Below are 72,089 nucleotides of genomic sequence, written 5' to 3'. Positions count from 1 at the left end.
ACATTTGCACATGCATCATGCCCACCAGTCCACCACTTATAACAAAGAAATGCATTGCTTAATACTCGGAAAAATGCTTATTTGCAGAAAATTTAAATGCAATATTCGTTTTCAGCACACCCGAAAACCAATAGAAAACAAGTTTTTTAAGGTAGGTTTTGTGTTGGTCTCTCAGGCCACAATTATCAAATAAACACCACCCCAGAAAAAAATAACAGTTGGCAATAAAGTGGGTGTTCATTTTACGTTAAATTAATATAGAAAAGTGATCCCTCACTTTTTGAAACTATAATTTCACCACATCTTGGAAACTGCTCGCTTCCTGGAATTTTAAACACTATTTTCCTTTTCAGCACTCTCGAAAACCTTTAATAGTGGTAATTCTAAAGGATTTTTTTTTAGGGCGGAAAGACCTTTCAATCAAAGTCATTTGTTTTCCTAGTTTTGCCTATAAATTACAAATTATCTGATATTACCCCAAAAGCTCTGGTCTTGATGGAGGGGAGACAAAAACTTGTGCTATGGTTTCAAATGATCTGAAATAACAGCAAGGGGAGACTTGATTCCAAATATTTCTCATATGTTATATCTCCCCTCTTTGGTTTTGATACATAAAGTAAATTTCACAGTGTATAAGGATTATTTGATATTGGAGATATTCATAATCGTACCCTATTTCCAAAAGAGGGGAGGGGTTTGTATTACTGTACACATAGATTCGAAAAAGTTGTCAAAAAACAAATATATAACAAATAAATGTTATCAAAGGCAAGATAAATTACTTTTCTACCAAACTGGATATAATTTTCGTGTTTTTATTCAATTAAACATGTTTATTCAGCTCGAAAGGCATACAGTGTTTACCGATATATTGAAAAGTTCAAAATGGCGGCCGACTCTCTCTTTAACACGGTAAGTTCGGAAAAAGGTGTAATAAATGATAAAATAGATAAAATACTGTTAGAAATTCGCTCAATATATGTTACCGTGACATAACTTGATATATATTCGGTGGTTTTTTAATAGTATTTTGTCTAGTTTATTATTTATAACACCTTTTCCCGAACTTACAGTGTTAAAGAGAGAGTCGGCCGCCATTTTGAATTTTCCAATACATCGGTAAACACTGTATGCTTTTCGAGCTGAATAAACATGTTTAATTGAATAAAAACACGAAAATTATATCCAGTTTGGTAGAAAAGTAACTTATCTGGCCTTTGATAACATTTATTCGTTACATATTTGTTTTTTGACAACTTTTTCGAATCTATGTGTACAGTAATACAAACCCCAAAATACTGTTAGAAACTGGTTCAATATGTTACGGTGACATAGGCTGACATATATTCGGTGGGTTTTTAACAGTATTTTGTCTAGTTTTTTATTTGTAACTCCCTTTCCTAAACTTACCGTGTCAAAGAGAAAGTCGGGCGCCATTTTGAATTTTCCAATACATCAGAAAACACTGTAGGTTTTTCGAGCTGAATAAACATGTTACATTAAATAAAAACACTAAAAACATATCCAGTTAGGTAGAAAAGTAACTTATCTGGCCTTTGATAACATTTATTTGTTATATATTTGCTTTTTGACAACTTTTTCGAATCTATGTGTACAGTAATACAAACCCCAATATCGTTACCCTTGGATCATTATCTGTACAAGCACCTTAAAATTTTAAAGCGGAAAGGTCAAACATTATGGTTTCTATGTGTTCCGAAAGGAATACATTAATTTGTTACTCGCTCCAGTCATATTAAAGAACTGTATTGATATTTTATCCAAACACGAGATTTGAATATTTACCTCTTTGTCTAACCTCTGTGATATGTGCACATAGGCGATCATCGAGACTGTAAATCCTATGGAAAGGCCTAACGTCACTTTGGATGTTGTCGACATATTGTTCTACCTTTTAGAGTGATTTCCCCTTGTTTTTTAGGTGATGCCGGTGAACGGAAAAATTTGTCCCGAATGAAAAATTGTCCAGAATAAAAACAGAAAAATAAAATTTTCAATAAAATTTCAATAGTTTTACGACGTAAAATCGAATAAATCAAATTGAGGCTATAGTACAGCTATCAGTATAAAAGTAGGGGGAAAATATACAACAAATAACGTTTACCAAACGCAATAAAAAAAAACAAACAGGTTTAACCGACAGGTAAAATTTGAAAGCGTGGAAATTAACTGAAAGTTTTATCATTTCTGAATTTAGAGCAATTAGATTTTCAGACACCCAGCAAATATGAAAAGGACGTGTTTGGGTCGATACCGGCTCCCTTGACTACCGGTTGAACCTGTGAATATTAAACATGTACATTTTGTGGATTTCTTTCTGTAAAACTTTTGTCGTTTTGTAAATAAATCTATTTGTAATTAAAACTATTCTACGTTATTTCAGGTTTTTTTTCTAGTTTTGAATAACACACCTTTTTACTGAAAATTGTGTGTCTTTTTATTAATTAAAGCTATAGCTGTCAACTTTTAGGTGGTCGCTAATTTCAAGCATAAAAAAGGTTAAAAAAAGAAAAAAAGAAAAAGAAAGCTTTTCTTGCGCTTGGTAAATGTTATTTGTTGCATGTTTTGTTTATTTTCGATTTATTGGTTCTAAACTATGCTATATAATTGCCCCAAATAGGTCATAAACTGGCTTCCCGGCTGCCAGTGGAAAATATGTTCCCTGGTAAGACGTTACTATTGGAGACGTAAATTATTTTAAAGGAAGACAATTGAGAAATTAGTCTAGTATATAAAAGACTAACTGTCTGTCTGCCTGTTTGTCTCCATATTTTCAAACTCTATCTCCTCCGAAACTAAAAGTTGCAGAGTGGTGCTAGGGGTCTTAAATGATTGGATGTTTTATGGACCGTTCTTTTATGGATCTTTAGCCAGTCAAAATAGTTTTTAAGGGGTCAAAAATGGGTCAAAATTGAAACAATCGTTATACATTTTGTACATTAATCTTAGTTTATTTTTAATTTTTAAGCATTTCATATGCATGTCACATTGGTACAGTGGTAACGTTACCAGCTTTGAATGCTACAGTTTTGCTTTCAATTTCGATTCTAGCTGATGGCACTCAAATACTTTTTTTTATTATTATTTTTAAAATCACTACTCTATAATAATATATACGAAATCTGGACAAATTAAAATATCATATTTAAGCGTATTTTCCGACTGGGCAAAGCTTCTCCCCCTTCCCCAGCTAATCAAAAATAATTTATTTTCATTCACCTACTCATTTCTGATCTATTTGCGTTAAATATTTTTTTTTTAATATTTAATAATTGTGTTAAATTACCTTAAATGTTGGTTACTGTTAAAGTAATCCATGGACAGCGTGTTATGGAGATTAATTCCAGTGACTAAACAAGATGCTTGATTTTTTTTAATAATGTTGGAATTTTTTTTGTACCAATAATGGTGCATTCCGCTCTGTTTACATTTATTATTTTTTATCTGGTTCTTATATATGATTTTCTGTATTTCGTATCCTTTATGACTTTTAGTTTTGTATATTTTGGGTTTGTACGAAACTCCCTTTAATTTGGAGAAAAGGGAAATGCTAGCTCTGTGATGACGCCACGAGCCCAGCGCAAGATTCTTTCTCTTTTGATATGCCACGGACCTGGAGATTGGATGACTGGTTCATTGCCCGGCACTGAAAATGGAATTTTTACGAGCCTCCTTCAAAGAAGAAACCCCAGCAAGAATTGTTACTTTAGCGTCCAATTTATCTGGAAGCAAGATAAAATTGCGACAATAGTGACCAACATAACAACAACGAAAATAACACAAAAAAACAAAAATATAATTATTTAAAATAGAAGTGACCCAAATCCCAATAGAAATAAAAACACTAGCAATGAACAGAAAAATTGTAATTGTAGAACTCAGGCAACTGTCCACTACAAAATAAATGTTGAAAGCATCGTTTACCAGACTACAATATTTGCCAAAGAAAATCTGAATAACAAGAAATATTATGTAGGATTTCCCTAGATTTTAAAAGCAGGTATTACTGTAGTGTAGTGTAGTGTAGTGTAGGGTTTTGTGTGTTGCATGTATATCTCATTATGCATATCTCTTTGTCTGTATCTATGTATGTCATCGTGATACGTCTTGTGTCTATATATGGCTCATAATGTCTTATATGTGTGCATAACCAAATGTTGACTTACCTTTTTTATGCCTCTTGGCATTCGTAGCCGCAAAAGGAAACAGCATGTACAAAATAACAAGTGAGAGACTTCCTTTAATTAATGCTTGGTTTATTTCTTTCTCAGTCTTAGCGGTTCAACATTCTTTCTTATCGGCCGCTCTTAAATCTCTTTTGCATTTCTTTCTCCGACACATTTTTACGCCAATCTCAACGTGTCTGTTCCACCCAAAATCAGAAACCAAACTGACTTGCATGCGAGAGAAAAGATATCTTCCTATCTTCCTTTCATGCTTTCTCTCTTTATTTTCATGTTCTCTTTCACATGAACCCGATTGATCTATTGTTACGTTGCGCAGGACCCCAGGTTGGGAACGGTCGTAGTTAGTAGGTTTGTAACAAAAACGTAGTAGCCGTCAATTTCCTTGATCGTCCGCTAGTGTAACTTGTTTACGATCCGAGCTAAATGGTTGTCATGGCAACTGCTAAGACAGCATGGTTATTTCCCCCTTGACCAGGCATTTTTCATTCGAGCTGACTTATCAATTGTCCAGCCTTGTCATAACAACGACGGTATCTGAAACAAAGTTTTGACATGCACATAACGATCAGGCGTAACTCAGAACATAAAGGAAAGACGTAAGTCACGATTGCTTTTTGTATAAAAATGTATTTTTAACTAAAGCCTTACATGCATTTTATCAAATAGTTCATTTCTGCGGCTTGGCTTTCCTTTCATGGAGCGATCGGAGGGGGGGGGAGAACGCGATTTCACTTCGACAATCGCACGTCCTTTGGCGGTCCTCAGACCTACTTCTGCTCTCTGACTCCAAAAACCACATCGTTATATTCACAGGATTTTTTTTGTTCCCGTATTTTTCCACTATTACGGTCTCCGCTGCCTTGCATTTGATTGGTTAATTCATTTATTGTCGTTAATTGATTCTTCAATTCCCAGGCAAGTTTTAGCTCTGTTTACAAATGCATTGCTTGCATTTGACCCAGATCTCCAGTAACCCATTTTTTCTTAGTCGGGCGACTATTGTTTTTGTTTATTGCACGTGTCTTTACAACACGTTCCAGCCTTGACCATAATTGTTTTTTCCAGGACATTCCAATCTTTCTTTGTTCTCGCAAAGGAATGTCCCATTCCAGCAAAATATGCGATCTCCCCCACAATCATTTTACTTTGTAAACAGAAAAATCGTCTGATTTTTCTGTTTACGCTGTAATTACTTTTGTCACTTTGTCTGGTGGACAATTGATATTCGATGCCCTCCTTTCGAGTTTCTTAAAAAGGTTTATTTTAACCGTTATGTATCGGATGGTCCCAGACATCCGTTACATAACACTATTCCAGGCTGCTATCATCGACCTCGGCTATAAAGTTTGACAAACATCAGCAACTTGAACTTTTGAACTCTTTTTGTACTAACCAACCTTCACAACAAAATCACAATTTTCAACAAGCCGGCATAACCTGGGATAGATTACATATCATTACGACCACAGTAGTACAGTTAAAAGCAAAAAAAAACAAACAAAAAGAAACTGAATAAAAACAGCATTAATGAAGCACTACTGGGAACTCAAAGACAGAGGACTATCGCTGATAGTTGATTTGTAAATAGTATGGCAAGCCAGCATATTTAGAAACTTAAACGACCCATGTAGACTATGTTTGAATGAGAAACTAGCTATCCTAAATTTTAAAGAACCCCAAAATTTATTAAACTACAGAAGTGAAATAGCAAACACATGTATATACAAAATAAACTTTACCTTAGGATTACAATACATTAAAAATAACAACAGAAATGAATAATAAAAACAATGGCAATAAAAAATCATAATAACAATAATAATAGCGATAATAATAATAATAATAATAATAATAATAATAATAATAATAATAATAATTAAGAAAAAAAAACTAGTATAAACTAATAGTGAAAAACAGTTAGATAAAAACCAGGTCACTTTTCAACACAAAGAAAAGAGAAACCTATCCCCGCCAAAAACGATCAAAGAAAGGTGTCAATTATAGGTCAAGTGAACATCTGTCTAATACACACGTGCCCATTGGCTGCAATAAATAGGTGTGTAAATAACAAAGAATCTGATTGACTGACTAGCAAACCCGGTACCATATGTATAAATAAAAACACAAAGTAACATCGATTCCATGCAAAAACCTGGCGAATCCTCACACATTGTTATGATGACTTTACTTATGCATTCATGACCTGAAAGTTTCATCTCTCTGTTGCAGACATTGACAGTGTGAGACTCTAAAAAAGCATCCCCTGTCATGGACGTGCGTCAGAAGCAGAGACGTGTCAATGAATTCCCGGCAAAAGTGCACTGAGAATGGTGGTGACTATGTAGTACAAAAGATCGCTGGTTTTAATGGTACCACTCCCATCTTCATAACTCTTTTACCTTTTTGAGTAAAATAACAAACGCAAGGAGGCTTTACTTTCGGAACGATCCTCATAATAAGAATAGCAATGCTGCATGTCTAAATCAAGAGTTATCCACAAAGGTGTATGGTGCAATGGATAAAAGTGCTAAGCCTAATTAGTTTTAAGTGATCGTCTTCTGAAAGTTGATGGTTCAATCCTCGGACTTGTGAGAGCAATTTTCCCCAGTGGAATAAATAAAAGATTTCTATTCTTAATTCCGTACAGATTCCCGAGTTTAACATAAATATTATATTAAATTGTTGTCACATTTGGGATGGTGCATCTTTTTTTTTTTTTTACATGGGGGTCACCACTTATCAAGGTCCGAAGGCCACTCAGGGATAAGGGTTATTGCGTGTACAGTAATCACTTTAATAAGAATGTGAATTTATGAGGTGAATTTATTCGACACAATATGATTCAACTCAAAAAAATAAATAAAAGCTAACGTGAATTAAGATTAAAGTTAAGGTGTTATTGTGGACCCTCACCTCTTTTGAAAAACCTTGTTAAACTTTGTGACATATTTACATTCTATGGAGGTCAGGCGCGAACGAACACCCAATAATTTTATTATACCATATTTCTTCAAACTGAAACATAATTATCAAAGTATACTTACGCAAATAGATATGAAAAGCCTTTGTTAAAGTTTGTGCCATATTTCTATGGAGTACATATGCGAATGCAGACCCCACAATTTTATTATACCATCCCTATTTAAGTTGAAACATACTTATCAAAGTATTCTTATGTACATCTATATCAAAAACACTTGTAAACGTTTTTTTTTTCGTTTTTTATTTCCATACTTTGGGGGGGGGGCCAGACGTGAACGCAGACCCCACAATTTTTATTAACCACCGTTCTGCCAGATCAAACATACCCATTCCAGATCCTCGATACATCTTCTATCATTTTATGTAACCAGTTTTTTTTAAATAGTCCACCATATAGGAGCCTATTCGTGACCAGACACACACACACACACACACACACACACACACACACACACACACACACACACACACGTTCAGCTTTATATTATATATATATATATATATATATATATATATATATATATTTTTTTTTTTAAATCTACTACTAGTCTCTCACTGCTGGACAGGATTCAAGAGAATCGCCAACCTGATAGATCCTGAACAGTCATTTAAGCTTCAACCTCTGCCCCATCGACGAAATGTATGCAACGCCTCTGTCTGTTTTACAAGTATCTTCATAGTTGGTTACTCCAACGAACTACAAGCCCTTGTACCCCTTTGATGTAAATGCTCCCAACAAATCCAACAAGCAACAAAGCCATAGCCTTACACAGTAGAAATCCCTAGATGTAAGAAGGCCTTCTACTCTAATAGTTTCTTCCCCAGAACTGCTAGACTTTGGAATTCCCTTCTGGATTCCTGCTTTCCAAACTGTACTGACATGCAGAAGTTAAAGTGTAATGTGACCAGACATCTAGCTGCTCAGCTCCCTACATAGCATCACTGCAACTTATGCTCCCGATAGTGGCCTCCTACATCAAAGTGGCACTCTGCCTTGTTTGGGATGAAAATGGGGGGGGTGGTGGACGATACTCCTAAAGAAGGTCGGAGATCACATCAGATGAAACATTATGAGAATAACACTAAAGATGAGAACAGTAGTTTGACGAATCAAAATAATACAGATAATCCTCTTATAAAATATAATAATTATAATCTTATAAAATATAATAATTATAATCATTATAAAATATAATGATTATAATCCTTATAAAATATAATAATTATAATCCTCTTATAAAATATAATAATTATAATCCTTATAAAATATAATAATTATAATCTTTATAAAATATAATGATTATAATCCTTATAAAATATAATAATTATAATCCTCTTATAAAATATAATAATTATAATCCTTATAAAATATAATAATTATAATCCTCTTATAAAATATAATAATTATAATCCTTATAAAATATAATAATTATAATCTTTATAAAATATAATGATTATAATCCTTATAAAATATAATAATTATAATCCTCTTATAAAATATAATAATTATAATCTTTATAAAATATAATGATTATAATCTTTATAAAATATGATAATTATAATCCTCTTATAAAATATAATAATTATAATCCTTATAAAATATAATAATTATAATCCTCTTATAAAATATAATAATTATAATCTTTATAAAATATAATAATTATAATCCTCTTATAAAATATAATAATTATAATCTTTATAAAATATGATAATTATAATCCTTATAAAATATAATAATTATAATCCTTATAAAATATAATAATTATAATCCTCTTATAAAATATAATAATTATAATCTTTATAAAATATGATAATTATAATCTTTATAAAATATAATAATTATAATCCTTATAAAATATAATAATTATAATCCTTATAAAATATAATAATTATAATCCTCTTATAAAATATAATAATTATAATCCTTATAAAATATAATAATTATAATCTTTATAAAATATAATTATTATAATCCTTATAAAATATAATAATTATAATCCTCTTATAAAATATAATAATTATAATCCTTATAAAATATAATAATTATAATCCTTATAAAATATAATAATCATAATCTTTATAAAATATAATTATAATCCTTATAAAATATAATAATTATAATCCTTATAAAATATAATAATTATAATCCTCTTATAAAATATAATAATTATAATCCTTATAAAATATAATAATTATAATCCTTATAAAATATAATAATTATAATCCTTATAAAATATAATAATTATAATCTTTATAAAATATAATAATTATAATCCTTATAAAATATAATAATTATAATCCTTATAAAATATAATAATTATAATCCTCTTATAAAATATAATAATTATAATCTTTATAAAATATAATAATTATAATCCTCTTATAAAATATAATAATTATAATCTTTATAAAATATGATAATTATAATCCTTATAAAATATAATAATTATAATCCTTATAAAATATAATAATTATAATCCTCTTATAAAATATAATAATTATAATCTTTATAAAATATGATAATTATAATCTTTATAAAATATAATAATTATAATCCTTATAAAATATAATAATTATAATCCTTATAAAATATAATAATTATAATCCTCTTATAAAATATAATAATTATAATCTTTATAAAATATGATAATTATAATCTTTATAAAATATAATAATTATAATCCTTATAAAATATAATAATTATAATCCTTATAAAATGTAATAATTATATAATAATCCTCTTCTAACAAATTCAGAAACATAATACCATACATGGTCAGTTCATATCAGAACAAACGACCTATGATTGCATGTTTATTCATTTGTGCTGTAGGTTATTAGTTTTTTGCCTGTGTGCAAGGGGATTTACCATTTTTTTTTTACATAGTATTCTCAAGTGGTTCTTATAAGGCTCAGTATCATTTAACTTGAGTGACCTTACTGGAACTGGTGATTTTTTTTTTCTTTTTTTTTTAAACAAGAGTCACTGTTTATCAAGGCTCAGAGGTCTCTCGAGGATAAAGATTAATGAGTGTACAGTAGTCAATGGGAAAATATCGCAGTAATCGTTAGTAATTGCGTGTTACTTAACCATTAGGTGTAAGATAATTTGAATTACCTCCCTTTGACTGTTAAGCCTTCTTTTCTTCTACTGAACTCTTTTTAGAAAAGAGGCAGAAAAATATACATCATCGATATCCATAAGGTCTGTAAGAGTCAGTCAATAAATTGTTATTCATTTTATATTTCTCCTTTAGTCTGTTTTTATTAGAACAAATCCTTCAAAACATTACATTGGGGATTTCATTCTTGAAAAATTGTATAAAAAATCTATGACTACCACCAATTTTAAATTTGGGAGTGCAACTCAAACTTAGGAATAGTAGTAGAATAAGTCATTTGTTTACAATTTTCCAGAATTAAACCTCCCCACCTATTAAACGATAAACAGCCATTTGCTCATTTTTTTTTATTCCATGTGTAAAAAACATTTTGAACAATGTAGCGATACAGACATTAAATAAATAAATAAACAAATGACAGTCCAGCTGACTATAATATGATTCTCTTCAAGTCCAATGTAAACAAGTTCTTGATGATCCATTCCACTTAAGTTAAAAAATTTACCAAATTTCCATTACTAACGATTACTATATTGTCCAATTGACTACTGTACACTCTTAACCCTTATCCTTGAGTGGTCTCTGGGCCTTGATAAGCGGTGATGCCTATGTAAAAAAAAGAAAAAAAGTTCCATGTGCATTTGACGCACATTAAAATAAAAAAAACATTTCAGTTACGCATTCTTTTGGTGTATCCACCCACACAAATTCTGTAGAAGTAAAAAGTAAAACTGTGTCTCAAGATCACAGTGTAGTATCTGTTCTTGCAGATACTGCAATCAAAGACCTTATGTGCGGGCGACCCCACATATCGGGCCATTGCTCTTGTAGCAATCAGTCATTGGTCAATATAGGGGAACACCTTCATACCAATTGTCACAATCTAGCTCCCCCTCGGGGGAGCTGGTCCCCCCTTCCCTTCACTCTCCACATTAAAAAACAGCTTTGTACCTAATTTGCTACGTGAGGAAGCAAATAAATATCCGGGTCAGAGTTCTGTTGAGTTCAGGATGCAGTACCACAAGTAAGCAACTCGCCGTTCGACTTGTCGACGTAAAATCACTGACATGACTTCGCGCGTCTTTCTCTCTTTGCCTGTTGTTCAAGCAACATGGTGCAAAAACACATGACTCGTCTAAAAGGAGCAATATGTTTTTGTTTCTCAACGTTACTCGTCTTTCGAGCCGAGCAGAATTACTACTTGGACAATCGTCTCAGACATATTTACATGGAAAGGATTTAATTGGACCTGATTATTCTAGGAAGAAGTTTCATTCCTTTTTGCTCATATTTCTTTAAAGGACATTATTTCCTCAAGTTCAGAAAAACTCTCTCATTTAATTCCAAAATCAAAATCAAATGCTAACATGTTTTTTCCTGTGTGTACGAGCCTTTTTCAAGTCTCACACAAAAACACACATTCACATTTCAAGCTATGTCATATACATACGCGCACACAAACATACGCGCCCACGTCCACACATGTACACATATTCACGGTATATACACACACGCTAACCCACACATATGTACTCACACACGTGCACACATGGAAGATGTCACTTCCGCTTTCTGGGGAAATATACACATGCGCAAAACACCACCGGAAACGAGTATAAAATAAAGAGACAAGCTGTTTCTAACCCTCTTTAGGACCAACTCTCGACTAGAGAGGTTGGGCTAACCAGCCGCCTACCTTTCGGGATGCGCACACTCGTGTGCGTTCACATCCCCTGCGACTATGTATGGGGTACAAGCCAACAGACAGTACCTACACTCTTTCTCTCTCTTTCTACTACTGGTGCCTGAGAACACCTTCGCGTAGCTGACTACTAACTGATGACAACTCTCATATCCTCTTCTTTGTCTACACGCTGGACTAGCATTCTCATTTCCACTACAACACTTATTTCTCTTCCCACGCACGAACAAACGATAGTGAGATGAACACACATTTCCTATCCTTCTACAACACCAACCCCGCAACGAACATTGGTTACACTCGCATGGACATGAACACATGTTATAACTAAAACGTTCATTTCTTTCAACAGCAAATAAACGACGTTTATCTTATCCATCAATCGAGTCTTTGTTTCCTTCAATTCCATTCGTTTCATTATTTTCTTGTGGCGAGCTAGGGTATTATGCCTTGGTCTGCTACATGTGCGATGGGAGAGCACAAATGCACACATATCAAAAAGTGATGTTTTCTTCAATAAATTTCTATATTAAATGTTGAAGCTGGTCTTCATATTGCTAATTACTGACACCTTTTATTTTATTTTTTTGTTAAGGGGCGGGAGATGTTTACCTATGCTCGCACCATGACTGTGAAACCAAGCATTGGTGGATATCGACCAATCTCCTACAAAGAACATATTTTGAAATTAGAAAAAAATAGTTTTAGCACATTAAAAGTCTACAGGTCGGTAGATAAGTAAATTCTACTGCGTTTGATATAAGTTTTTGCTGTTGTTGCTTTTTTTTTCTTTTTTTACAGTTTCCGACTATTAACTTTTCTACATTTTACCATGTGAAAAAATACTTTTAAATTAAGGGGAGTGCTTATATCCTATTTTAAACTATAAACTGGAACGCTCCCCCCCCCTAAAATGTACTTGGAAAAATCGATTTAATTTTAATGGCAAGTTTTAAGAATAGTAAACGGAAAAAAAAAATGTTGAAAAAAATATAAAACAAATAATCAATAAATAATCGTTATCAAATGCTACTTTTCTATCTAACTGAATTAGTTTAGTTTACGTTTTAAATTATTTTCAAGCGCTTTTCTTTATTTTTTTAATCTAAAATTGCGGGTGTGTGGGTATCAAATATCTCCAGATTTTCTCGAAAAAAAAAAAAAAAAAAATAACACGCTAATCGCTATAAATCAAAATTTTACCATATAATTTGCAAACGAAATCTCCAGATCTAGCGAGAAAACCGCTAAATTGGCAACATTTGATTTTAACCAATCAAAACGATTCTGAATTGGATTTGAAAAAAAAAAAAAAAAAAAAAAAATGGTGGAACAACAAAATATTACTGAGGACGAAGCTGCTCTTTATGATCGGCAAATACGATTATGGGGGCTGGATGCCCAAAAGCGGTGAGTAAAGTACATTTGATATGTTGTTTGTGTTGAAATTACTCAGATAGGAAACGCGGCAAATGTATTTCCTTTGATAAATCGACTTCTTGTCTTCCGCGTGTGCACATGGCGAAAACGTTCGTTCGAATCCGACTTAACAAAAGAAATACACGATATTTAAAAAGAATTTTTTTTTTTTTACAGTTTATAGAAACTTTGATGGAATTTTTGTTGCTTTTAAAATAAATTACGCAAAATTTCCACTTCTTAAATACCATTATTTTTTTTTTCCATTCATAAACAAACAAAAAAAATTACTCGAATGATGAGACAAAGAGCGACTCAAACAGGAAGTAATTGTTTCGTAAATCAGCCGCTAAGATATAACATAAATAGGGGGGGGGGGAGTTTACAATCCACAGACGTACGAAAAACTTGTCAAAAAATAAATGTTATCAAAGGTAAGGTAAGTTATTTTCCCACCTAACTGGATAAGTTTTTAGTGTCTTTTTTTTTAATGTAAAATGTTTATTCGGTTCGAAAAATATGTAATATAGGGGAGATAATCGGTGATTATTTTAAGTTTCACGTGCATTAGGGTTGTCTGCCCCTGTTCATCTAAACTGTAAAACTTGCGGAGAATGCTCTGTTTTACAGTTGTTGTAAAAATGGAACGGAAATTTAAATTTCGTTCCGTTTTAATCTTTTTTTAAGTTTTTTTATTGTTTAAATTGTACTCCTAAAAACGAAAGTAATTGCAAGAATAACGTTCAACAAACGTACTTTTTATATATATAAAAAATCGAAAGATTTTTTTTATATATAAAAATAAAATTTGGTACTTGTGTGGACCCTACGCAAACGTTTGGGTATTACCGACCCTTCGGCATTCACCTTTAATTTGTCGACTTCGGGTACGTTGAGAACGAATATCGCATTCAGTTTTTACGCAAACAAGTAGTTATCCATATTCAGTATCCAACGAATCCACATTCAGTATCCAACGTAATCACTATTCTGGCTCTTTTTGGCGTTTTGCTAACAAAAAAAATAGTGATTACGTTGGATACTGAAGATCTTCAAATATGGATAACTACTTGATTGTGCAAAAAAAAATGAATGCGATATTCGTTCTCAACGTGGTAAAATCCATTGAAAGCGGTCGGTAGTTCTATGAGAAAATAAAGCTGTGTACGCATTATAAATGTTTCTTTTCTGTGTTTTATGTTGTACATTAGGGGTCATTTCGAGTTAAAAGTTTGGTAATGGTGTAGATTGGTCTTCCTTTGTTTACAAAATCATTTGACGGAAGTGACGTCAGACATATTTTTATCTACGGATGGCCGTATAGAATGAACCCTTTTTTTTATATAAGTTTTATTTAATAAACAGTCTTTATTTGAACTTAATGGACTGTTTTTTTTTTTGTTTTTTTTTGTATTTATTAACTGTTTTTCTTTTTATCAAACAAAAATAGATCTTTTATAATGAAATATATATTATGGACTGTTTTTCAAACATCGAAATTTTAAAATTAAAGTTTTATTAAAAAAAAAAAAAAAAAAGACGGTGTTTTTTCGGTATTTTTTTTAGTTTACCGACACCTCGGCAATCACCTCTAATTTGTCGACTTATGAGGTTTTCGGATACGCTGAGAACGAATATCGCAATTATTTTTTGCGCAAATGCGCCGTTATCCATATTTGAAGACCTTCAGTATCCAACGTGGTCACTATTGTTTTTTGCTGGTGGCCATCTTGTTTCCCATTTAGGAAAAAACGCCCAAAACAGCCAAACGGAGCCAAAACATGCCCCCCCCCAAAAAAAAAACATTTTTCGGCTTCAATACCGAAATGAGACCCCCAGCCCCCACCCTTCCAGATATTTTTCCGCTTCCCGATATAAAAACGGACAGTCTTTTTTTCACTTTCTTGATTACATTAATTTTTTCACTTTCTTACTAAAATACGCGCACGCGCGTAGTCACTTGACGTTTCACAAGGTGCATGAATACATGGCGGATATTTTAAATGACAAGAAATATTTTTCATAAAATAAAGTTTTCACTTCATTTGAGAGTAAAAATATTGTCAGTAAGTCACAACACACCTGCCCCCGCCCCTCTATGGAAAAACGGTTAGTTAAACAGCAGAAGCACCTGTTAAAGTACACAAATTCTATATTTGAATACCCCCCCCCCTAAAAAAAGTACGAAAAACATAAAATATGCTTTTGTAAACAGCTCGTGAAAACTTACTGACAGCAATATTTTTACTATTAAATGAAGTGAAAACTTTGTTTTATGGAAAATATTTCTTGTCATTTAAAATGTCCGCCATGTATTCATGCACCTTGTGAAACGTCAAGTAACTACGCGCGTGCGCGCATTTTAGTGAAAAAATTAATGTAATCAAGAAAGTGAGAAAAAAAATTGTCCGTTTTTATATCGGGAAGCGGAAAAATATCCGGAAGGGTGGGGGTGGGGGTCTCATTTCGGTATTGAAGCCGAAAAATGTTTTGGGGGCCATATTTTGGCTCCGTTTGGCTGTTTTTGACGTTTTTTCCTAAATGGGAAACAAGATGGCTGCCAGCAAAAACAATAGTGACCACGTTGGATACTGAAGGTCTTCAAATATAGATAACTGCGCATTTGCGCAAAAAATAAATGCCATATTCGTTCTCAGCGTATCCGAAAACGGTAATCTCCAAAAATACCGTTAGGGCTTACAACATGGCCGCCAGAAGAGTCACGTGATCCCCGGTTGATCCAAAACATGAATCGCCGTATTACGAAACCGGAAAACGCAAATTTAAAGCAAACTTTGACAAACAAGCATAATAATTAAGTACAAAAACAGTTTTTCAATATCATAATAATAAATAATTTATTTAGAACGGTCATTTAATTTTTTGTTGAGAAACAATCACAGTTTGTTTGTTTTTTAAAACAGTGTTTATAAAAAATATTTTATTCAGAGTTTTTCATAAAAATGGTATTTAAAACAAGGTGTTCATTTTTTTTAAGATGTAATGTTATAAAAATATGATGTAAAAAAAAAAAAACAGTTTATATTTAAACGAACGTGCGTAGACATTTTGTAAACATTGTTTTTAAAAAATAAAAAATAATACTTCTATTATGTTTTAAACGACTGTAATAGTTTATTTTGGAAGTATATTTCATAAAGAAAATTGACAACCCACTTTAAAAACAGAAATTACGAGTTTTATATATTTTATTCGCAGTTTTTTGTTGGGGGTGTCAAAAATTCTGCCTAAAATTCTGATACACCTAGTCGACCACTTGTTTGTTCTGAATAAAATACTTTTTATAAACACTGTTTTAACTAAAAACAACCTAAGATTGTTTCTCAAAGATTGCCTATTTTTATAACAACATTATATCAACAAAAAATTAAATACAAACAAATTGTGATTGTTTGTCAAAGTTTGCCTTCAAGGCTGCGTTTTCCATTTGCACGATTTATGTTTTGGATCAACCGGATCACGTGACTCTTCTGGCGGCCATGTTGTAAGCCCTAACGGTATTTTTGGAGATTACCCCGAAGCCGAAAACCTCCAAAAGTCGACAAATTAGAGGTGATTGCCGAGGTATCGGTAAACTAAAAAAATACCAAAACAAAAAAACAGTCCATTAAGTTTAAATAAAACTTATATATAATAATAAAAAAAAAAGGTTCATTCTATACGGTTTTGGCCATCCGTAGATAAAAATATGTCTGACGTCACTTCCGTCGAATGGCTTTGTAAACAAAGGAAGGCCAATCTACACCATTACCAAAAGTTTATTTACTGCACTCATCTGGACTAGAGAAAATCATGATTTAAATGTGTCGTCTAAATAACTAACGATGAATATCCAATATGGCCGACAAGACGGGTGATCAAAAAATCAGATCGAGCGTACCGCGTACCGCAAAACGAAATGAGACTAACGAAATGAGACCTCATTTGATCTCATTTCGTTTTCCGGTATGCTCGATCTGACTTTTTGATCACCCGTCCGTTAGTTATTTAGACGAGACATACACATTTAAATCATGATTTTCTTTAGTCCAGATGAGTGCAGTAAATAAACTTTTAACTCGAAATGACCCCTAATGTACTAATGTATAACGTAAGACACAGAAAAGAAACATTTATAATGCATACACAGCTTTATTTTCTCATAGAACCACCGACCGCTTTCAATGGATTTTACCCTCAACGTACCCGAAAACCTTTAAAAGTCGACAAATTAAAGGTGAATGCCGAGGGGTCGGTAAACTAAAAAAAAAAAAAAAAAAAAAAATACCCAAACGTTTGCGTAGGGTCCGCACTCCTCATCAAGTACCTAAAATTTTATTAACAAAACCGAAATAATTTAATTTTTAAACGAAAAAAGTCAATTTAGGGGTTTGTATTGCTGTACACATAGATTCGAAAAAGTTGTCAAAAAACTAATATATAACAAATGTTCTCAAAGGCAAGATAAGTTACTTTTCTACCAAAATGGATATATTTTTTGTGTTTTTATTCGATGTAACATGTTTATTCAGCTCGAAAACCATACAGTGTTTACCGATGTATTGGAACGTTCAAGATGGCGTCTTATTCTCTCTTTAACACGGTAAGTGTGGGAAAAGATGTTATAAATAATAAACTAGACAAAATACTATTAAAAACAACCGAATATATGTCAAGGTAACATATATTGAGCGAATTTCTAACAGTATTTTGTCTAGTTTATTATTTATGATACCTTTTCCCAAACTTACCCTCTCCGAGAGAGAGTCGGGCGCCATTTTGAATTTTCCAATACATCGGTAAACACTGCATGTTTTTCGAGCTGAATAAACATGTTACACTGAATAAAAACACAAAAAATATATCCAGTTAGGTAGAAAAGTAACTTATCTTGCCTTTGATAACATTTATTTGTTATATATTTGTTTTTTTGACAACTTTTTCTAATCTATGTGTACAGTAATACAAACCCATACAGAGACCTGAAAAAGTGGTCAAAAGGCAAATATATAGCAAATGTTAAAGTTACTCCTCTATCTGCAAAAGTTTTAGTGGTTTTATAGGTGTGTCAGAAATTTCGTGAAAATTAGTGAATAATTCCACCCCATCTTTCCAATATAACTCCTCGAAAAATGTAATTCAAGCCCTAATTTTTTTTTCAATTAAAAGAGCAAGGACCAAGGTTTCATTAAAAAAACAAAAAAAAACAAAAAAAAAACGTGGTTTAAAAAAAAAAAGGTTTTAAACTTCGAACTTTACAGACAAATTTCTAAAAAGCACTACTTTTTTTTTAAAATTTGAATATATTATTTATTGACCTTTTTTCTTCAATTTGTGATATATAACACTTTGGTGAGTAAATTAATTATTTACTTTTTAATAGACACTTGAAAATGGGGGGGGGGCGTGAATTAAAAAAAAAAAAACGTTTGTCTAAAATATTATATTCGGTTTATTGGAAAGAGCATAAAATTTCACATTGACCCTGAAAATATCGTAAAAATAGAATCAATAGAAAAATTTTGATAGATTTTTAAAGTTTAAAAATTGAAAAATATTGAGTTCGGAAAATTCATTACTGTTTAAAAAAAAAAAAAAATATTTCTATTACTTTTAAAACAACTTTAATAGTTTATTTTGGAAGTATAATCCATAAAGAAAATAAACAACCTACTTTTAAAAGAGAAATTACGAGTTTTTTATATTTTATTCGCAGTTTCGTGTTAGGGGTGTCAAAAATTCCTACAAAAATTCTGATACACCTAGTGGTTTTACTCCTTTAAAACGTAGAATCTTTCGAAAATCAGTGTTTATCGATATATTTAAAAAAGAAAAATGGCGGCATGCTCGCTGTTGAATACGCTAAGTTTGGGAAAATGAGTTCAAACTAAATAATTATACAAAATACTGTTAGAAACTCACTCGATATATGTTACCGTGACATAGGCGGACATATATTCGATGGGTTTCTAACAGTATTTTGCGGGTTTGTATTACTGTACACACAGATTCGAAAAAGTTGTCAAAAAACAAATATATAACAAATAAATGTTATCAAAGGCAAGATAAATTACTTTTCTACCAAACTGGATATAATTTTCGTATTTTTATTCAATTTAACATGTTTATTCAGCTCGAAAAGCATACAGTGTTTACCGATGTATTGGAAAATTCAAAATGGCGGCCGACTCTCTTTAACACGGTAAGTTCGAGAAAAGGTGTTATAAATAATAAACTAGACAAAATACTTTGAAAAAAACCACCGAATATATGTCAAGTTATGTCACGGTAACATATATTGAGCGAATTTCTAACAGTATTTTGTCTAGTTTATTATTACACCTTTTTCCGAACTTACCGTGTTAAAGAGAGAGTCGGCCGCCATTTTGAATTTTCCATCGGTAAACACTGTATGCTTTTCGAGCTGAATAAACATGTTAAATTGAATAAAAACACAAAAATTATATCCAGTTTGGTAGAAAAGTAATTTATCTTGCCTTTGATAACATTTATTTATTATATATTTGTTTTTTGACAACTTTTTCGAATCTGTGTATAGTAACACAAACCCGTTGCATGCTATAGGTGTGTTAGAAATTTCGTGAAAAATATTGAATAATTCCACCCCTGTCTTTCCAAGCTTATAACTATTCGAAAAATGTAATTCAAGCCCTAATTTTTTTTTCAATTAAAGGAGCAAGAACCAAGGTTTCAACGCGTTTTTTTTAAAAAAGGTTTTAAACTTCAGACTTTACAGGTAAATTTCTAAAAAAAAAACACTACTTTTTTTGTTTTAAATTTGAATATATTATTTATTGATCTTTTATCTTCAATTTGTGATATAAAACTTTGGTGAGTAAATTAATTATTTACTTTTTAATAGACACTTGAAAATGGGGGGGGGCGGGCGTGAATTAAAAAAAAAAACGTTTGTCTAAAATATTATATTCGGTTTATTGGAAAGAGTATAAAATTTCACATTGACCATGAAAATAGAATCAATAGAAAATTTTGATAGATTTTTAAAGTTTAAAAATTGAAAAATACTGAACTCGTAAAATGCAATTAATTTCATTACTGTTTTTAAAAAAATAAAAAAAATGTCTATTACTTTTTATACAACTTTAATAGTTTATTTTGGAAGTATAATCCATAAAGAAAACAAACAACCCACTTTTGAAAGAGAAATTACAATTTTTTTTAATATTTTATTCGCAGTTTCGTGTTAGGGGGTGTCAAAAATTCCTACAAAAATTCTGATACACCTAATGGTGCCATGTAGGGAGTTGAGCAGCAAGATCTATATTGAGTGGGTGCAGGTGCTTGTAGTTCGTTGGAGCATACACCATTAAAATACTTGTAGAACAGACAGAAATATGCAACATTTTGTCGATGGGACAGAGGCTGAAGCCTAGATGACAGTTCAAGATCTATCAGGTTGGCAACTCTCTTTTGAATCCTGTCCAGGAGCGAGAGACTAGTAGTGGATGCACCAGCCCAAATATGACAACAGTACTCCATGCATGGGCAAATGATGGCCTTGTAGAGGTACAGGATACTTTCAGGCGTAAGTAACTTTCTGGCACTGAAGAGAGAGCTCATCTTCCTCCCAGCGGCTCTGGCAATACTCTCAATATATCTGTTCCAATTCATGTTCCCTGTGAACGTTAAGCTGAAGAGTTTAAAAGAAGTACTTTCAGGTAATGTCTTTAGCCATAGCTTTTGGTAGTTGAGAAAGTTTCTTGTAATTATTAAAGAAAACAAGCTTAGTTTTGGCAGCATTGAATGTGACCATCCATTTTTGTCTCCCATTCAACCACAGATTGGAGGTCTTCCTCTAGTGTTTCTGCCATTTCCTTAGATATGTGTTAATTTGTTTTTCCTTCATGCCTGTTATAGAGCATCGTGTCATCAGCAAATATAACCATCTCCAAGGAAAATTTTTATCAAGGAGGTCGTTTATGAATATTAGAAATAATAAAGACCCAAGGAGAGACACCTGAGATACACTCGCATTTATATCATCTTGTTTAGATGTACGATCATCGAGGACCATCTGGATTCTTCTCTTACTCAACAAAAACGGTCTTCTCCTGACGACGGCCGGTTCTACGCTTACTCAAGAAGGATTTAATTATGTGAGTTTTGGAGACGGAATGCGTTGTTGTGATAAGTGATTTTTTTCTCTACTAATTCGCACTTTTTATTTTAAGATTCAAATATTAATAACTACATTTTATTTCAGTATTTAATTTATGTATTTCTGTTGTATTAAATGCTAGCTTTTTTTTTTTTTTTTTTCTCTCGTCCATAAATGTTTATTTATCTACCGAGTTGATTGCAAAAATAGATTACCTAATTGTACTCATTTTTAGTTCGTGGGAGGGGAATCTATCACCATACTTTCCCTTAAACAGGACCGTTGGACTTTTAAGTACAATACTTAATAGTTATTTTTTATTTATTTATTTATTTATTTATTTTTTTTTTTTTAATGGAGAGTAGAAAACGCATTGTGGATGCGTTATCGGCAGCTCCTGTTACTCTCGCTTCTTCTTATTTGTCCCTCAGTCCTCATTTTTTAAATGAGTGATTTTTCTGACAAAGGGAGAAGAAAAAGCTGTTTTCTAGGTTGGCAGTATTTTTGCGCGAACAGTTGGCAGAGTTGGTGGAAATTTTCTGTTTCTATGTCTATCCTTGTAGCCATGTCACTAGTAAGGGTGCTGGAGGTAAACGTTTTGTCTGGGCTGACGTTATCCGCCTGATAGTCAGGGACCCGAACCTTGGATTAACCACTAAGGAGGCTGTCCTATCAGCAGGTGCAAAGTACTGGGGCTGCTGTATTGCCATTTGGTGAATGGAATCTGGACCATGCAGTAGCTTCTGGTGGGGCCTCTCGATGCCATACTAGTGGGTAATTGTTACGGCTTTACCTTATCATGTGGTACAAAAAAAAAAAAAAAAATTCTTCGTTTCTTTTTCTCTCTTAGTTTCCCCTCTCTGTCCTGCTCTAAGTAAATCTGTCGACCTAGTCCACAAATTCCAAAATTTCATCATGACAAGTTTCAAGAAAAAATACACGATTAAACCCGGTTCTCCAACTTCCAACGTAGACCCCTACTACCATGTCTCCTTCTCCAACATCAGGGGTCTACGTTCTAACCTTCCAGAGGTTGAAACCCAATTACAGGAGACTAAACCAGACCTTTTATTTTTAAGTGAAACTGGCATTGGACAGGCTATTTCCCTAGATGAGTTTGCAATTACAGGATACTCTAACTTAACTTCTAAATCTGACCCCCAAGATCGCCATGGGCATGGAATATGTGCCTATATTAAAGATAGCTTTCCATGTGGGAGGGACATCTCCAGGGAAGATCCTAACTTACCCTATATGTGCTTCCGGGTTGCTTTAGCTCACACTACTGCATTTATATTTACTCTCTATCGCCCCCACAACAGCGGAGTTACTATCTTTCAAAGCATATCTGAGAAAATTGACCAAGTCCTTTCTACTTATCCTTCAGCTAACATCCACGTATGTGGAGACTTCAATGTTCACAACGTCGAATGGTTGACCCACTCAAACAAGACCGATGATGAGGGGAGGTTCTGTCATGATTTCTCCATTGCCTATGACCTCACTCAGATTGTTCAGGAACCTACCCGTGTGCCAGATAATGACGGCCAGTATGCGAGCCTACTAGACCTTTTTCTCACAACTTGCCCTGAACTATGTTCAGTTTCTGTTCTGTCGCCTCTTGGATCTTCCGACCACTCTGTTGTATCAATTAAGATAAAAATGAAATGTAATAAGTCCCCAGACGTACCACTTCATCGTACAGTATATCGATACACTAAGGCTGACTGGGATAGCTTCCGTACATTTATATCTGATCTACCTCTGCATTCCATGTTTAAAAAGGATGTGTCCTCTATAGTATTAGACCTAACTGAATGGTTAATTGTAGGTATTGACCATTTCATACCCTCTAAAAAGTTTCAGCAAAAACCTAACAGCCAGCCATGGTTCTCTCCAGAATGTGCTGCTGCCATTGCGCACAGAAATCACTTTTTCCACTGCTTCAAACGTAATAGATGTATGGAAACTAAAGCCGTTTTCAGGACTGCCAGCAACCATTGTAAGAAAGTAATAAGGAACGCAAGAGAGTTGTATGCTCAATCTGTTAAGTCCAAAGTAGCTGAGCAGCGGCTTGGTTCCCACCAGTTTTGGCAAATAGCAAACAGAATCCTGAACAGAAGCGTGTGCTCCATCCCAACTATTATCAATGGACCTGAGGTAATCTCGTCAGCATCAGACAAAGCCAAACTCTTTGTCAAGAACTTTGCAGCTAATTCTACCCTTTGCGACCAAGACCGCCAACCCCCAATATTTCCTCCTGTATCAGAAAACACGCTATGTGATATACGTATATCTGTACGTGATGTTGCCAAGCTAATCAAAAACCTTGATTCCAGTAAAGCAACTGGCCCTGATGGTATAGTACTCAATTATAGTACTCAAAAAACTTCAACCTGAACTAGCGCCCATACTTACAAAACTGTTTAAACGTTGTCTTAAGGAGAATAGTTTCCCATCTCCCTGGAAAATCTCATCAGTATGCCCTGTATTTAAGAATTCAGGTGATCGCTCATCCCCCTCTCAGTACAGGCCAATAAGTCTCCTGTGCGTCATGAGTAAGTTGCTAGAATCTGTGTTAAATACAGAAGTAATCAAACATCTCAACAAAAATAACCTTCTTAGTGACACTCAATATGGTTTCCGTTCTGCTAGATCTACAGCAGATGTCCTTACAGTTATATCGCATAGGATTAGCAAATCTCTCGACGGTGGCAATCTTTCTAGGGCAATTGCTCTTGACATATCTAAAGCCTTTGATAGGGTATGGCATAAAGGTTTACTTCATAAGATCGCTAGCTATGGTATAGCTGGAAAAGTCTTCTCAATTATTAAATCATTTCTTTCTGATAGGTTCATAAGAGTAGTAGTTGAGGGGCAAAAATCAGAAGCTCACAGTATTAATGCCGGTGTCCCTCAGGGATCCATCCTGGGCCCAACTCTTTTCCTGATCTACATTAATGATCTTCCAAATCATATCCTTACATCATTTGTAGACATTTATGCTGACGACACTACCATTTATGGTACCACATCTAAGACAGTAAACGAGCAAGTACTCTCCAATTCTCTCTCCTCTGATCTTGAGCATGTAGTACAATGGGGAAAGGAGTGGCTGGTTACTTTTAATGCATCTAAAACCAAGCTTCTCTCTTTACATCATCAACATTTTAATCCACATTTGTCATCAATTGAAATGAATGGCTCTCGTCTTCAGGAGGCCTCAAGTTTTGACAAGCTTCTGGGCTTGACCATTACTCCTGATCTTAAATGGAACACGTATATCAAATCTGTTGCCAAGGCCGCTGGAAAAATGGTGGGATCTTTCTATCGATCCAGTAGATATCTCACTGCTGATGCTATTCTCTATCTATATAAGAGCCAGGTACGTCCAAGGATGGAATACTGTTGCCACATCTGGGCAGGAGCTGCTAGAAAGGACTTGTCCTGCCTTGATAGAGTTCAAAATAGACTTCGTAGCCTCGTAGGAGATGTCCTTTTCTCCTCCTTACAACCTCTATCTCACAGAAGAGATGTTGCGAGTTTGTCTCTGATGTATCGTTATTTTCATGGAAAGTGTTCAACTGAGCTTCAATGGTCCCCCCTCGCCAAACTTTCACAAGAAACACTCGTCTAGCTGTAAACACTATCAATAATTTCCCCCACTCTTTATCTGTGCCTAAACCTAAACATAGATTCCATGAACAAAGCTTCTTTCTTAGAACTGCACGCCTGTGGAATTGTCTTCCGTTTTCCTGCTTTCCGGCTGACTACAATATGGTTGTGTTCAAGTCTAAGGTAAATAAGTTCTTGATGAGCCGTTCCATATAAGTTATTAAATTTACCAAATTTTCATTACTAATGATTACTATATTGACCAACTTCTACTGTACACTCTTTAACCCTTATCCTTGAGTGGCCTCTGGGCCTTGATAACGTGGTGATGCCTTTGTAAAAAAAAAAAAAAATTATGTTAAGTATTCGTCCAGTCATACCGTATGATCCGATTTTCCTAAGACCATTATACCAAACCCTGTAAAAGCCTTAGATATACCTAGGGCTACTGCTTTCCCAATATATGGTATATATGTTCAGATATTACAGTAAGGATATCTGCTGTAGACCGGGCTTGCCTAACTCCATATGTTTGGTTGGTCAGAAGTTTAGCAACTGTAAGGTGATGGACTAGAGCTTGGTTAATTATGGACACAAATATTTTGGTGAAAAGCGGGAGGAGGCTAACAGTACAATAATTTAATGGGTCAGTTCCTTCGCCTCAAAAGCATGTGGACCCGATCTCATCCCGCCTGTGCGATTAAGATCTTTAATATCTTCTGCATTGTTTTCACTGGTCACCATGTTAGTTGATGCTGGCACACATCCAATTATATATATATATATATGCACATGTTCATGCTACTGTAGTGTGTGTTGTTGAGACACTTGTAGTCTGTCTAAACTGTACGAACGAACTGACCAAACCAAGATGGCCGACTCCTATTTTATATCACCACAAGCAAGGGAGGTAACCATGTAACTGAAGCAAGGGAGGTAACCAATGTCTACATTAACATTGCTGCTGTCCTCAAGTGAATAATTTATTTCTGATTTAACAAGTCCCTTAGAAGCTCAGACGAAGCTCCTGCCTTGGTCAAACAATCAGAGACCTGATCACAACCCTTGATCCATTCTATCTGTATCTCTCCTCTACTCTTCATTTCCTTCAGCCTTGCTACATCTATTCTCAATCGTCGATCGCTTACCAGATTGTTGGAATTCAATGTCTCCACAAGTGATGCATTATCTGTCTTGCAGAGAACGTCTGGCAATTTAGATAACTGAAATACCTCTTGTATCATAACCGCAGTCAAAACACCAGCATCAGCTCCCTCATTCAGAGCAAGAGTCTCTGAGGCCAATGGGCTTTTTGTCACTCTGTCCAATTTCTTTGACGCCCAACACATGGGGGCCATTTTGTCAGTACTTCCTCCAATAAAGACAACAAAACCACCCTGTGAAGATCCGTCTTCCAGACTGGCATAAGAGGCATCAGTATAACACAAAATGTGTAAATCTGAGGGCTTTCCCAATTTTGGAAATGTTATAGAACCCTTCTTGGATTTCAATTTTGATAAGGCTTTATTCGCCTCAAATAAGGCTTTTACTTTGGGATGCTTTCCAGTGTTGCTCATTTTACACACATCAAAAGCTATATCAGGGCGTGTTTGAGTTGAAACCCACATCATCTGACCTGCAAGTCTCTTCAACTCATGCTTTTCTTCTTCATTCAGTTCATCATTTTTCCTCAGTATCCTCCCTGGCTTATTTCTATTGGAGATATGGAAGATACATATAGATCTTGATAAACATCAAGCCACACTTCGCCAGCCAGTGTGCGAGTACAAGCAGAATCCAAGACTGCCATTCCAAATGTTTCCTTTACAAGATTTGAGATTTTTTCATTTGTACTGTTCAAATAAATATTTTCTTGAATGAACAACGTAATGTGTATTTGTTCTGTCGCTTCCGTAAACCTGGCGTATTTCTAGGACACTCTCTAATTAGATGGTTCGGAGACTGACATTTGTAACACAACAACACGTTTCCACTTCGGTCACATGGATTAGATTGTCCTCGACGAAAACGCCTTTTGTTGTTACCCGGTTTAGAATAATTATAGTTGACGATTTCGGGCTCTGATTTCACTGCCGGTACATTTTCATCACGATAAATGTCACCAAATACTTTCTTTATCGATTCCTTCATGTTTTGATACGTCAAAACAGAACACGTTGTCCGCGCTAATTTTTCGTTCTCTTCCGATATGTTAACCGCGTTCAAAACAAGAAAAGCTTGCACTCCTTCCGGTAGAATAATGTAGAATTTTTTTAATCTTTGGTACAAAAACTCATAACGAACAAGAAAGTCATTTATACTGGTACCTGACGATCTTTTATAAGTGTAAAATTCCTTAAAAGTCATGTAAGCGCGCGTGTGTTCATCCTTTAAATATATGTCATCCAGTTTCTTTATTAAGATCTTCAAGCCATCTCGTCCGCCGATGTCACTTGTTGGCAATTCACGGACACATTCTCTAATATTCGGTGGTAGCGTCAAAAACACTGCTGGCCCTTTTTTTTCCTCAGAAAGATCCGTGAACAACGACCACATTTCAACGTCTTGTTTCCAGTTCTCGTAAACGTCCTCCCCCTCCAACAATGGAGGTTGTTTGTTCGAAGTTGCCATATCCGATATCCGATCTGTCTAGTGCTACAGACAAGCTGTACAAAAAAAAAAAAATTTTTTTTTTTTTTTTTTTTTTTTTTCGTTTTGTCGCACACAGAGGGATATCTCTGCTACCATTTGTTGAGACACTTGTAGTCTGTCTAAACTGTACGAACGAACTGACCAAACCAAGATGGCCGACTCCTATTTTATATCACCACAAGCAAGGGAGGTAGCCATGTAACTGAAGCAAGGGAGGTAACCAATGTCTACATTAACGTGTGTATATATATATATATATATATACATAAGAGTCTGCCGAGCACGGATTGGCCTCATCAGCCATCTCAGGACCCACAAACCCCTGACGCCGAATTGATTGATACCTTGGTCATCGTCGATTCCGACGGACGAGCAAGAAGAATATATACATATACACTACAGTTGTGTCCAAAACTAAGGGATAAAATTTTAAAATCTAATATTTGTTAGAAATAACAACTGTGAAAAGCTGAAATTTTATCATCCATAATAACATACTAAAATTTGAATAATTTGCAAAGGATAGAAAAAAAGAATTATAACAATTATTTATTTTCAAAATAGGAACGTCCAAAAGTAAGGGACAAAATTGAGAAAAACAATGTAAACAACCAAAAAACAATAGTAATACATGTACAATCCATATTTAGTAAATTAACTCTTGCTCTCCGTGACAGCAACACATCTTCGACTATAAGAACGAATCAGTTCTTGACAATCCTCGATTTGGACGCTATTTGTGTGTATGTATGTATGTATGTATATATATATATATATATAATTGGATGTGTGTCTGCATGAACAAACATGGTGACCAGTGAAAACAATGCTTAAGATATTAAAGATCTTAATATCATAAAAACTACTTGTCCATGACAATTTTAAATGTAATATATGTTCAAAACAAACCCGAATACTTCATAGAAATAAACTTCTAAGTCTTTAGTTGGTACTCTATAGCGCACTTTGACCGAGCTTTCTTTTTTTTTTTTTTTTTTAACATAGGCATCACCACTTATCAAGGCATAGAGACCACTCGAGGATAAGAGTTAAAGACTGTACAGTAGCCAATTAGACAATATAGTAATTGTTAGTAATGGAAATCCGGTAAATTTGTTAACTTAAGTGGAATGGCTCATCAAGGACTTTTTTACGTTGGACTTGAAGACAACCCTGTTGTAGTCAGCTGGAAAGCAGGCAAACGGAAGACAGTTCCACAGGCGTGCAGTTCTAAGAAAGAAACTTTGTTCATGGAATCTACGTTTAGATTCAGGCACAGATAAAGAGTGGGGGGGAATTACTGATAGTGTTTCAGCTAGATGAGTGTTTCTTGTGGAAGTTTGGCGAGGTGGGGGGGAACCATAGATTGGAGCTCAGACGAGCACTTGCCATGAAAATAAAGATAAAGCAGAGACAGACTCGCAACATCTCTTCTGTGAGCAAAAGGTTGCAGGAAAGAGAAATTAGGCTACGAAATCTAACAAAAATGTAACTTATCTTTTAGCTCCAACCATTATCTCCTTGTTTAGAGATGGGGGTAAAAAATATGATACTTTAATGCTTATTTAGAATTACATTTATAAAAAAAAAAAAAAATTATTTTTTAAAGTCTTTATGATGTTCGTACTCGGCACAGAACAAAGACGTTATATTCCAAAGTTCACATGAATTGATTCATTGGTTTTGATTTTTTTTAAGTGAGGAAAAACCTAACAGCCAGCCATGGTTCTCTCCAGAATGTGCTGCTGCCATTGCGCACAGAAATCACTTTTTCCACTGCTTCAAACGTAATAGATGTATGGAAACTAAAGCCGTTTTCAGGACTGCCAGCAACCATTGTAAGAAAGTAATAAGGAACGCAAGAGAGTTGTATGCTCAATCTGTTAAGTCCAAAGTAGCTGAGCAGCGGCTTGGTTCCCACCAGTTTTGGCAAATAGCAAACAGAATCCTGAACAGAAGCGTGTGCTCCATCCCAACTATTATCAATGGACCTGAGGTAATCTCGTCAGCATCAGACAAAGCCAAACTCTTTGTCAAGAACTTTGCAGCTAATTCTACCCTTTGCGACCAAGACCGCCAACCCCCAATATTTCCTCCTGTATCAGAAAACACGCTATGTGATATACGTATATCTGTACGTGATGTTGCCAAGCTAATTAAAAACCTTGATTCCAGTAAAGCAACTGGCCCTGACGGTATTCCAATTATAGTACTCAAAAAACTTCAACCTGAACTAGCGCCCATACTTACAAAACTGTTTAAACGTTGTCTTAAGGAGAATAGTTTCCCATCTCCCTGGAAAATCTCACCAGTATGCCCTGTATTTAAGAATTTAGGTGATCGCTCATCCCCCTCTCAGTACAGGCCAATAAGTCTCCTGTGCGTCATGAGTAAGTTGCTAGAATCTGTGTTAAATACAGAAGTAATCAACCATCTCAACAAAAATAACCTTCTTAGTGACACTCAATATGGTTTCCGTTCTGCTAGATCTACAGCAGATGTGCTTACAGTTATATCGCATAGGATTAGCAAATCTCTCGACAGTGGCAATCTTTCTAGGGCAATTGCTCTTGACATATCTAAAGCCTTTGATAGGGTATGGCATAAAGGTTTACTTCATAAGATCGCTAGCTATGGTATAGCTGGAAAAGTCTTCTCAATTATTAAATCATTTCTTTCTGATAGGTTCATAAGAGTAGTAGTTGAGGGGCAAAAATCAGAAGCTCACAGTATTAATGCCGGTGTCCCTCAGGGATCCATCCTGGGCCCAACTCTTTTCCTGATCTACATTAATGATCTTTCAAATCACATCCTTACATCATTTGTAGACATTTATGCTGACGACACTACCATTTATGGTAGCACATCTAAGACAGTAAACGACCAAGTTCTCTCCAATTCTCTCTCCTCTGATCTTGATCACGTAGTACAATGGGGAAAGGAGTGGCTGGTTACTTTTAATGCATCTAAAACCAAGCTTCTCTCTTTACATCATCAACATTCTAATCCACATTTGGCATCAATTGAAATGAATGGCTCTCGTCTTCAGGAGGCCTCAAGTTTTGACAAGCTTCTGGGCTTGACCATTACTCCTGATCTTAAATGGAACACGTACATCAAATCTGTTACCAAGGCCACTGGAAAAATGGTGGGATCTTTCTATCGATCCGGTAGATATCTCACTGCTGATGCTATTCTCTATCTATATAAGAGCCAGGTACGTCCAAGGATGGAATACTGTTGCCACATCTGGGCAGGAGCTGCTAGAAAGGACTTGTCCTGCCTTGATAGAGTTCAAAATAGACTTCGTAGCCTCGTAGGAGATGTCCTTTTCTCCTCCTTGCAACCTCTATCTCACAGAAGAGATGTTGCGAGTTTGTCTCTGATGTATCGTTATTTTCATGGAAAGTGTTCGACTGAGCTTCAATCTATGGTCCCCCCTCGCCAAACTTTCACAAGAAACACTCGTCTAGCTGTAAACATTATCAATAATTTCCCCCACTCTTTATCTGTGCCTAAACTTAAACGTAGATTCCATGAACAAAGCTTCTTTCTTAGAACTGCACGCCTGTGGAATTGTCTTCCGTTTTCCTGCTTTCCGGCTGACTACAATATGGTTGTGTTCAAGTCTAAAGTAAATAAGTTCTTGATGAGCTGTTCCATATAAGTTATCAAATTTACCAAATTTTCATTACTAATGATTACTATATTGTCCAATTTCTACTGTACACTCTTTAACCCTTATCCTTGAGTGGCCTCTGAGCCTTGATAATGTGGTGATGCCTATGTAAAAAAAAAAAAAGAAAACTGATATGTAAGTATTTGATCGGTCATGATGCATAAGGGGGAGACAACTCAATTCGAAGTATCGAGATCAAAATCAGCCGTTAGCCTTATAATAGATACATTTAGTATTAAAATCACTAAAAAAATTTATATATACTAGCATGGGCGCCCGGCGTTGCCCGGGTGTTTGGATGTGTATGTTGAGCAAAAAAAAAAAAAAAAAAGTGGTAGTAGGAAGGCAGGCTCGAACCCGTACCGCAAAGGAGGAAAAGAACTGGGTAAAACCTAACGTTTATGCTGTTACGACCACCGCCAAACCGGAAGCGACATTTTTAAAAATTAAGGCTAGACAATTTAAAGGAGAGGATAACTTTAAAAAATATCGGCGAAAAAAGTGCCCCCCCCCCCCCCCCCCGTAGAAAAGTGCCTAGTTGAAGGGAAAGATATTAATGTTTTTAGCCAATTTTTCGATATTTGTCGTATGATAGATCGAACTTTAAAACGATACTGATCTTGGTAAAATCCGTCGTCTCTATTGAAAGTTTAAGACAGACATGCAAACAGACATACATACATACATTTATATATTGGTAACTAAAAATTTTCGACCCAAACTGATGAAAAAGCTTGCCCTATCTCTGAACACCCTTTATGTAAAATTTCAAATATTTAGACCAGACATTGTCTGAGTAATTTGGAAGAGACCGCAGAGGTCAATTTTTAAAAAACTTTGACCCCTATTATGACCCCTTAAAATTTATTGTTTTGGGCTCAAATCAAGTTATTAAGTAAGATCCATGTCCAATGAACCTATATCTAAAATTTCAAGTGCGTAGACCCAAAATTGTCGGAGGAGTTTGGCAGAGTCCTCAATGGTCAAATCGTTGAACTTTGACCCCTTAATCACCAAATTTCTGGCCAAAAACCTATCACATCGATTTCCCCAAATCTCAGTAACCTGCATATCAAATTTCGAGTCTGTAGACTAAAAATTGACAGAGTTATTGCGTAGGGAAATGTACACAGATACAGACACTTTCACTTTTATATATATATATATATATATATATATATATATATATATATATATATATATACTAGCAGGGGTGCCCGGCGTTGCTCGGGTGTTTGGAGGTGTATGCTGTGCAAAAAAAGCAAAAAAACAAAAAAAATGGTTAATTTTTTAAAACTTTGACCCCTATTATGACCCCTTAAAATTTATTGTTTCGGGCTCAAATCACTTTATTAAGTTAGATCCATGTTCAAGGAACCTATATCTAAAATTTCAAGTGTCTAGACCCAAAATTGTCGGAGGAGTTTGGTAGAGTTCTTAAAGGTCAAATCGTTGAAATTTGACCTCTTAACAGCCAAATTTCTGGCTGACACCCGTCACATCAATTTTCCCAAATCTCAGTACCCGGTATTTCAAATTTCGAGTCTATAGACTAAAAATTGACAGTTATTGCGTAGGGAAATGTACACAGACAGACAGACAGACACGTTCACTTTTATAGATATATAGATATATCTATATTTTATATATATATCTATATTTTATATATATATATATATATATATATATATATATATATATATATATATATATATATAGATATATGAAAATAAAAGCAAGTATGATATAACATTATGGAAAAAAAAGGAAAAGAAAACCTGTGGCTTTTGTTAGAAAATTAAGATGGTCATTGTTGGATAATTAATATTTCTTCAACTAATATTTCTCAATAGAAAATGTGTATTTCTCAATAGATTTTAACTTAAAATGATTCCTCATGTATTAATATTTAATAAAAGCATTTTTATTGCTTACTCACAATTTTTTTACTTGGAATCCACTCATACTGAAACTTTTTTGATAATTGTTAAATTCAATTTATGAAATAATTAATACTATTTTATAGTTTCTTTTTTAATTATATTTTTTATTTCAAAACTTTACATTTTAATTAAACAAATTTCAAAATGTTTACTTGTTTACCACAATTGGTTTTAGGAATTACATTTTCCCTTAATCTACCAAACATTAATACTGTAACCCTTTCCCCTCCCATTACAAAACCCGTTCATGTTCTGCGGGGCAGAGAACAAAAATGACAAAATCCACTATAAAACAACCAAACCAAAAGCTACAAACTAATGATTGAACATACAAAGAGCCTGAAGAATAAAGACCTTCTAGAAAATAACTGGATACAACATCGAATACTATTTCCAAAATAACTGGATTCGGCATTAAATAACCCAAAAGTTGTTGAAATGCCGTAAAACAAACCAACCAACCAACCATAATCTACTGACGCTTTCTTCTTTAAAAATAAAGAAACAGCAAACGTTACCCAATTTTTGATTTTGTGGAAGCCTGTTCATGACATAACTAAAACTCCTATCTAAGCTTGAAACTACATTTTAATATCATTGTTAAAATAATGTGCGATTTTTACCTAACATGAATTTTCATTTTTAGAAGCGAATGCTATATCCGTGTTTTGGAGTTTCCACAGATAGGACTCCTAAGGACACACATTTTTACCCTAACCATAACCCACATAGACATAAATTTTTAGCCTAACTATAACCCACAAAGTTTTACTGATGGCGATTTATGGAACAGACCATAAATACCCAAAGCATCTTCCATCTATAGCCTTGAGCCCCTAGAGGGGCACAGGCCATCCACAATTTTGTAGATGCTTCTGTAGAGAGGAGTTTTTTTTGGGGGTGGGGGGGTTAGGGTGCTGGCTCCACACCCAACCTTCCCAGAAGGTACATACAGCACCTAGCCTTCCCAAATAGTCACCCATCTGGTACTGGCCAGGCTCAACATTGCTTAACTTTGGTGATCTTGCAAGAACCAGTGTGTCAACGTGATTGTGTCATACCCAAAGCATCTTGCACTTTGAGAATCACGAAATAATATAAGAAGGCAGACGACACAAAAACATAAATGCAAAAACACGATTACAAATTTTGGTGCTTGTTCAGAATTTCACTGATGAAAAAAAATAAATAAATAAAAATCTGTATGGTGTACATGCCCATGATGAAAAAAAAAAAAAAAAAATCATACAACAGAAATCATCATGCAAAGTAATCAAGTCGTTTTATTTTTAAATGTGAATCAAATTTTATGGAAGAATTTTTAGTTCTATTAACCATTCCATGGGTGACGTTTTTTTTTTTTTTTTTTTTACTCATTATTTGAAAATGGTAAATCTTATTCTTTGTTTTATATTTCAGTTTACGAGCGTCGAAGGTTTTGTTAGTGGGTTTGCGTGGGCTTGGAGCAGAAATCGCTAAAAACATTGTCCTTGCGGGCATCAACTCGCTCACCATGCTTGACCACACCAAGGTAAGCATAAGTACTTCTCTCATTTTCCTTCTAAGTTCTAAGAAATCAAGGGGGTTCCCCCTACTTGGGGCTAACACTTTAACTCTATATGAGATACGTAGATGTTTAAATGTTTCCGTTAAAGTTCAATGAGTTAGTAAAGAAGTTGAGAACCTCATTTTCCTCTCCCTAATTTACCATTTAAATATGTTATAGGATATCTTTCCTGTCGTTTCTTGGTCTTATTGGATTCCAGGACAAGAATTCTTCTAGTCTGGTGGAGTATCCAGTTTCATGTTGCTACTATAGGTAACAGCATTTGGAGAAAATGCACTATTCCTTGTGAAAACCAGTGTTTGTTAGCCATACCGTGGAGATCTTGTTTGGGCTGCGAATACTATGTGATTCTAAATGATGGAGTACTGCTGCCACATCTTGGCAGGAGCTGCTAAAAACAGCCTATCCTGTCTTGACAGAGTACGAAATAGACGTCGTGGCTTAGTGAAGGATGCCTTTTTCTTTTCCCTGCAACCTCTCTCCCACAGAAGAGACATTGCGAGCCTGTCTTTGTTTTATCGTTACTTCCATGGCAAGTGCTCGTCTGAGCTCCAATCTCTAGTCCCCCCTCGCCAATATTTCACGAAAAACACCCGTCTAGCTGAAACCACTGCCAATAATTTTCCCCACTCTTTAACTGTGTCTAAATCAAAACGTAGATTCCGTGAGCAAAGCTTCTTTCTTAGAAGTGCACGCCTGTGGAACTCTGTTCCGTTTGCCTGTTTCCCACCTGACTACAACTTGGATGTCTTCAAGTCGAACATAAACAAATTCCTGATGACCCCCGCCCCCTTAAGTAAGACACTTTATCAAATCTCCATTACTACGATATTACCCCATTGATTACTGTACACGCGATAACCCTTATCCTCGAGTGGCTTCCGGGCCTTGATAAGTGGTGACTACCATGTGGAAAAAAAAAAAAAATTAGTCGGGGTTTACTTGTAGGGAAAAATATCCTCATTCCAGGTTGTTCTGACAAACCCTGTACAGAGAGAGACCTTAGACACTTGAGGATAGTGCCGAGTGAAGTTCTTTTCAATAGATATTCAAGTTTGTGGTGGCTGTGATTAACCAGAGGTGAAATCAAATGATAGAAATAGTCTTGATTTAACTTATCGCCACCATAAAAAGTGCTCATCTGTGCCTGCAGAATCTGAGCATGAAAAAGAAAAAGTGTAGGCTGGAACGTGTGACTGATATGTTCTGCTGTTTATGAAAGACAACCCGAACAGAAGATAGTTGTGTTTTAGCACTCTAAGGGCTGAAATCCTTAAGCTACTTTTGACCTATAACCTCCTTCATGACCATGATCTTAAATGGAACACATACATTAAATCCGTTGCCAAGGCTACTGGAAAAATGGTGGGATCCTTCTATCGATCCAGTACATATCTCACTGCTGATGCAATTCTCTATCTATATAAGAGCCAGGCACGTCCAAGGATGGAGTACTGTTGCCACATCTGGGAAGGAGTTGATAGAAAGGACTTATCCTGCCTTGATAGAGTTCAAAATAGAGTTTGTAGCTTAGTAGAGGGATGTCTTTTTCTCTTCCCTGCAACCTCTTTCTCATAGAAGAGATGTTGCGAGTTTGTCTCTGCTTTATCGTTATTTTCATGGCAGGTGATTGAGCTTCTATCTCTGGTCCCCCCTTGTCAAACTTTCACAAGAAACACCCGCCTAGCAGAAAACACTATCAATAATTTCTCCCCACTCTTTATCTGTGCCTAAACCTAAACGTAGATTCTATGAACAGAGCTTCTTTCTTAGAACTGCACGCCTATGGAATTGTCTTCCGTTTGCCTGCTTTCCGGCTTACTACAATACGGTTGTCTTCAAGTCTAATGTAAACAAGTTTTTGATGAGCCGTCCCATAAAAGTTTACAAATTTACCGAATTTCCATTACTAACGATTACTTTAGTGTCCAATTTCTACTGTACACTCTTTAACCCTTATCCTCGAGTGGCCTCTTGGCCTTGATAAGTGGTGATGCCTATGTAAAAAAAAAAAAAAAATGACCATTACGACCTCCCTTGGGATCTTCTCTTCATTCTGGCATCCAAATGTGAACTGAGAGGACTCGATCTGAAGCTGTTTCATCAGATTTCAGCTAAACCAATGCAAAACCACATTTTCCATCCGCATGTCGACTCCCTGGAATAGACTGCTGCTTGATGTTATCATCGTACCCACAACAGATCAGTTCAAGATGAAGTTAGACAGGTTCTTGTCAACTGTATTTCTGTCTAAATTTACAGCGCTCCTCCCTCCCTCTTTGTTCACTTTCCTTTTTTATTTCTCTCTCTTCCCACGCCCTTAATGGCAATGAAACATGTTATACCTATGCTGAATAAATTGACACATAATTTCACTTCTATTTAAATTTATATAACCCCAAGCAACACTGAGTACCCCTGGCTTCAAAACCTAATAGGTATTGCTCTTTTCTCTTCCCTGAAACCTCTTTCCCACAGAAGAGACATTGTGAGCCTGTCTCTGGTCTATCGTTATTTTCATGACAAGTGCTCGACTGAACTCAAATCTAGTACTCCCCCTTGCCAAACTTTTACAAAAAAAAACACTCAACTAGCAACAACCACTATATACTATTTCCCTCCACTCTCTATCTGTGCCTAAATCTAAACGCAGATTCCATGAACAAAGCTTCTTTCCCAGAACTGTCCGCCTGTGGAACACTGTTCTGCTGTCCTGCTTCCCGGTTGAATGCAACATGGTAGCCTTAAAATTTGCTGGTTTGCAATAGCTATTTTTTTTTGTTTTTCCTCGTGTTTAATTCTTCAATTATGTCATTCGTTAATTTATTGTTTTTCAGGTAACAGAAGAAGATCGTTGTTCGCAGTTCTTGGTGTCAAGAGATGATATCGGGAAAAATGTGAGTACCGGGAATATTTTTAAATAAATTTACTTGTAGTTAAAAATTTCAATATCTTGCATGACAAAGGAATGCAAATGAAACAATAATAAAATATTTTCTGTGGTTATTAAAATATTGACTTGATTACGATAAAAAAAAAAAAACCGTGTAGGCATTAAAAAATCTTTTCTTTGTTAAATTAGCAGGGTGACCCGATGTGGTCCGGGATTGAATAATGATCAACAAATGTTTCACACTCCCATAATTTTATTGTCATCAAAATCAGTGAAATCGCCCATAGAGGTCCTAAGTAATTCGCAAATGTATATTTTGGTCGGCCACACTGAGGATTGAACCTTCAACCTTCAGGAGAATATCACTTATACAATTGATTTTTCCAGTACTCTAACCACTGCGCCACACCTTGCGGACAATTCTTGTACGAATTTTAGGAGCCTTAAACCTACTTTAAGAAACGTGAAAATCACACTCAAGATAAGAACAGTAGTCCGATGAATAATAATACATGATCAACGAATGTTTCACACTCCTATATTTTTGTTGGCATCAAAATCAATGAAATCGACCAATGTTTTTTTTTTTTTTTTTTTTAATCAAATCTATCGATTGCCTGCTCTAGTTGGGGACCCATCACGGTGCACTGAGAGAAAGCTTTAGAAGCCTCCCCGCAGTGACTTAATCAAAAAAAAAAAAATGGTGGGGAGGGGGTGGTTTATGGTCATCCTTGTCACTGTATCTTTGTTGACTAATCTGATCTTAGCTAGAGCTCTGTCACCATAATACCACATTCACACCAGGGTGTCATGCTACCTAAGACTCCCAAATGAAATGTATTTTTAAAAAATATATATATAACTAATCTATGTAAAAAAAAAAAAAAAAAAAAAAAAGAAAATAGAATTTTATAAAGGTCGCTTTATTAAAGAAAATTTTTTATTGGCGTTGGGTAAGGAAGTCCAAAAAAACAAACAGTGTTAAGACCTTCCTAACCCTTTCTAGATGGTAGAATGCCCACTGTTTGTTTTTGATAGGGGCCGAAAACAAGCAGGTCGATCTCTAAATGATGCTGAATTCTAATAAAGTTCTTTGATATCAGTATGAAAGCTATGGAGGAAGTGTGAAAGTCTTGAAGCAAGATTTGCCATAGGAGACATGGTACCAGAAACCAGAAACAGCCACCAGTTTGTCTCATTGCCGACGTAAAAAATTCTTGAGATCTCTGATATTTCAGGAATGCAATACGTAAAATGTGTTGCTAATTCTGGTGAATCAGCATTATGAATTAATGCAGAAGAAGGTGATGTAATCGTCAAGTTAATGCACCTCGTGGACCACGGAAGACATTCCATTTGCCGCAAATTAATGATACTTGGTTTGTTCTAATCAAGAACATTCTTTGCATTGTCTACCTAGGAAGAACATACAAGATAACTGATGAGGAGACTGAGAAAACAATTTCGGAATTTAAGTTACATAACGAAAACAGTATTTAGATGTTGTCATATGTTGATTTTTGTTGTGAAGTGTTTTATTCTAAAGATCTGATCACTGTAAGAGTTTTTTTTTAAAACTTTTACTTTCTATAACTTCTGAACCCTCGGAAACCCCCCCCCCCCCCCAAAAAAAAAACAAACTTTGATTAGACACTGAGTGAACAAAAAACTTTTTTTACCATTTTTTGGTTCCGTATGACTTCATAATGTCTGCATGAATGTCCAAAAGAAAATAATCTTGGTACCATCTCAACCATATGATTTTTTCCCCCCTATTGGAGCACATGTGAAAAATTTCAAAATCTCATAAATTAATCTGATGCCATTTTTGGATTCCCCTTGTCAAAAAACTTACCCGTGTGAATTTTCAGGATCACATCATCAACCTGAAAGAACAGTTGGAAATGACTTATATATTATACATTACGACCATGTAATCCCTACAGCAACCTACCTTGAAAATGCAGCTGTTAAACCTGACATAGTTATATGGAATAAGTCAGAAAGAGTGGCAACCTTAATTGAAGTGAGTATTCCCAATGATGGAGGTCTGAACAGAGCTGAAAGAGAGAAACAGACCAAATACCAAGGTCTCATGTATGATATGAAAAGAAACTGGAATCTTAGAGAGATATCAATCATACCAGTTATTATAGGTGCCACAGGGCTTATGAAGAAGAACCTGAAGTCTTACCTAACTAATATTCCTGGTGAACCAAGTGCAAAAGAGATCCAGACAATTGCACTTAAGGGAACAACAAGGATACTAAAAAGAGCTCTTGGCTGGGCTGTTTCAATAAAAAGCAGGGCAATGTTGGCAGCTAGTTTGGCTGCTCTATGTTACAATCTTCAAAGGAAGAAAAAAAAAAAAAAAAGTGGACTCATGAAAAAGAATTTCAAAAACTACCTGGCAAATATACCTGGTGAACCAAGTGCAAAAGAGGTTCAAACTGTTGAACTTACGGGGACGGTCAGAATTTTAATAAGATCTCTAAGTTGGAATATCTGAGTTAGTGGGTGAATGTTTGGCATCTGGTAGGATGCCCCATCCCCAGCTTGAACAAACTAAGAAAATAAAAAAAAAAACATTAAAAAAAATGTAATTATTAAAATGTCACCTGGTTGACATCTCAAAATTTATGCAAATTGAAAAATGTTCTCAATTGACAACCACTTGGAGTTACGTGCTGAAATTTTCATGATGTCCAATTGTGGTGCATGTTACAGTAAAATCTGAAGACATGGGTGTTAAGCTCTGGATGATTTGGCATGGAATTACTCGGGTGCTTGTTAAGAATTCTTTCAATGAAAAAAACAAAAATAAAGGAAAATCTGCATGTTATACGTACCCGTGATTGAAAGAAAATAATATACACCAAAAATCATGTAAATTGATCAAATTGTTTTATTTTTGTAAAGAAAATCATTTTTAAGTGAATTTGAGTTTTTCCAGTGCATCATCCTCCTCAGGTTATGAATGGCTTTCTAAAATCTCGAAAAAGTTTAAATTATTTGGAGTTATCTCCCTTATTCCTTCAAACTTGTAGTGTTGCGAGATTTTCACTCAGTTTGGCCATAAATTTTGATTTTCTTATTTAAAATTTTTTAAGCAATGCACATGATTTTTGTTATATTTTTTCCATCACGTATGTACGCCATACAAATTGAAAACAAAATTTTTTTTTTTTTTTTTTTTTCCATGGTGGGGAGGGAATTTATGACTAGCACCTACCAAAAAATAAATTTATTATTTATACTTATTTATTTTGTACTGATTTTGAATCTTGACTCTGCTTATTCAAAACTAAAGTTTCTTGAGCAATTTACATGATTTTTGGAATATGATTTTTTTTTTTTTTCGGTACAGATTTTTCATAATTTTTGTTTTTTCTATGGGGGAAGGCGGATTCTGGACAGACACCAAAAATACTTTTAAATTACTTAATCAATTTACAGTAGTACCCCGGGATACGGCATTAAAAATTAGTAATGAAATACAGTACAGTATATTATAATACACATGTATATAATCAAATAATATAAATAACACTGTAAGGCGGGGCAAATGCTGTAACCAGGGGCTGGAAAAATATTGTATTCCACATTGTAACCTGAAAAAAAAGTATGCTTAGGCTACTGTATCCCAGGGTCCTACTTTACGTGATTTTTGGTGTATGATATTTTTTTCCCGTCATGGCTGCATACAGATGTTTCTCTTTTTTTTTTACGTTGAGGTAGGAATTCTAGACAGGCACTAAAAAGAAAAAAAAAATTACTTGATCAATTTACATGATTTTTGGTTTATGATGTTCATTTTCGTCATGGTTACATCCATCATACAGATTTTTTTTTTTCTTTTTTTTACGGTGGAGGAAGGAATTCTGAACAAGCACCCCAAAAAACTAACGAAGTCTCCATTTTGAACTGCTTTTGAACCTCAACTCTGCAAGACGGAAAATAATTTAAAACTTTTCACTTAAATGGATTTTGATTGTGGTATCTTATCATTTTTTTTTTTTACATTCTTTTCTAGCGTGCTGTTGCCTCTCAGGAAGCCACACAGAAGCTGAATCCGATGGTGAAGATCAGTGTGGACACCGATGATGTTGCTGCGAAACCTGACGAGTTCTTTCATGGCTTCAATGTGATCTGTGTCACCTGCGCCACGCATACCGTCTTGGAAAGAATCAACAAAATCTGCCATGACAAAAGCATCCAGTTCTTTGCCGGGGACGTTTTCGGCTATTTTGGCTACATGTTTTCCGATCTTGGCAAACACGAATATGCAGAGTAAGTTTTAAATAGTTTTACAAGTAAAGAATTATAGCTCTTTTTAGATATACTAGCAGGCCACCTGGCGTTGCCTGGTCATAAAATATGTTTAAATATGATATTCTAATTTATGCAGATTTTGTCTTTATTATTAAAGTGGCAATTCTGTATTGATTATTATATTGTACCCAATACTGAATAGTGCCTCCCCCTCCCTTCCCAATGTGGTCCAGTCGTAAAATACGCTTACATATGATATTTTAATTTATGCAGATTTCATATTTATTATTATAAAGACAATAATCTACTGATTATTGTATTGTACCCAATACATAGTAATTATTTCAAAAAGTTAAAAAAACAAAACTGCCTTGGGTGCCATCACCTAGAATCAAAACCAAAACATAATTCTCGAGCCTTATTCGCCCTCTGACCTAAATCTATACGCATACAAAAAATTAATAAAAATAATGTTGTTTAAGATATAAATGTATATTTGCACATGCGTAGAAGTAACATGTTTAGTTGACTTACACCTACCAAGTTCTAATTATATTTTAATGTTGACCCCTTAGCAGCTATTTTTACTGGCTAAAAACCAAATCAAATTTCTTCCACAGGTCCAAATCTTCTATATATCTAGTTTCAAGTCTATAGATCAGAAATTGAAAGTAGTTTGGTAGACATTCCTCACACAAGCAAAGCCACTTTATAATGTATAACTTAATTAAAAACGATACTATTAACCCGACACCAGGTCAAACAAATGTAGTATGAGTTGACTTGTCCATTCAAAGAATGCCTTCCTAACCAATATGCAAATTCATATAGTACATATATTGCAATATATGTACCAATGTATTATTATTGGTACATGGGAAGAAGGTAAGCTCTCTCTACCATGCTAGAAAACTACTGACACCTGAAAGTATCCTGTACCTCTATAAGGCCACCATTCACCCATGTATGGAGTATTGCTGCCACATTTGGGCTGGTGCACCTGCTGCTAGTCTCTCGCTCCTAGACAAGGTTCAAAAGAGTCGCCAATCTGATAGGCCCTGAACTGGCATCTAAGCTTCAGCCTCTGTCCCATCGACGAAACGTTGCATCCCTCTGCCTGTTCTACAAGTATTTTAATGGTGAATGCTCTGACAAACTGCAGACACTTGTGCCCCCACAACGTAAACACCCTCAACAAACCCGACAGGCAGCTAAATCCCACCCCCACGCAGTAGAGATCCCTAGATGTAAAAGATCTTTCTACTCCAGTAGTTTCTTCCCCAGAACTGCTAGACTCTGGAATTCCATTCCAGGTTCCTGCTTTCTCAACTGTACTGACAGGCAGAAGTTCAAGTGTAACGTGAACCGACATCTTACTGCCCAAATCCTAACATAGTGCCCCAGTAGCTGCTGCCCCTGATAGTAGCCCCCCTACACCAAAGTGGCAATGTGCCTTGTTTGGGTGAAAATGTAATTAAAAAAAAAAAATATATATATATATATATATATACCAATATATAATTATTATTGATACATATATTGCAATATATATACCAATATATAATTATTATTGATACATATATTGCAATATATATACCAATATATAATTATTATTGATACATATATTGCAATATATATACCAATATATAATTATTATTGGTACATATATTGCAATATATATATATATATACACCAATATATTATTATTGGGGTTTACAACACCATGCCAGAACAATATGTAACGACGACAACACATACCAGGAGGAGTTGGGCCACCTAAGAATACCCCCCCCCCCCCATCAAAATGACTACCCAGAGAGTGTTACATCAGCTCAGGAAAACCTAGAGCAAAGACAAAACCTGAAAATTTGCCATGGTGTGCACACCATACATAAATATGCAGTCGATATATCAGAATAATATTAAAGAGTGATTTGACTCTCAAAAAACACTTAGTACGAGTCAAGCCTCCAACCGAAAGTCTCACAAGAAAAAACTGAGATTTCATGCAAATACTGAAAACTATACAAAGATGAAACTGGTCGCGCCTTAAAGATAAGGCTAGAACAACACTGTAAAGCTGTGACACAAGGAGAGGTTGTAAAGTCGAAACTAGCTGATCACATATGGAAAGAAAAAGAAACCCGCTTCCCTTTGTGAAACGAGGTCAAAATAATTGAAAGGAATGCAAGATGGAGGGTCAGGCGACTCAAGGAGGCAACATTTTAGCTAAGAAAAAGAAAAATGTCTAAGTAGACCAAGCCTGGAATTTAGTAACATTTGGGAGTTTCTAATTGTAGGAAAAACAAACATTGTATACCCTTAAAATTTTGGCCTGGTGACTGTCGAAAGACAATCCAACCGAAATGTTGCACTAACAACATTAAAGATGAGAACAATAGTCCAATCAATAAAAGTAATATAAACAATCAACCCTCATCTCAAAAATTCGGAACATTAAAAATCGTTTTTAGTTCTTGATAACATTAACTGAATGTTTACCATGGTTATGCTTGCCTGTAACAATGGACTCTCCCGTTGGTTTCGACGCATGAGGTTCCACCACAACAACTAAATTGCTCAGAAATCCTCACAGATGATTTGTTTATAGTGGTGAAGGCTTTGTGTAGAACCAACCACACTTTTTGGTATTACTGCTAACCTTTGTCGTTGCAGACGACTGCCACAGAACAAAGTATACAGTAGACCGCAGGTTTTTACATCAGTTTCCTTCTCCTAGATACGTCTTAACGAAGACTGAGGGGGCATCTCTCTCAGTGAATTAATGCGCCCCCAGATACCAACCTGGAAATTTCTATGACCCTGCATGGTACATACAGCACCTAACCTTCTCAAATGGTCACCCATCTGGTACTTGCTAGGCTCAATGTTGCTTAACTTCGGTGATCTGGCGAGAACCAGTGTGCCAACGTGATTGTGCCGTATGTATGGGTCTATTTAGGTAGCGTATTCTCATTGAGATAAGTGTTATTAAAAAAGACTGGTGAAGGTGAAAAAGAAAATAGTGAAACAAAAATTATCATGCAACAATTATTAGAAAACAATATATTTCCTGGTCAGAAATCTATTTTCAGGGAAGGTAATAGTAATTCTTATAGGGCCTGTCGGCTGATTCGCTGTCCAGATTCAGAATCTAAAATTTATAGTATAAGTTTTTTTTTTTTTTTTAGAGATTGATTAGATGTAACTATTTTTAAAATAAATATTAGAGAAAAGAATATTTTTTGGTTAAAATTACGGTACTTGTACAGTTTAGTCATGACATTAAAAAATGAAAATATCAAAAAAAAGTTTAAATTGTATGTATCCGTTATAGAACGAAGTTCTCTGTAAAAAAAATTTCACTTAATTTCATCAAGTAGTTTTTTTTTTTTTTTTTTTTTACAGCGGAAAAACACGTTTTTATGAGAGCGCGTTGAAGGCGGCCATCTTGGATTTAAAAAAAAATTTGTTTGAATTTTAGAAATGACAAAGGGAGATAACTCCAGTTAAAGCGCTGACACCTCTCCCCATCTCTAATACTAGCTTTTCTTCCTAATAATCGAACATTTTGCTCAGTATCATAACAAATTGTTTTTTTCGCTGTAAAAAGAAACTACTTGATGAAATTAAGTGAAATTTTTTTTCAGAGAACTTTGTTCCATAATGAATACATACAATTTAAACTTTTTTTTTTTTTCGATATTTTCATTTTTTAACGTCTTGACTAAACTGTACAAGTACCAAAATTACATTTTTTAAACCATTTTAAATTCAAATAAATCGTTTAGTAATGCAGAAGAAGTTGATGAGGTAATTATATTATCATTTTCTGTAGGCATACAAATATTTTCCCTGTAAGTTGGAAAACATTTTCCAAGTGAATTATTTGAATTATTTGACTCGTTTCACTCTCAAAACAAATTGGGTGATGACATGTTAACTCGTTTTTGCCGGCATTGAATGCTAATACTGTTTCTCTTTACTTTTTTGCAGAGAAGTGCCAAAGCCAAAGGTAAAGGAGGCTGAAGACAATGAAAATGGTGAACCAAAGGCCAAACAAGCTAAGACAGAAGTGATAGAAACGGTGGTTGTGAAAAAGGTGAGTGGCCAATGGTAGACATTTTTTATAAAATTTTTTTTTAACTATCTGAATGGAATTATGAATGAAAGGTTTTATAAATATTTAATAATTATTCTTTTCATAATTAAGAGCAAGGTGTGTGTATATGTGTGTCTGTGTGCCCAAGGGAGGTAATTAAGAATCTAAAATTTATATTATAATATATATAATTAGTGATGGGACGATCCCAATATTATTCCTGATTCCGATACAATTACCGATTCCAATTTTTTATAAATCTCTAAATTTTTTAATTATAGAGTTCTTATTTTTCCTGATTACTGTAAAAACATATTAAATGTGCAGATATTTTCTCAAGCATAAAAATACACTTCTGGGGGATGATCTATGGATTTTAGTTTTACTGGTAGTTTTAAATCAATAACTATTTATCAGTTTATCATTACTATCAGCAGCGTAAAATTTTGTTTTAAACAAAATCAAGTAAAAAAAAAAAAAAAAAAAAAATTAAAAGAATCGTTTTTGGCATTGGCAAATCAGCACGTTTTTCTGATGCACCCATTCTGAATTTTCAGATTTCTAATTCCGAATAATCGTCCCAACACTAATATATATATATATATATAACTACTTAATTTACTCACATAAAATTAATATACGAAAGTATAGATTCATGCGTAAATTTTAAGTATTTACTTCAAAAGTGCTCAATACGTAGGTAGAGCTAGTTAGTAAGTTATAAAATGTATATGGCGATTAAGCTACACTGAATATTCTACGCATCAGCTTGGTTATTTGCATACATGTCATACAGCTACTACTGCCCATCAGTAGTTCTGCTATAGTTTTTTAATGTGGGTCAAAAATAAATATTGTCTCTATCTATAAGGATTTCCTGTTTACTGTCTAACGACAAAAAAGATAAAGTGTAGTATCAGAACAGTATCTTAATAAAAAAAGCCAATTTATTTAGTTAAATAAAAATAATTACAAAATCTTAAACTTAGGAACCTGTTTTTAATTTTGGGGGGTGGTAGGTGGTGAGTGTCATTCTCTTTGACATCAAAACTTTGGATTACTTATACTTGGCCTTCGGGACAAGATCAAAGTGTAGTATCTGTTCTTCAGATGCTGCACTTCTATTTCTTGTTCTCTTTCGGTGGAGGAGAAATCCTTCACGACTGAGACAATTTTTATTTTTGTACCCTTTCTCCACGTTAAAAAACGACCCTGGTGTCTAACTCTGTCTCGTGGGGAGGCATAGTAAATAGGTACTTTCAACTAGATTCTTTCGCCAAAATACCACATTCACTGTGTGGATTTAAATCTGCTTAAAATATCCCCAATTATTTTGAGGAAGTTTTTTTTTTTATAAATAATCTATATATCTATAAAAGTTAGAATGTGTGTGAGGACAACTCTCAACCTATTTTTGATCTACAGACTTGAAATTTGGTATATAGGGTATTCAGACATGTGGAAAACTTTCTAATCAGTTTTCATCCGGTATTTAGGGCTGCTAAGTGGTCAAAATTGAAAATTTTGTACCTGGGGGGGGGGTAATTGGATTTTTATCTGTTTGTCAACTGTTTCATGAATGTGCATGCGTGAATGGACAGATTACTTATGTTAAGAATAAGTAGGTCTAAAAACACTTTTTAAAGTTAGTGTCAAGCTGGTTATTGTACTTGATTCATGGTCTTTAGGTTTTGGTTTTGATCTCAGTTCGAGTATTTTTCTTTTTTTTTTTACTTACAAAAAGTGAACTGTTTAGAAAAAGCATGATACTGGCATGCATGTGTCTCAGTTTCTGTACGAATTAAAATATAATTATTTATGCATATTTTGTGACGGCAATGCCAGGCAGCCTACTAGTTATATATACAAGAGTGATGATGGGAGAGGGGAAGATCTACAAACATCCCTCCAAAGAATGAAAAATAAAGAAACTAACCAAAATGCTAATGGGCAGGTTAGTATAGACCTCTTAAACCTTTGCTAAGTGTCAGACTGTGACCCCTCGTGGCCCTACCGACAAGCCGCTGACCCCAGGCATCATGTGTCATGGATTTTTTGTTTGTCTTCTTATATTCTTATGGCCGTATCATCATTTTCTCACTGGCGGTCATCAATGGGGATGCACACAGGTCCACAAGTACAAAATCAAAACAAAACACAAAAAAACTAACAACCAATGCTTCACATAAATATATATCAGTTGGAATCTGTGTGTGTGAAACTGCCCTCTACATGCTGAAGTCCACATTTATATCTACTGTTGAGGCCGTATGCATCTATTGTTGTTAGTTCATCTGCCCATCTCCCTTTGGGAGCTCCAAGCAACCAACTGCTCTCTGCTGTATCCAAAATCCAACTGTCTACCTTGGAGTTCAGGCCTCAGCTGATTAAGCACCCGACTGATCTCCCCCCCCCCCATCAACTGTTGTTCCTTTTGTCATTTTCATACCTCCCCAACACTCAATGACCTCAGTTGAACATAGCGTCACTTTTTAAATGGGAGTGAGAGCTAAGTGTTTTGTCAACCGTTTGTGAAATGGTATTTTTAATACTTATATATATATATTTGTTTTATTTTCATTTTTCTTTGTTTTTTTTTTTTTTAAGATCACAGAGTTTGTGTGTTTCAACGATGCCTTCCATTTTGATTGGACTGTAGAAGCCAACAAAAGACGGCTGAAAAGATTACCAAAGACTTATTTCATTATGCATGGTGAGTTTATGGCCAGAAAATTTCCATTTCGTCAATTACAAAAGTTTCTGTTTGATTTGTATTTTTAAGAGCAAATATTTGAATGCAAAATATGTTGATTGCTAATGAGGATTTGGTCTGGTGCTATCTGAAGGTACTGGCTTCCTGACCAAATATGCTGCAAACATTGATGTTATTGCTTTTTTTTTTAATTTCCCTTTGCAAAACTCAATCATGTTCTGCAAAGTCAAGAACAAAACCAACATTTTTCCTCTACAAAACAACCAAACCAAACCCCATGAATAAATGTTTGAAGATATAAGAACTTGAAGTCATTTTTTCCAAAATTACTGGAATCGGAATTAAATATTCCGAAAAGAGTTGGTATGCTGTAAACCAAAATGAGTAAACCAAAGTAATGGAAGTGTGGTATCTGTTTAAAACTGAACTATGCTATTACTTCTATTGTAATATCTTGTTATGATTAGGGCTGTGACAATATTCTCTTTCAAATATGCTCTATATTCTTTTCATATGCCGGGAATATTCTTTAAGAATATGCTTGAGAATATGCTTTTTTTTACACGGGAATATTCTTTTTTAAAAAGAATATGCTTTTTTTGCATAGGAATATTCTTTTTAAAAAGAATATGCTGCTTTGAGACGGAATATTCTCTTTGGCTACCGTATATTTATTTTTATAAATCGCATATTTTCACTGTACTTCAAGCAAATATATTTATGCTAGGTACCTTAGATTTACGTTTGCAACAATATTAACCCTTTCGATTCCAATGGGCCGATATATCGGCCATGGGGATTTAAGATAAAAGAAGATCTACAGATATTTCGGCCTTACTATAGTATTTTAATAGAACGGGTATAGTTGAGTAGTTGGTAATTTTGCAATGTTAGGGTTGAAAGGGTTAATTATTTGTTTTTTTATAAATTCTTTTGATGATTTTGTAAAAGCTTCAGTTAATGCCGAAAACGCAAGAAAATATATAGAAAAAACGTTTATTTTTATGCTATAAATACTTCTAACAATTAAACACTATCAAGCTTAAACAAGTATTTTATTCATTGCATTTTACAATTAAATGCGTTAAGTTCTCAAAATTGAAACTTCTGCGGTTGTCTGCTAAAACGGTCTTATACTGGGAAAAAACTTGTTCCACGTCGCATGAGACTACTGGGGCATATTCAAGCTGGCCATTTCTTCGGCACTTAACACTTTTAAATGTTCTATGTCATCCAAATTTCCTTCATTTTCAAAAGCCTTCCCACTAATAAGTGCATCGAGACGTTTTAAAGTAGCAAAACCTTTGTTCTTTGAAATGACATTCTTCAGCTTTTTACGAAATTGGGAGTCATCCATCTCCTCAAGTGTCATTTCGACCTCTCTAATTAATTCAATAGATTTTGAAAGACTCAGCCCTTTAGTCTCCAACTTTGCAATATTTTTTGTTAAAATGGAAAAACTGTTGGCGATAAAGCCGAAATCAAATGGCAGTGATTCCTCATCCAACAGTTTTTTGGACTCCAATATACTTTGGGCCTCTGTTGAATCTAGAGATATTATGACAGAAGTAATTTCGGGCAAATGTTTGGCGTAATAATGCGCTGCATCTAACCACATACCGCATCTTGTTACAATGGGACTCGGTGGAAGGGGCACTCCTGGGGCTAGTTCCCTGAACTTTTCGATCCGATTGGGTGGTTTTAAAAATATACTTTTTACAGTTGAAATCAGTTTATTTACTTTTGGGTGCGCCTGCCTGACTAATTCCGCAACCCTGTGCAAGCCATGAGCCAAACAAGTAACGTGCACCATTTTCGGGTATAAAACCTGAAGAGCATTCATAGCTTTGGACATATATGCAGCTGCATCAGTGGTTACAAGAAGCACATTTATAAAAGGACTTGCTGCGGCCACAAAAACTGCAACGAATCGTTAAAAAAAGCAGCAATTGTAGAATGATTAACTTTTGGCAGACATGCAATATTTCACAAATAGCACTTGCTGCGTTCCTCTTCTACCCCAAGAATGCCAAACACAAAGCAAGCAATAAAACGCTGCTCTACATCAGTGGTTTCATCAATCGAGACCCACAGTTTCATTCCAGCAGCTTTTTCTCTGAGTGACTTCACTTTTGCTTCGTACACTTCACTAACGTAATATTTTCTTAGTGTAGTCTGATTTGGAATATTTCTATGTGTGTACCTATGAAGAAAGTCTTTGAACACATTATTGCTCCGTTTATGAAACGGAATATCCGCTGCAATCAACGCTTTGCATAAGTCAGCGTTGAACAAATTATTCGTACTGGCTCCTAAATCAGCTGCTGCAGTAGGAACTTCGCCTAACGTTGCCGTGTAGGTCTTTTTTGCCAGATGTGCGTTGGTTTTTAAATGCTGCTTTATTAGAGATTTTTTACAACTTTTGATCTGTCAAAATAAAAATCAATTATTTAATGGTAATATATACATTTAAAGGAAGGGTGGAAAAAGTTATTTGAAGCCGATTAACATTTATTAATTAACGTAAAAAGTAGATAAAATAAATTGTAAATTTCAACGTTCAATCAAAGTTTAATACAGCTAGATTTACCGTTATAGAATTTCAAAAACAAAATTACTATAACAACGCCAATCTATTAGTCAACTATATTGCAAATTTTATGTATTAAAGTTTGTTCCTACCTGGATATTGCAGTATTTGCAGGTTAAGCAATTGCCAGTGAACTGGTAATCTTCAAATTCATCGGCATATCTTGCCATCTGTTCAGCAGGAGTGCTAATTTTCGGCATTTTTTGTTTAGTTTTTTTTAGATCTTGTAAATTCGTCCTGGGTACTAACACGCTTTGAGTATCTACAAGGACGAGATGTCTGTACATATTTATATATATGCCTATAATATCACTCTTTTTCAACAGACCAAATTTTAGACCCTTTTTTTTTTTATGTAAATTCTAGTGGTGGGACGATTAATCGGAATCGTTAATCGTAAGAATCGTGTATTTTGGGAGGTATCGGAATCGGAATCGCATCGTTAAAAAATACCTTAATTTTCCGATTCCTTCATTACGATTCTTTTAGTCTGATGTTGAAAAAAAGAAAAAAAATTCCTGATATTTCTAACCGCAAGAGAGAAATAAAAAGAAACGAAAGAAATTCATTATTATCAGGGCAATGCTTAGTGCCCCTCCCTTACAAGGTTCATTCATTCAGATCTATTGTAATCAAAACTACAAAAGAGTTAACTTGAAAAGAAGTATGCAGGGCTCTACATTGCGAGTAAAAATAAAAAAAAAAACGCTTATCTTTTTGGCGATTGTTTTTTTTTACTGACAAATCTTCTAATACTGAATGAAAATGCTTTTTCAACTTATATTTTCTTAAAATAAAACGAGCAAAGTCAAATTATTTAAACAGTAAAAGGTTTAATAGAACAATATACTTTTTTTTCTTTTTTTAAAAGAAGGCTTTTAAAAGAAAGATCTCTAAAATGAAATTGATCACGTTGTATTATTTCGCAAAGTTTTGACAGTAGTCGGTTTCTTTTGAAGTTTCAAAAAAATCGACTCGATACCTATCTCTTCCAAACCGAAAGTTATTAAATAACCCCTTCGTTAATTTAAGGGTAATTAATTCAATTCAGTCAAGTTTTTTTTTTTTTTTAATTTCATTGAAATAAAATCCATTATTTTTTTTTCTCCAGAAAGATAAAACCCTGAATTTGATTATATTAAAAGCAGAATAATATAATCTTTTTTCTAGAATTTTAAATTGAAAATTAAAAGTGTTTTGCGCAGTTCTTTGCCGAACGAAAAAGAAATTAATATATATATTTTTAAAAGGTTTTGTAATCAGTTAATTTTTATGTCTAAATAATATTTATGATTAATTAAATAATTTCATTTTAAAAAGTATTTATAAATAGAATTTTACTAAGGACTTATAGTTGGGTTTGTATTACTGTACACATAGATTCGAAAAAGTTGTCAAAAAACAAATATATAACAAATAAATGTTATCAAAGGCAAGATAAGTTATTTTTCTACCTAACTGGATATATTTTTCGGGTTTTTATTCAATGTAACATGTTTATTCAGCTCGAAAAGCATACAGTGTTTACCGATGTATTGGAAAATTCAAAATGGCGCCCGACACTCTCTTTAACACGGTAAGTTTGGGAAAAGATGTTATAAATAATAAACTATACAAAATACTGCTAGAAACTCGCTCAATATATGTTACCGTGACATAGTTTGATATATATTCGGTGTTTTTTTAATAGTATTTTGTCTAGTTTATTATTTATAACACCTTTTCCCGAACTTACCATGTTAAAGAGAGTGTCGGGCGCCATTTTGAATTTTCCAATACATCGGTAAACACTGCATGTTTTTTCGAGCTGAATAAACATGTTACATTGAATAAAAACAAAAAAAAAATGTATCCAGTTTGGTAGAAAAGTAACTTATCTTGCCTTTGATAATATTTGTTTGTTATATATTTGTTTTTTGACAACTTTTTCGAATCTATGTGTACAGTAATACAAACCCGGTTATTTTGTATCTACGGCGCCATGTCACGTGGTATATTGTTTTTTTTTTTTTCATTACGCACGTTCATTTATAAATTATTAAATTAAATATTTATCTTTTTTATATTTAATTAGTATATATTTTCTTTCTCTTCCGCTATATTTTTTTATTTAATTCATTAAATCTGCTAATTATGAGGACCAAAATAATGAATCGTGTGTATTTATTCTCTAATTTTCTTGTTTTTGTTCTGTTATATAAATTCTATTTTATTTGTTTTTTCTCTGAAGGATAAATTCTATTTTCTTTGAGTTTTTTTTTTCTGTATTCCAATTAAGTAAAATAAATTTTCTCTAGAATAAATTTTGCTAATTTTTCCATTAAGTTTGCTATATAATAATTTTATTTAATCCAAAACACGACGGTGTAGACATAAAATATCTCTTCCAAAGTTACGGAACATATTTGGGAACTACTGACCATAAGTATAAAACTACCTGGTATATTTCAAAACAATAAATTCCCTAGGAATCGGAATCGGAATCGTACTTGGTATCGGAATCGTTAATCAATATTTTCCTGGAATCGGAATCGTATAAAAATTAGGAATCGTCCCAACACTAGTAAATTCACATCTGTTAGGGTTATACCACGTTTAATTCATCTAAAAAAATGAATGAATTAAAAACTCTTATCCAAATATTTTCTTTCAGCATATTTTTGGCAAAACAAAACTTATTCCATAAATATTTTGCATATTCTTTTTTAAAAAGAATATGCTTTTTATCAAAAGAATATTCTCTAACCCAATATATGTAAAGAATTGTTTTTTATTAAAGAATATTCTTGACATTGCCCTACTCATTAATGTATATACTGTTTATAATTGAACACTCTATGGAACTTAAATATTTTATTTATTGCATTTTATAATCAAATTAGTCTTTAAATTATCAAAATTAAAGCTTCTTTGGTTGTCCGCTAAAATAGCCTTATAATGAAAAAAAAAAAACTAGTTCCAATCGTAAGAGATTACTGGACCATATTTAAACTTGGCTATTTTTTCGATACAAATTGTAGTTACAATCCTTTGGACACTACGGGGCCGATATATCGGCCCTGGAGACCTAGGGCAAAAAGGATACGCGGATATTTCGTCCCTAATATAATCCTCTAATAGAATGGCTCTCATTAGGAACCAAAGGTTATTGTAAATTCACAACTATGAAGGTTTTACCATGTTTAATTTAATTTATATAAAAAGAAAACTTCGTAAAATTAAGACTTGTATGCAAATATTTATTTCAACATATTTTCGGCACAACTTATTCCATAAATATTTTGCATATTCTTTTTTTTAAGAGAATAGGCTTTTTGTTAAAGGAATATTCTCTAACGAAATATATGCAAAGAATATTCTTTTGTAAAAGAATATGCTTGGCACAGCCCTTGTAATGATCAATTAAGAATTGGGGTCGGTGAGTAGGTCATCAGAACCCCCCCCCCCACATTATTCAGGGATGTGAATACTCTCATTTTTAATAGAATTTCATGTTTCACCCATTTATAACAAAGAAGCTGCTTTTTTTTTTTAAATAAAAAAGCTGCTTTTTTTTTTAATAAAAAAGCTGCTTTTTTTATTAAAAAAAAGCTGCTTTTTTTTAAATAAAAAAGCTGCTTTTTTTATTAAAATAAAAAAGCTGCTTTTTTTTTTAATAAAAAAGCTGCTTTTTTTTATTAAAAAAAGCTGCTTTTTTTAAATAAAAAAGCTGCTTTTTTTTTTAAAATAAAAAAGCTGCTTTTTTTTTTAAAATAAAAAAGCTGCTTTTTTTTTAAAATAAAAAAGCTGCTTTTTTTTTAAAATAAAAAAGCTGCTTTTTTTTTAAATAAAAAAGCTGCTTTTTTTTAATAAAAAAGCTGCTTTTTTTTAATAAAAAAGCTGCTTTTTTTAATAAAAAAGCTGTTTTTTTTTATTAAAATAAAAAAGCTGCTTTTTTTATTAAAATAAAAAAGCTGCTTTTTTTTATTAAAATAAAAAAGCTGCTTTTTTTTATTAAAATAAAAAAGCTGCTTTTTTTTATTAAAATAAAAAAGCTGCTTTTTTTTATTAAAATAAAAAAGCTGCTTTTTTTTATTAAAATAAAAAAGCTGCTTTTTTTATTAAAATAAAAAAGCTCCTTTTTTTTAATAAAAAAGCTGCCTTTTTTTTAATAAAAAAGCTTTTTTTTAATAAAAAAGCTTTTTTTTAATAAAGCTTTTTTTAATAAAAAAGCTGCTTTTTAATAAAAAAGCTGCTTTTTAATAAAAAAGCTGCTTTTTAATAAAAAAGCTGCTTTTTAATAAAAAAGCTGCTTTTTAATAAAAAAGCTGCTTTTTAATAAAAAAGCTGCTTTTTAATAAAAAAGCTGCTTTTTAATAAAAAAGCTGCTTTTTAATAAAAAAGCTGCTTTTTTTTTAATAAAAAAGCTGCTTTTTTTTTTTAATAAAAAAGCTGCTTTTTTTTTAATAAAAAAGCTGCTTTTTTTTTAATAAAAAAGCTGCTTTTTTTTTTTAATAAAAAAGCTGCTTTTTTTTTTTAATAAAAAAGCTGCTTTTTTTTTTAATAAAAAAGCTGCTTTTTTTTTTAATAAAAAAGCTGCTTTTTTTTTTAATAAAAAAGCTGCTTTTTTTTTTAATAAAAAAGCTGCTTTTTTTTTTAATAAAAAAGCTGCTTTTTTTTTTAATAAAAAAGCTGCTTTTTTTTTTAATAAAAAAGCTGCTTTTTTTTTTAATAAAAAAGCTGCTTTTTTTTTTAATAAAAAAGCTGCTTTTTTTTTTTAATAAAAAAGCTGCTTTTTTTTTTAATAAAAAAGCTGCTTTTTTTTTTTAATAAAAAAGCTGCTTTTTTTTAATAAAAAAGCTGCTTTTAAAAAAAAAGCTACTCTTTTTTTTTTTTTTAATAAAAAAAAACCGTTTTTTTTTTTAATTAAAAAAAGATGCTTTTTTTTATAAAAAAAGCTTTATTTTTGCTTTATTTTTTTAAATAGATATTTATAATATTTGCACACACACACACATATATATATATATATATATATATATATATATATATATTTTGTTTATTTTATGTTATTTATTACAGTTTTGTTCAAATTCATGGAAAAGCATAAACGCCGTCCGAACCCTGCACTGAAAAGCGAAGACCAAAAGGAACTTGAGAACCTCAAAGTGGAAGTGATGGATTCATTGAAGGTCGACCAAGAATTCCTGTCTGACTATTTTGTTAGGTGAGAAATAATAATAATCATTAGTTTTTGCACACTGCTTTATGGACACCACCACTACGATAACATCAGTATATGATTGACTTTTTTGGCAGTGTTCTAAAAAAAAAAAAAAAAAATAAAAAAAGAGGGCAAGTTTGTTCCACTTTTTGATTGACCAGCAACGGGTTTAAATTCACATCGCTAGATTTCAGATTTTTCTTGTGTTTTACTGTTTTTGGAAGGTATCAGAACGTTACTATTAGTATTATTTAGAAGCTTTCCTTCTCCAAGAGTAGTTGCCCTAGAAAGTCTGGCGACATATATAAAAAACACTAATCAAAACAGTTGTTTGTATTCATAATTTTTTAAACAGTTCATAAATATTTTGTTACTTATTTGTAATTTGATTATCCTATTTACCTATATATTTATATATATGCCTGTACTCCTATATTTTTTTTTCTTTTTGTGTATTGATTTTCATATTAAAAACACTTTTCTATTTATTTAAAAAGAAAATACAACTTTCTTATACATGGGTCGTGGAATTGCATTCATCTGCAAAAGTTCTAGTTAATTTGTAATCATATTAAAAAAAAAAGATTTTTCTTGTGTTTTACTGTTTTTGGAAGGTATCAGAACATTACCATTAGTATTATTTAGGAACTTTCCTTCTCCAAGACTACTTGCTCTAGCAAGTCTTGAGAGTTTAGTCCATCCTACTATTTTACCCACTAGTGTGCATCCTATTTCAGAAAAGCTTCACCAGTGTTCACATGAATATATAAACTAATGGAAGATGTTGATGTGAAGTTTTGGAGAAGTGTCCAATCCTCATCTGTAATTGAATGCAGTTCTTATTTACTTGCCTCTCTACGAGGGCAGAGGTGGACACCTTTTCATACTTAGAGATATATAAGAGGTATATGTATATATTATCAATCCAATAAATGACAAAATGTCATTTATTTTTGACAGCTTAAATGAATGTCATTTATTTGGTAGTGTCATGGGAGGACATTTTCCTCATAAAAGTATTAAAATATTCCAGCTTCTTGTAATAATATTAAAAATGTATAATTATTATATAATATAAAAATGTTCTTTTTTGAATAGATTCTAGAATGTTCTAAAATGTGGACTGTTAAAGTAGTCTATTTTGAGTGAGTCTAGAATGTTCCATCCACCAAAACTATAAAAGAACGCTGTTTGTGTAAACTCTTCAGCTATGCAGTTAGTTAAGCAGATAATCAGCGAGTTGAGTTGTCAGTCGCTAAGATGCTAACTACTGCTGACTCCGGCAAAATACGTAGGATAATTCTCCAACCGAAAGAAACCCCTTTAAAATAGTCAATTACCTGCATCCCTCCAAGAAAAATTGGACTTTTAGTAAATCTGAAGATTTCTGCCTTTCTCTCTAATCAAAGAAATATTATTTTACTTGGTCTTTCTTCTAAACAAAAACATTATTCTGAAATTAGAATTGATTATCTCCCTTAGACCCTGTTAAACAGTTTCAAATATCTCGTAGTACAAAGAAAGCAAAGTTAATATTTGTAAATATTGTTTTGTTTTTCTTTGTTAGAATAAATGCTTTTTGTTTTCGACTTGTTTTGTGTACAAGAAATGTTCCTTATTTTTTGTAACTGATTTTTTTTTTTTTTTTTTTTTTTTTTTTTTATCTGTTGAGTGTTTAATATTCCCTAGACACAAGGATGTAGCAGTATGAAATAATATTTTGCTTATTTTAATTTGTATTTTGAGGGTAATGTGCAGTCTTGGTCCCTTAAGGATATTAATATCAATTACATGCAAATAAAGAAGGAACAGTTTGATTTTGACCAAAGTTAACACTTTTCTACAGCCTAACATCACAAGTGCATTTGAGAAGTTTTATCATTGCACAAGTAGAAGAGCCCAGGGTATAAAATCAACAGTAGGTTCTTTGATAAAATGGGTGCATTCTAAATGAATGTTTCTGTTTAGAGCACAATTGAATCATGATATTTAACTTTTGCATTTTAAACTAATTCAAGCCATTATATAAAAATTATTTTATGAAGTCGATAGTGGTTTCTCTACAGTGCAATGTAAACTACAATATATTGTGGAGGCATGTAAAGCCTCCAAGCAGAGCGATGGGGGTTCTTCCTGTCTAGAGCAAGCAATCAATTGATTTCATTGGAAAATGAAATATGGACAATTTCACTGATTTTGATATGTCTTGATGTGTGCAATGTCAGATTTCTCTGCTAGTATATATATATATATATATAGATATAGACTGCACCCATTTTATCAAAGAACCTACTGTTGATTTTATACCCTGGGCTCTTCTACTTGTGCAATGATAAAACTTCTCAAATGCACTTGCGATGTTAGGCTGTATAAAAGTGCTCTACCTCGGTATTGAGCACTCTTATATTAACCTCGTTATACCTCACTGGTTACCTTACCTCTGGAAAATAACGTGGTCAAATTATATATATATATATATATAAGTTAGTTATAAGAGGTTAATATAAGAGTGCTCAATACCGAGGTAGAGCAGAGTATACTTTTAATTTGTTTTTACATAAGCAGTAATGTGTTGCTACAGTCATACGTCTACGAAATAACTAGTTACTAAATACTAGAAGACTGAAACATGCTCGTGACTATGTAGCAACACATTAATGCTTATGTAAAAACAAATTAAAAGTGTGTATATATATATATATATATATATAATCCTGCTATCAATTTTCTATTAACTTTGTATGTCAAACCATCTTTTCTAATAAAATTAGAATCTTCTGTGACAATAAAATCCAATTTCTATTAAAAAAAAAACAAACATTGAGAGAAGTTTTTAACATTTCTAAGCATATTGTCTTGTCTTATTTTATTTATTTATTTTTTTTCAGCCATTGCTTTGCAGAATTGGGTCCCGTCTCTGCCATTGTGGGAGGCGTTCTTGGACAAGAAATCATCAAAGTAAGTTTCCAAAATTTAGTTTGATTTATGGCACACCAATCTTTGTGGATTTTTTTTCATTCAAATGCTGTTATATCAACCTCCTCCCCTCATCCCAGCATTTCAAAACAAAATATTGATGTTGGCATTCCTTTGGCGACAATGCCTCTAATCAACTCCATATTTAGTCAAAATGTGATTCAGAGGCTTATGTCGGTATAGCAAAACATAGGCCCCAACAACCAAGCACAAGTAGTATGCCCAGCAACATAGATAAGGAATTTTTTGACACAGTTGACTAATTGTAGAACAATACAGCGACAACCACATAAATTCTTACAGCGAAAAGATAGTCTATGCTGATTCTGTGGTTTCTTTTGCATATGGTTCAAGAAATCATGACCTCCAAAACCTCGCCAAAGTAGTTGGTTTTGAGCTGGAAGAATAACTGCTAAGGGGCCAATCAGAGAAATCGGATTGTTGCTGGCATGTTGCATCCACTGTGTGGGAGCTACATTGATCAGTAAGGTGTCAATATAACCGAAATTTATTGAAATAATTTTAGGATTACAAAAAAAAAGAAAGAATATATTTGAATTACCAAAGATACAGATAAAAATAAGCATAAAAATGAACTTGTTTGTGTGCGCGGAATGGTGGTTTTTATAAAGTTACTAGCAGTATTTTTAATGTACAAACTTGTTATATATGAAATTTAGACCTGTGGAACAATTTCGATTTGTTTTTAACCTGTCAAAATAGTTACTGGTTAATTTCGGCATCAGAATGTCAACTAAGCCTGTTACTTCTGTGTATATGTGAATATATATTCAAACCTTGAAGTCACTTAATTTTTAATCTTTCTTATCCATCTGTTGATCGATCAAACTGTAACAATTAAGGCTGGAGTGTTAAATGTTTTGGTTTCGATTCTGGCTGATGGCACCAGAGTCATATATATATATATATATATATATATATATATATATATATATATTTTGTAATTTTTAAAAATAATTACTATATGTTGTGTACAATAGAGAGTTGGTTCTATAATAATAAATACGAAATCTGCATGAATTAAAATATTGTATGTAAGCATATTTTACATCTGGGCAATGCCAGGCAGTCTACTAGTGTGTGTGTGTGTATGTATGTATATATATATATATATATATGTATATATATATATATATGGGTTCACACAAACTTGAAAAGTCCTTGAATTTTAACTTTTGCCTTGAAAGGCTTTATTTCTATTATTTCTTTGAAAAATCTTTGAAAACATGGAAAATGCCTTGAAAATGTTTTGAAAAGTCCTTGAAAATCGATTTCTTTATATCCAGTAAAATTTTTTCTAAATATAAAAAATAAAATCGCCATAAATGCTATTAAATAATTTAAGTATTAATAAAAATATCATTAAAATAATTTTTAAATATCGAAAATAAAATCGAAATACATTGTACTAAAATTGCATCATAATGTGGAGTTACGTCCCTTTATCATGAACATGCTTTTACTTTTGAAGATTGGGTAGTTTTGTGATAATGGACCATAACTCTTGTATCCATGATACCAGAAATTTAAAAGTAAAATAAATTCAGCATAGATCAATCCATAATAAGGAAAATAACAATATTTGATCGTGCTTGGTTGACCAAATATAAGTGAGTCAAGGAATGCAAATATGATTGTCAACAGACATATTGTTGTGTCTATAAAAAGATATATTTGTTTTGAGTGAAATGGATAAAAGTGTCTTGAAATTGCAGATGGTTGGCGTTAAATACGAAACTAACAAATGCACATGTTGGGAATTGGCACTCAAATTAAGAAGTTACAATTTTGTTCTGAAATCAATTTCAACTGACAACCCCAAATCAATGTGTGAAATTTGACAACCTTGCCACAAAGTGGAACTTAAATATAAGCTAGAAACCAAACTGTTTTGGATTTCACTTCAAAGAATGACACGATTTGAACAGAGATTTTGTGGACATTAAAAACTTTAAGTGACCACGCATCGATCAAATGAACATGTTGGAAATGTATTTCGGTTAATATTGCAATTGCTAGTAAGTTTGCGTGTGGTTAAAAGAAAACGTGTGAAAATGACAAACTTGAACTTTTCACAACTTTTTGACTTTTTGACTGATCTTTGTTATAGCAAACTGCTTCAAGTTGTGAAGACGGTTCTGGTGCTCTTTCATAGTCAGGCCAATCTTGAGAGAAGATTTTTTGTGAATCAAGAAATAGAGGTGGAGTACATGAAGAATCGGACTGTAGTGGCACAATCATCTGTGACCAGGTGAACACATCAGAAAGGGTGTGTCAAGTCCCAATAACGAATCATTGTTTCATGCTCCGTGTCATGACAAAGGTATGATATGTGCCTGGAAAAACAAAGAAAAGAGACAGACAAAAACTGAAGGGAAAGGCAAACTTTGAGCAGATAGAAAAACTGAATAAGAAAATGGGAATATCCTTGGTCTGAAAGCAGAGAATTCTGGAAATTTTAATCTGTTGACAAAATCAAATGCCTTTAGAAAATCAATCTCTGAAAACAAAAACTGGCTAAGCGCAAAGAAATTTTTCAAACTAAACAAGAACCAAAAATCATTTATAATTAATAAATTACAAAGTGTGTAAATGTCCTGGATATGACCTTAAACTACATCCGATGGTGAGGCCCAGCTTGCGGGCTTTAGGGAGTGTGGAGCCACCCTTTAATTAGCAATACGCATGAAAAAATTGAAATAGCTTGAAATATTTCAATATTGGTATGCATAGAAAGAGCTTGATGAGCTAAGAAAGAATCTTTTTAAATTTTTAAAATCTGATTAAAATTAAGGAAGTTATGGCTATTTTTGTGCCTCACACGTTTGGATATTTTCTCCTCTTTAAGACCATATGCGTTTCGTCACATTTTTTACACTACTTTTTCAGTAAAAATGTCATATCTTTGTTAAAACACAAGACTAAAAAATGAAATTTACCATATAAGTGTATTTTTGTACAAGGAATCAGAATATGCAACTGAAAATCTCCCAAAGTTTATGGTTTCCAAATAATCTGCAGTAAATGTGCATAAATATGCAGCAATTCCTTAAAAATGCCATGTATCCATAAACAGAAAAGAAGTTGGAGAACTCAAAGTTGAATTGTAATGTGCTTTATGTACAAAAAACTTAAATCTAAACATAAGACCATTTAAAAATGAATATATTGCAATATTTCTTTGGTATTATTGTAGATTAACACCTTTTGTTCAACCCCACTCAACTCCTTCTGACCACCCCTCCAAAATGTGATTCTAACTTTTTAGGAAATTATGTATAAAATGCCATGAAAAACTTTAATGAAAGATAAACAAATTATTTTAGAATTGAATGTAAAATAATTTCCTATTACAGATCATTCTAGCATTTTAGGGCAGTTAACTGTTTTTTTTTTTCTATGGGAAAATATGCATGCTTTTTTTTTTTTTTTTTTTTTAAGATGATTATGTGTAGTTTTAAGAGGGTTTCTATGCAATGAGAATATGTGGAGGGTTGCCATTCGGACTTTGAATTAATTGTAGGGCTAAGGAAAATTATGTGTGAACATACTGAAAACTTGACAGAGACAAAGCTAACAAAAACAATATTAGAGGGAGGAGCGGTTAGTTTCACAAAAATTTAATGTAAAATAATTCACCATTTCCTGGCCATTCTAGCATTTTAGAACAGTTAACCAATTTATTTTTATGTGTATTTTCTTTAAGGAAGGATCTATTTTTTGTTTGTTTGTTTTAGATGCTTGTATGTGGCTTACAGAGGTATTTTGTTGGAGGGGGAGGGGGGCTTGCCACTCGAACTTAGTGTTATTGTTAGGGTTAAAGAGTGTTTTAGGAGGAGACTTGCCACACATAATTTGGATTAGAGGTAAAGTTAAGAGAGCTTTTTTTCAAAGAGAGCGTTCATCACTCATATTTACTGTTAGCGGTTCATAATTATTGGCTTTATATTATATATTTAGTTTTAATTTAATAAGAAACTGCGTTGCGAAATTTCAAAGAAAATTCCATAAATTTGTTGATTTCTATTTTCGAGGTTGAAGGTGTTAATTCCATAGGCCGTTTATACTACGCTGGAGCAGGTTGTAAAAATATCTTTCGCTTAATAAGTAGAAAAAAAAATTAACGAAATAAAAAGCTTCCTAATTGTAGTTTGATGTGTTTTCTAACTGCTTTTAAAATTTCAAGAATATTGATATAGATTTTGAGGGTTTGTATTACTATACATATAGATTCAAAAAAGTTGTCAAAAAAACAAATATATAACAAATAAATGTTATCAAAAGCAAGTTACTTTTCTACCTAACTGGATAATTTTTTAGTGTTTTTATTTAATGTAACATGTTTATTCAGCTTGAAAACAGTGTTTACCGATGTTTTGGAAAATTTTAAATGGCGCCCGCCGCCCGACTCTCTTGAAACGGTAAGTTTGGGGAAAAGAGTTAAAAATAAAAAAGTAGACAAAATACTGCTAGAAACTCTCTCAATATATGGTACCGTGACATAGGCTGACATATATTCGGTGAGTTTTTAACAGTATTTTGTATAGTTTTTTTTTTTAAAATTTTTAACTCCTTTTCTCAAACTTACCGTGTCAAAGAGAGTCGGTCCGGGCGCCATTTTTAATTTTCCAATACATTACATCGGTAAACACTGTACGTTTTTCGAGCTGAATAAACATGTTACATTAAATAAAAACACTAGAAAATTATCCAGTTAGGTAGAAAAGTAACTTATCTTGCCTTTGATAACATTTATTTGTTATATATTTGTTTTTTGACAACTTTTTCGAATCTATGTGTAAACGAGATTTTGATACTTATTTTGAAAAAAAAACATTTGTGGCTGTTCGCAGTAAAACATTGTTTTAATTCGCTGTTCAAAACTAATTTAAAGAATAAAAGTGCATGCAAGCTATATATCTACAAAAGTTTATTTTGTTTTTTTTAACCATGTTTTTAAATTTGACGAAAAAATGTGAGAAATTGCAACAGATTCATAATGCCGAATTGGTTGGGATTGTTGTTATACATTCTGAAAACCGAATAGTTCTAAACTGATAACAAAATAGCTCTAATTAAACATAAGAACATTTATATTCATATTTCATTATGTTTTCATTATGTTTCATTTTGTTTTTCTTAATTCGTTCTTGAATAAAAATTAAAGAACGCGTGTTTGTTTATACAACTGTGCTATGGCTGATTCTACAGGCTGTAGCTGCTGCTGCTTCTAGTAATATTAACTTCATTTGACCAAATTCTCGAAATAGAAACAATTTTTTTTTTCGGGTGGGTCCTTTTAAATTATCAATTACCGCGGTCCTACTCAACATAAAATAATACTTTTAATTGATAAAGATAGTAAAAAGATTGATTTACTTACTACTGGGTGTCCGAAGAATTTTTTTTTCAAAATGTTCGATACTCTGCATATTAAAGTCTTATTTTTAACACGACAAAAAAAGAAATGGTCAAAAATATTTCGGACACTTGACAGTATTAAGATTAACACCCCTTCTTATTGATTCCCAAATTTCATGACGAAATTCTTCATACAATCACGGTACGGACCTTTAGAAAACAGGGGGGGTCATTACAAAACCTTACCGAAAACGCCATTTTATGACGTTCACATTTTTATCACTTTATTTGCTCAAAACTCTTAAAATATATAATGTACATTCATATTTATTAATTCATTTGAAAGTATATTCATTTCCGAACAAAACAGTAGTAATTTGAAGACTTGAAGTGCTTTGGTTTAAAAAATATGGCTATTTTAGTAGAACTACCTTGAAATCTGTGATTATCCAAAGCGTTTTTTAGTCCGTGTGTATTACTACTTTAATTATCATTGCTCCCAGGTCCACTCTGACCCAGAGTCGTAGTACCTGTTAGGGTCCCAACTATTAGTTAAATAGAAACAGACTTGAAAAAAAAAAAAATATATTCTATTATAAAATTTTTCTTCAAAATAACTTCGGATTCGGCATTAAATAACCTGAAAAGGGTTGATATGCCGTAAAACAACCAACTAACAAAGTGTAGGCTTGAGCTTAAACTGTAAATAGTTGCCCAGTTTTGTTGCGTGTTATGTTCATGTAAATAACTGACCTTTAAAACTGACCATGAAACAAAGAAATGAAAATGATTTTTCCTGTTGTCAATGAAGTTGTTTGGTTTATCATATCATTGTTTATATATCAAATTTTGTTTTGAAAGCTTGAATTTTGTCTGTAGTTTTTGAAAAATTTTGAGAAGTCCTTGAAAATGGACATTGTAAGTCTGTATGTACCCTTTATATACGAGCCATATATACCCACCGTTACCAGGTTGAAAAATATTGGCGGCCAGAGAGTTTAGTCGCGTATATTTTAAGATATTCTGAATATCCTAACTTAGGATTTTCCAGAAAGTGGATCACATGTTGGATTTATGGAAACATAAAATATAGCAATTTTCGTCTATGAAAATATAACTGGAAATAGCTTAAAGGGGAAATAACTCTCACTGCTTAAATGAATAAACATACTTCTGTTTCTAAAGACAATTGGTGTAGGCTAATAATAAATTCAATTAAAAATAAAATAAATAAATCAACTAGAAATAATATTTCTAAATAGAACAATGAAGATAATTTTATTATCACAAATAATTAATAACATGGAGCTAATTATTAAAATAGATTTTCTTTAATGTAATATGGAAATGAGGTTACTTTAAGTAGATTTCTTTTGAGTAAATTGTATATATAGAAGTCATGTTGGAATGTAAGTGTGTAGATTTTTTTTTTCAGTATGAAAATTAATTTGTGAAACTGTACCTTTTGTACATATTAAATTGTGAACAAAAAACAAATCAACAGACAGGAATACAACTTTATTATATATATATATATATATATATATATATATATATATATATATATATATATATATATATACTTCAGAATAGTTTTTATTTAACAATCAGTTGTTATGGAAACGTGAGATTGTAGGTTTACAAAAATATTACTGGCAGTAATATTCTATAACTTATCCCATCTAAACAGGAATTGCTCGATATGCAAGATAGAGCAAATAAATTTTTATAATAATATATATGTATGTGTGGTTGAACGATAAAATTGTCGCCCTAAAGAAAACAACACTACAGATTTATTTTCAAACTTTTATTGAAAAAAATCAATTCAGGTAACTTGATTATGTAGTAGAGCTGACATCTATTCAATGTAGCCGCCTTCAGCCTCAATCACTAGCTCGATATAGGTCCGGAGCTGGGAACATGCCTTTTCTACAAGCACTGGCAGGAGCTAGCTGAATACTCAACAGATGGCGGCAATCAAGACGGCCAGCAGATTTAGGTTGGGGTACGAGAGGGGGCAGTGAGAGAAGAGTGCAAAGTTGTAGCACTCCTTCTGAAGCTAAACCTGGATCTCTTTGAACTTGTGAGCCAGCGCTGAGTCCTGTTGCCACACCCAGGGTCTGCCAGCGGCCAGCTGATTGCAACAGGGGATCACCACCATCTTCAGCACATCCAGATATACTTTGGTGTTGACTTTCAAGCAGACTTTGAAGATCTGAGGTGGCATTTTTTGGCCCTCACTTGAAACGACGCCAAAAACCGTAACTGTAACCAGAAACTTTGTTTTCATCACCCTGGGCACGTCCCTGTTATTCATAACAATCCAGAAATGCCTTTTGAGGGTGCTGGCAATGGTCCTGTTGTCATAACTTTGACCGGTAGAGAGCATGAGTTGTACTAGTGGTGCACCTCCGATCTCGCTCGTTGATTGTGTCACTTTCAGACATGATAGAAGGCTCTTATCGCTCTTGGGATTTGTACGCAACTGGCTAACTAGTAGATCGTTGGCAACTAAAAAAGAAAACCCGTTTTCATCAATAACCCTTATCCCTGAGTGGCTTCCGGGCCTTGATAAGTGGTGATCACTGTGTAAAAAAAAAAAAAAAAAAAAAAAAAACGGAATGTCTTTTCTAGGGCAACAATTTTATCGTTCCACCCTGTATATATATTATTTCCTTTAAGTATTCAAAATTTTAACAATTTATAACTTTTTAGAATAATGTATATTTTTGTTGTCTTTAAATCATTTCAAAATAAATATTGTTAGTTGAATATTTTCTTTTACGTAAATATTCAATGATCCCATCTTTTAAAGAATGGGTGGCAGGTGATAACGTACGTCTGAATATGAAATTGAATTATTGGTTTGTTAATACTAAATTCTAAAAATGTTTCTCTTTTTTTTTTCTATCCAGGCTGTTTCTCAAAAAGATAAACCACACAACAACTTTTTCTTTTTTGATGGCGTCAATGGTAGCGGACTCGTTGACCAGATTGGTGCTTAAGCCATTAGCGTCGGCTGCAACAAGCAGAAGATCACCATGACCTTATTTTTGGGGTCATTTTTCAATGTTGTATTTTTTTTTTGTTAATTTCATGTCTCATCTCAAACATTTCAAATCATTTTTTTTTTTACATATTTCAGAAAAATAAACATTTTTTCTTTTTTTTTTTTTTTTTTTTTTTAGACAAAAATCTCTTATTTTGATTTATTGAATTTTCTGCTGTTTCTTTACGATACCATCCCCTCCACTTTTCTTGAAGGCAAACAAGTTTGGAAGCAATTAGAAATTTGAAAGAACACAACCTCAAAAGCAACTAGGAATATGAAGGCAAAAAAATTTGATATTCTCTATGAGCTATTTTTTAAGATTGAATAGTTTTTTAAATATTCTAACTAGTGTTGGGACAATTAATCGGAATTGGGAATCGGAAAAATCTCAGCTTTTGGGGGTATCAGAATTGGTATCAGAATCAAAAAAAATTGAGCATATTTTCCGATGTCAAGACAGATTCCTTAAATTATCTTTATTTGATTTTGGTTTAAGAAATATCTTCCACTGCTTGTAATAATAAAATAATAAATATTTGGTTATTTAAACTTTCAGTAAGACTAAAATCTCTAGATCACCCTCTCACAAAGACAAGTGTGTTTTACATTTGAGAAAATATATTCACATTTAAGATGTGTTTCTACGGTAATCGGGACAAAATTTAACTTTTATAGTTAAATAATTAGAGATTTATAAAGAATCGGAATCGGTAATTGTATCAGAATTTAGAAAAATATTGGAATCGTCCCATCACTAATTCTAACCTTAAAGTTATAAGTTAATAGACCATTAAACACAACCAACAAATCAACTACTCCCGTTCTCCAGCCACCATGAAACAAAGAAATGACATTATTATCTTTTGAGTCATCCAATATTTACTGACACTTAGAATCGCGGATAGTTTAAATCAAGTGAGTTATGGGGGTTTGTGAATTGATGGATTACCCCAACAACAACCACATTTGGATTCTCTTGTGGATCTGATACATAACTGTAACATATGTGGCCTCCTTGTAACCACCATGTCCACTCGGCACTTAATAGCAACTCTGTATATCATCTGAATTGAGTCTGAGCCTTTTTTTTTAAAGATGCAGGGCAGTATAATGTGACCTTTGTTGAAAACATGCCCAAACAACAATTAGTTTGAGGTAACTTGGCGTCATGATGCACAAGAATTATTCTGGTTATTGTGCAACTGGTTCAGAGAAGAAATAGAGCAAATATATATATATATATATATATATATATATTTATTTATTTATAATGGTTGTATAGTTTGGTTTCTTAGATGTAAATACACTGAAACTTGTGTGATTATTAAAGAGTTCTTAATGGAGGATAGAGAAGGTGTATAGTATGTTTATTATACAAGCGCATATATATATATATATATATATATATACATACGCACACCCAGGATGTCTAAAAAAATGTACTCCCACTTATCAGTGTTGTATGGACAATAATGGTCATCAATTTGAAAACAAGTTTTCAATTACATTTGTCTTCAAAGCTATTCCATTTCACTATTTTTATAAATAAGTTTGAGTTGTGAGTACCTTTTTAGACATATATAGAAAACGTTAATTCAAACACAGTTATTCGTATGCCTAATTTTTTAAACAGTTCATAAATTAATGTTTTGTTATTCATTTGTAATTTGATTATCCTATTTACCTATATATTTATATGACTCATTCCGTGTCAAATCAACAAATTTCGGGGGAGGGGGGGGCAGATGCCATGCCTGACAGTTTTTTAAAATTTGCTACACTTATAGATCTCCATGAAAGGAATTGAATGACACCTGTTACACATCTCAAGGTCAAGGGTTTCCTGGGATATGATCTTGACTTTTTACAAAAATGTGAATTGGACATCGTCTCTAAGGTGAGCTTAGCATGTAATAGAAGTTGATAAAAAAAAAAAAAAAACGTTAACACACATTCAACTCTCATTTTTGGTTAGGTGACCAAAACGAACTGACTTGCTGCACTGCACTTCTTCCAAACCCCTATTTTCTCTCTTGGAAAACCCCCTGGACCTGGGGTTGGACAAGAAGCACCATGAACTCAACATGGTTGCCGTACACACACACACACACACACACACACACACACACGCCTATCATATATTTTATTTTTATAAAGAAAATCATTTTTAAGCAATTAATTGTAATATGCAATCATTATAGCATAAATTATGCAAGTTTTGAATTGTTGAGTTATCTCCCTTATTTTTTATTTATTTTTTTCCTAACTGTAGGGCTATATAGTTACTCATCCGACACTCATAAATAGGACAAAAAAATATTCTTATCGTTGTTTTCACCCTTAAGTATATATCCGACACGGTTAATCAATCGAGAACCACACCGCTTTATCTCAAAACATAGAGGATATTAACAGATATATACTCGAGAGTCAAAATAATGAAAAGAATATTCTCTTGTCATAGCCCCACTCATAAAATTTGAGTTTATTTATTTAAAAATAAAACTACTTGATCAATTTACGTGAATTGTGGAATAAGATATTTTCGTTTTTGCACGGGTATGTAAATCGTACAGACTTTTCTTTGTTCTGGACAAGAACCGAATTTGCTTGGATTTTCTAATTTAATATGTCTGCACCTGAAGATGATATGTTGTGTAGCTGTTGTAACATGTTTAAATATGCGTTTAAAGCTTCACGTCTGCATGCTTGAAATTGGTAGTCCTGTAGTGCTGCGCCTGGCTTTGGATAGTGTATTTCACTGACAGTGACATCTTAGAAAAGTGCCCAGAACAGCGCTAGCAATTAATATACATATTTCCTATTTACAATGCCTCCCTACGGGACAGAGTTAGACACTAGGGTCGTTTTTTTAACGTGGAGAAAATGAAAAAAAATTAAAAATTGTCTCGGTCATGAAGGACTTCTCCACTGACAGAGAACAAGAAATTGAAGTGTAGCATTGGAAGAACAGATAATACACTGTGATCTCGGCCCAAAGGCCAGATATTTATTTGCTCCCCCACCGAGCAAATTAGGCACAAGGCCGATTTTTAATGTGAGGAGTGAAGGGGAAATGGGGACCAACTCCCCAGGGAGTAGGGGAGCTGGATAGTGACAATTGGTATGAAGGGTTGCCCTACATTGATCAAGGTCTTATAAGTGGGGTTTCCCCCCACATATGGTCTTTGCTTGCAGTATCTGCCGGAACAGATCTTGGCAACTATATGTCATAATTGAAGTTGACACATTGGTTCCTGTTAGATCACTAAAGTTAAGCAACATTAAGCCTGGTCAGTACTAAACTGGGTGACCATTTGGGTATTTCAGGTGCTGTATGGGTTCTCTATTTATCTCGGCATTGTTTTTAGTTGTCCTGAACTTCTTGCTACTGGATTCAAGCAGTGCTGATTAAGGAGAGATGTGGTTGGAGATTGCGCGACCCTTGCCTCACAATTACATGCACGGCTATCCTTACAGGGGGTATCCGTTGTCTGTTGAGACTGAATGGAGGCATCAAAATTGGAAACTGAAAAAAGATGGATAAAAAAAACATGAATGTTATGAATGGGTCACCAGTTAGTAAGTGCAAACTCAACAATCGAATTTTGAGAATGAGATGAAAGAACATGAATTAACGCAAAAAATATGAAGGTTATCCCAAAAGTAAAGACCCCCCCCCCAATTTTAAACTCAAAATGTCGAACTACAACGACAAGATTGCTACCATTAAAACGAGTGACCTGTTTTTTTTTGCTCCAGAATCCATTTTCTACATAGTCGCCACCATTCTCAGTGCACTTTTGCCAGCGATGAATGATAGCTGTGCATGGGTGCCCAGAGAGCGATTTGCTATACGAGTATCGTTCTAAAA

General features: G+C 33.3%; 2 protein-coding genes and 1 pseudogene across 2 annotated transcripts in view; 1 reads left to right on the top strand and 2 right to left on the bottom strand.

The window, feature by feature from the left end:
• The window catches only part of LOC145255625 (protein PET117 homolog, mitochondrial-like), a 6,227-nt gene extending 4,271 nt beyond the window's left edge, over positions 1–1,956 (bottom strand). The window contains exon 1 of the mRNA XM_080114146.1: positions 1,807–1,956. Coding sequence (XP_079970272.1) covers positions 1,807–1,902 — 96 coding nt within the window. The 5' untranslated portion in view covers positions 1,903–1,956. The remainder of the gene's footprint in view (positions 1–1,806) is intronic.
• An 11,309-nt stretch (positions 1,957–13,265) lies between these two features.
• Positions 13,266–68,332, top strand: LOC145255629 (SUMO-activating enzyme subunit 1-like). Its single transcript, XM_080114156.1, has 9 exons — positions 13,266–13,424; positions 34,882–34,993; positions 37,867–37,926; positions 41,956–42,212; positions 46,191–46,296; positions 48,904–49,009; positions 56,661–56,805; positions 59,691–59,760; positions 68,079–68,332. Exons 1-9 carry the CDS (start codon positions 13,339–13,341, stop codon positions 68,166–68,168), a joined length of 1,032 nt encoding a protein of 343 aa, XP_079970282.1. The 5' UTR covers positions 13,266–13,338; the 3' UTR covers positions 68,169–68,332.
• On the bottom strand, positions 45,026–45,142 carry LOC145255886 (5S ribosomal RNA; annotated as a pseudogene).
• Positions 68,333–72,089: the final 3,757 nt, after the last annotated feature.

The sequence above is a fragment of the Euprymna scolopes genome, chromosome 31, assembly GCF_053919585.1.
Source record: "Euprymna scolopes isolate OS-2025 chromosome 31, ASM5391958v1, whole genome shotgun sequence".
In the NCBI taxonomy this organism is placed as follows: Eukaryota; Metazoa; Mollusca; class Cephalopoda; order Sepiida; family Sepiolidae; genus Euprymna; species Euprymna scolopes.
This window is presented reverse-complemented; position numbering and strand designations above follow the sequence as displayed.

Coding starts and splice junctions, on each gene's coding strand:
- LOC145255629 (XM_080114156.1), top strand. CDS start 13,339: ATGGTGGAACAACAAAATATTACTGAGGACGAAGCTGCTCTTTATGAT. Junction 34,994..37,866: donor CCATGCTTGACCACACCAAG/GTAAGCATAAGT, acceptor ATTGTTTTTCAG/GTAACAGAAGAAGATCGTTG. Junction 49,010..56,660: donor GACTTATTTCATTATGCATG/GTGAGTTTATGG, acceptor TATTTATTACAG/TTTTGTTCAAATTCATGGAA.